This window comes from Pristis pectinata, chromosome 2 (assembly GCF_009764475.1).
Source record: "Pristis pectinata isolate sPriPec2 chromosome 2, sPriPec2.1.pri, whole genome shotgun sequence".
Classification (NCBI taxonomy): domain Eukaryota; kingdom Metazoa; phylum Chordata; class Chondrichthyes; order Rhinopristiformes; family Pristidae; genus Pristis; species Pristis pectinata.
In genome coordinates this window covers 61,768,566-61,829,513 of record NC_067406.1, presented here as the reverse complement: position 1 = coordinate 61,829,513, position 60,948 = coordinate 61,768,566, and the positions used below count along the sequence as shown (strand labels likewise).

At 40.5% G+C, this 60,948-nt stretch overlaps 1 long non-coding RNA gene across 1 annotated transcript; it reads left to right on the top strand.

The window, feature by feature from the left end:
- Window positions 1-10,851: 10,851 nt before the first annotated feature.
- On the top strand, window positions 10,852-29,223 carry LOC127567008 (uncharacterized). Its single transcript, XR_007955831.1, has 4 exons — window positions 10,852-11,108; window positions 15,991-16,047; window positions 16,692-16,808; window positions 27,200-29,223. It is a non-coding gene; the product is annotated as an uncharacterized LOC127567008 (long non-coding RNA).
- The last annotated feature ends 31,725 nt before the right edge of the window (window positions 29,224-60,948 follow it).

Sequence of the window (60,948 nt, the reverse complement as noted above, 5' to 3'; positions counted from 1 at the left end):
GATTCACTTCCTGTGCTGTTGAGGCCAGTTATCCTGTTATCCTATGAGTGTTATGTCTGTGTGTTAATTATAGACATGGAATACAATTTTGTAGGGGGTTCTCTCATTGAGCATTGATTTCTCCCATGGGCTCTCCAAGGATGTGTATTATACTGTCTTGCCTATATAAATGTGTGAAAGATTTTCTCGTTATGCATAATGTGTTTTTGACTGCATATGTGGGAGATGTACACTTCAATGCAATAGATCACTTACACAGCACTTAAAAAGCAAGTGTTAAACAATAGCATTTCTGAGCCATATCTATTATTTTAGTTATTAGGAAGGGCAAAATATCACTGCACTGTGTTTTTTCAGAGAATGGCAACAAGAATGGCAACCTAATAACTTTCATAAAATATTTGAGCAGTCCTTCCTTTTCCCGAGTGGTAGAACAAAGAACTTCTCCCCCATTCTAATTGTGGGCAAGAGATCAAATGCTTTCTTGTAGTTTTTTAGCATGTACTTTGTGGCACTATAAAATTTTCATTTATTCTGCAATGATTCTTGATACTTCCGTAGCCATGGGAAGTACGTTGGACTATGTACGGCTAATGCATTTGCGAAGAAAAACAGCAAAGTTAAACTGAAATCAGAATCTGTGAACATTTGTAATTGAACATTTCCTTCCTAATGTTTGCTTTGCCACATTGTTACACTGTTGAAATGATCTAAGGATTGTGGTGTGACAGCCTGAACTGTGGCACGTATCTTCTATCATGAGGATGAGGTCATTTGCATTGAAGTTTTGCTTGTTTGACCTTATCTCCTGCCAATATCCCTTCTAGGGAAATGAGGATCTTGCATGGTTACAATGTAAGTCTTTGAGAATTATTTTTGTTTAAATAACATTTGCTGAAGTAAGGAAAATGCTCAATTGCTGTATTTTATTATGAATAAGGTAAATAGTTTTAACAAGATTTTCAAAGAAGCCATTACAACCTGAGTGGCCTTGTATTTTTCTTATTTACAAATTTAATCATTTTTTAAATCTTTACCCTTTCTAATAATATTCTTTTCATTTTGTCACTTCCTACACTTGTCCCTTAGATAATACAATTACATGGACAGCTTCATCTCTTCAAATTCTGGCAGGAATAACCATTTTCATGTGTGTGCCTGTTAATGAGTGTCAGTGGGCTATTAGGCATGGGGCACTTCAGCCAGTATCCAATTATTGCAAAGGTCATTGTAGGTCATAATACTGAATGAAGACATGTAGTTTCCATCAGTACTTCCATTACTTTGACTTTGTAATGAGTTAATCAACACAAACCAACCTATTGAGTTCTAAACTTTTCGCAGTGGTGCCTCAGGGTATGTTCTATTGATTGTTTACCGTTATCAATGATTAATCAAAGCAGCTATTATATGGGAACTAAATATTTTAAAAATTGATTTCATCAGTTACAATTATCATAATAATTAGACACGAGATTTATAGAAGGACCATCAGTCAATTGATTTGATACCTTCCAAAAGGCACAAAAGACTAATCATGTGATGTGGTTCACCTAGCTGGGTGCCATGATAAAAGATAGCATGAGCCAAAGAGAGAAATAAACAATAAAGCCTTAATTTCCCAGTCTGTGTTCTCTACAGACATAATAGCCTTAAAGTGATCTATATTGTTCCACATTTCACAGAGGTCAATTCATCTGCCGAAGGAGGTAAATAAACATAACACAAAGCTGTCAGAAGTTCTGTGACATTTCTCCCAGAGCAATGGTCAGTGAGTGAAAACTCCATGCCATCTGCTCACATCAGTTATAAATTTAAGTCAGCCTACCTTGTTTCACAAGCTTTATCAAAAATGATCTCTTCTTGTGATTCAATATTTATATTGTGGGTTTGTGCTGCAAATTTGCTAAAGCATTTCGGATAATGATTGCCATTCCTGTAAAATTTCCGAATTTACCCTTTATCACATTAGGTATCAGGTACTCTAATTATGTTTTGTGAATGGAGCTAGTGCACACTAACCCCTGCATTATATCTCTGGATCCAAGATTCTGCAAATGCTATATTAGGTTTCATAGAAAAAGAGAGTAGAAGCTCAGAAGGAGATCATGTTGCAGTTAGCGGCTGAACGGCTGATTACAGTAGTTCAACAGTTGCAAAGAGGAAACAAGAAGCTTGTCGAAATGCAGAAAAATGTATCCAAACTTCTATGAACCACAGCTGCTCGGGAAATGGCATCCTTTTGTGGTCTGATGTTCTCTGTTTTGGGGAAGTGCACCACTGCACAGTTTTTAACGCTCTCTTACACTGAGATCATCCATCTGCAATCTGCACAAACATGAAGACCACAGCCATCCTAAGAATAACTATTATCTTATCTGGAGAGTTACAAGGCTTCCTCCTACCTTGCAAAGGAATCCAGCTTGTTTGCGTAACAAAAGCCCCTTGCATAATAATCCTGCAAAAACTCCAAAACAATCAGTAATGGGGAAAGTGTGGCCTTCTTTAGCATTTTTGGATAAGCACTAATTCATGTATTTCTTTGTAAGCAATCTAAATTTGGATATTAACATAATATGAAGCTTTTCCCCACACTACAGGTAATTCCATTCCTCATGATGTTGTCAACAATCAAAGCAACTATAATCTTCATGATTTATTGCTTCACATAATTTGTGCATTCTGCCATTTGGTCTTGGAAGGTAAATAACATGTGAGCCCTCTGTGGAAATGAAGATCTCTAACATTTGAGTTGTTATGTTTTGGAAATAATACTACAAAATTTCATGGTCATCAAAGTGCATGAAAAAGCCATGATTTAAGATATGATGGAAGAGGTGTGGTTTGTATTTAATTAATGGAATGCTGCTGTGACTCACACACCTTATCACTCACCCTCCCCCATCACGACTCTTACAATAATACGCAAAGAGGAAATACCGTGAATCCCAAGAGAACTTGGTTTTCTGCCTAAAACCTAAAAGGACTGCCACATATCTTAGAACTAATAACTGTGAACACTTATTCCAAGCTGAAAGACTACTATATTGTGGAGGAGCTTTGCAGAGGGATACACAATTCAAGTTAATCTACATTTTGTGGAAAATATTGCCTTGTGTTGAATAACAATTTGGAAACCTGCTGTGTTAACATTCGATGCTTCCAAATTGCATTTGTATAATTTTTAATATTCTTTTGAAATTCAGACACTACTGACCTGCAGTTGGTCCCAAATCATGCCAAATAGATCCTCTGTAGCAAAGATATGTTTTGTAAACATATGCAGTTGGATGCAAGACTGCAGGACATAAATGGTTCTGTGAAACATAAGATCCTGTTGAGATTGGGCTTGGGCCACCTTTTCCAGCCTTGGGTCCTTCCTTCAATGTAAAAGGAAAATTGGGAATAGAATATATGGGCAACCATCACCCTTCTCATGCAGGCCTGTGGGAGGTGAGGGATGGATTTTGGCGCAGGGTGAAGTAAATTAGAGAGGGGAAAGGCAAAGTGAGATTTGATCACCAGTTGAGCTAACAACAAGCACCTTTTAACAGTTCAAAACAGGAATCTTATCTGCTCTATTCTTGGTATTAAATTGTAAGCTGAGGCAGTTAGACTGAAGCCTTGTTATTCCTTGTTCTCCCTGAGGATGATTTCTAGACTTTGCTAAAAGAGAAACTGAAAGTTGGCACTGCTAAGATGTTGATTTAGCCCTCATTTGAATGAGTTGACTAAATCTTGTGATTGGCTGCAGCTCTGGGGAGTCCAGAAATAGCCAGAAGTAATTCTAAGTTTTTGTGATTTTACCAGGGGAAAAAAAATCACGGAGACACAAGAGACCGCAGATGCTGGTTTACACAGAATATTTCTTTTGCGAACCATGGGCCACTTTGCACTAAAATGCTATCTAAAACAATGGTTGTGTTGTGTTTAACCCTCAAAAATACCTTGGGAAGCAGTCAACTTTCTAAAACTGGAATTCCTGCACGTCACATATCTGTTTTAGGGAGAATTTCTACTATATATGTGTGAAGGTGCAACAATTTAGAAATTAATTTATGGTTTCCATACCCTTAGTATGCATTAATAATAAAAAGCCTCCAACATGGCAAAGATACACAATGTAAAAAAATATAGCTTTGTTCATTATCTTTTTTACATTAAGAGACATTCTTTAATTTGGTATTATTGATGCAAGACTCAAATTGCATGGTAACTAAAATGCAGGTGCCTGACGATATAGAGGTTTCATGGAAATGTTTTGTATCCAGTTCTGGGTTGGGAAAATGTGTCTGAGTTTGATAAAGATAGTAGCTGGTTAACTCAGCTGGCTCGAGTGTACAGCTGATGATGTCAAGGTCGCAGGTTGATTCCACCTGCTTGCCCCTTCCTAATGCTGTGCCTGAAAGTAATCACATATCCCCAGTGCCATTCAAACATCATCTCAGCAATTTTAAGTTCTTGAGGGGCTTGATAGCTCTGATGTGAGGAGGCTTTCCCAAGGTGGACAGAATAAAAATCACAAATCACAATCTCAGAGTCAATGGAGGATGAAATGTTAACTCTGTTTCTCTCTCTACAGATGCTGTCCAACTCTTTGAGTATTTCCAGCTCTTTTCATTTTTAATGTGGAATCAGAGGATGGCCATTTCAGATGTAAAGTATAAGAGAAATTTCTTCCCTCAGAGGGTCATCATCCTTTAGAATTCTTTTCCTCTAGAGGGGTAGGATGGTAGGTGCGTATGGATACTGAGTATATTTAAGTTGGAGGTTGAGAGATTCTTGGATGTTGAACATGAAGGAGATGGTGAAGGAGATGGATTTGTGATTAAGGATCAGCCATCAATTATCAAAGGGCTGTATGGGCTATTCCTTTCCTGTTTCTTATGTCAGGGTTAAAACCATTCTGCAGCTGTGATCTTGGTTGCATTTGGTGCTGTTGCAGCAAAGGAAAAATACTGCCAGTGTCAGCATTGCCAATTGTATTCATTGTTTTGTGACAAGAATTAGCAACTTGCAAGGACTGAATGAATTTTGGCTGAAGAGCAGAACTACTGATGTATCCACAGCCATGGAATGCTTTAATGAATCTTAATGCTGTTTTTCAACTGAATTAAACTAGCACCCAGATGTAACATTTTCCTGCAAAATGGAAAGGGAAATTAACCTATGTCTTTTTCTAAACCTCTCTAGGAATTTTATTACAATCTATTAAATGTTAACTGCCACTTATACTTTTGGAACTTTTGTTTTATTTTGAATTTACAAGCAAATTGGCATTCAAATAAAAGCAGCTGAATCTGTTTGGAATAATAGACATGGCCAAGATTTCTCTTTTTAAACAATATGCAGGTTTAACAAAATGCAGGCAGCAGCAAGTTACAAAGCAGAGGACAGCTATACTTCAATTTGTGATGTCTTTTCAATAGGTCCAATCAGAAAAAATGATATTAAAAATAAAACGTGGGCAGTTTGGTGTTTTGTCATATTAATTTGTAATCAAACAATGCATTCTGTATTGGGTGACATGGAACCTGAGAAGACTATCTGGCAGAAAATAATAAAACCAAAAATCCTACACCTAAAACATAACATGGAAACATAATGGAATTCGAATAATTTTTTGTTTTCTTTTTATTGGCTAGTTTGACTGCTGTTGTAGAACATAGAACAGTACAGCACAGGAACAGGCCCTTTGGCCCATGATGTTGTGCCAAACTAATTAAAATAGTAATTAAATGCTTGACTAAACTAATCCCTTCTGCATACATGTCCATGTTCCTCCATATTCTGCATATTCATGTGCCTATCTATCACTTAGCCTAGTAATCGTTTTCAGGGAGCTATGGACCTGGACCCTAAGGTCCCTCTGTACATCAATGCTGTTAAGGGCCCTGCCATTAACTGTGTGCTGTCCCTTTACATTTGATCTCCCAAAGTGCATCACCTCACACTTGGCCAGATTAAACTCCATCTACTATTTCTCTGCCTTATCTGAAACTGATCTGTATCTCGCTGTATCCTTTGGCAATCTTCTACACTATCCACAATGCCATTAATCTTTGTATCGTCTGTGAACTTACTAACCCACCCATCAACATTTTCATCCAAGTCAATTACATGTATATCACAAACAACAGAAGTCCCAGTATGGATCCCTGGGGAACACCACTGGTCACAGACCTCCAGCCAAAATAAGTCACATCGACCACCACACCCTGTCTTCTATGGGCAGGCCAATTCCGAATCCAAACGGCCAAGTCACTGTGGATCCCGTGCATCTCAATCTGGATGAACCTCCCATGAGGGACCTTGTCAAATGCCATACTAAAATCCATGTAGACAGTATCCACAGCTCTACCCTCATCAATCACTCTCATCACCTCCTCAAAAAACTCAAATCGACTTAGTAAGACACATCTTGCCCCGCTCAAATCCATGCTAACTGTCCCTAATTAAACCATAGTTCTCCAAATGCTCACAAATCCTATTCCTAAGAATTCTCTCTAATAGCTCCCCACCACTGACGTGAGAATCACTGGTCTATAGTTGTCAGGATAATCCCTATTTCCCTTCTGAAACAATTGTGTGTGCAAATATTAAATTTAATACAAATATTCTTGAAATGTTTTAATGAAAATTTAAAAAAATGCAGATGTAGGAAACATGAAGTAAAAAACAGAAAATGCTGGAAACACTCAGCAGGTTAGGCAGGATCTGCGGAAAGGGAAACAGAATTAACCCTCCAGGTCTTAGAGTTTTAGGCGCTTTGTATGTCGATTGTAACAGAAAAGGATTACATCAAAGACTAAATTGTAAATGAGAAGAATTTCCTTGTGATCTGCATTCTAGGTCTCTGGTTATACCTATGACTCCAATTCTTACTGGCCTGGCACCAATGGGAAGCTTCTATAAGGTAAGTAGACAATTGGATGGCTGTCAGGTAAGATGGTCCCTTAGAGAACTGAGTGCTTGTCATTTGTTGCCTCCTATTTTGTTAGTAATGCTATTCTGTTTCCGGCAGTTGACATACATTGTGAGCACTGTGGTTTATTAGCCATAGCTCACAACTTCCATGTCAAATCCCCATATCCAACCACAAAAGAGATATAATGGAGCATACATACCACAAGGCTAGTCACAGAGCACATGGCAATGGACATTATGTTTTTTTTTACTTTTCAGAAAGGGAAGATCACAAGAGAAATTTAAGTTAAGCCAAAAATGTTTCGTGGCCTATCACACCCTAATAACTTCTGTGTGATGTTGCCACTGGCCTTTCAAAAAAAGAACATTGATGCCAGGCAAGGCAGGAAGATACCAAGGTTTACATCCAAGAATCCAGGAGGAAGCCAGAATTTCCTTAGGATTTCTTCACTTCTCAGTATTCTTGGATATAAGCCCATATCATTTAAAAAAAAATCTGTGGGAAGAAATGTGCAGAGTAATAGAGAGTGGAAAACATCTCCTCAAAAAACGGACAAAGATGAAGTTGAAATTGTAGGCCAACTAGTTGTGCTTCAGCAAGAGAAGAAGCAAATGAAATTTCAAAGTGGGACAAAATTCTGGAACCAAGTTTTACCTACTGAGAGAACAGAGGAGAATTTCAGGTGTGTGCTCCTCCAGCTTTCTCCAGCTCTCAAAAGAGTCAGAAAATCATTAAGGGCGTGCATCTGAATTCTGAAATTTACTTCTAGTCTGCAAGAATGTCGGATTATGTCCCCCCTGGATGAACCGACACAGCACTTAGGGAATCATATCAGAGTCAACAACAATTTGCATTTATTTAGCACCTTAATGCAGGAAAGTCTACCAATGTTTTACAGAAGAGAAATCATAAGACGTTATTAACTGATGATCAAAAACTTATTCAAAGGGCTGGGTTGAAGAGACAGAGAAAGCTAGAGGAAGAAGTTAAGGTGGGGCTTCCAGAATATGCAATCAAGACATATGAAGATACTGAGGAAACAGTATAAACAGTTGCTAACAAAAAATAAACAAATTTGACAGCATGGGAAATTGTGATATGAACTGTGAAAGAGTAGGAGGTCATGAGTGTGTGGAATAGGCACTGTAGAGGGAGTTGTAGTAGAAAAATTTGGAGACAGTTTCCAAATATTTTCTAAATAAGAATTATGAAATAGGAATAGCCCTTGAATGGTAAGGTTTTGAATAGAACCAAATAGAAGCTACAGAGAACTTCTGATGTTCATAGGAAGGGCTAAAGTTTTCCATCTATGTTTGCATATGTAACTGTATACATAGAATACAAAAGAAAGTAAGTAATTTTGGACCTAGGTTGTAGCTGTATAAAAGCAAAATATTGCAGATGCTATAAATTTGAAACAACAAACAAAAACTACTGGAAATACCTCATCTGAGGAGAGAAAAACACAGTCATTGATCTCAAATGTTTGGATAGATTGTTCAATTGGACATCTCACCACGACTCATTGCTGGCTTGTGGCTGCAACTTGCACCAGACATTGTTTCCCAATGAGCCTACCGAACCCCCGACTGCATAGAGTAAGCAGGGCCTCTCATGAGCTCTGTATTTTTTTTCAATCATCAGCATGCAGCTTGCAATGTGATTAGCCCACAAACATGTTGGTGACAAGGGTTTCCAATCAATCACCTGCGAGTCACCAAGGTGATCAGCCACCAGGCACATTGATGACCCCCAGGTGATTGACATAGAAACCCTTGGACACTTTTCTCTACTGAGCCCCTTGTTGGGGTGGGAAGGGGCCTCATACCACCCCTATTCCAAATAAGGATATAGTTGAGAAACATCACCAAGGTTTCCCTTAGAGGAAGAGCATATTTAATAAAGTGAATCTTTCAGCCTTCTTTATCTTTTAAAATGCACAAATATGTCACTCCCAGAAGGAAACTAAAGTTCCCAACCACTCCCATTCCCTAACCCTGGACTCTCTGGACCCATTTCCACTTCCCATCCAGACACCTGAGATCGCCTCTTTCTCCCTTGGGCCCCATACTAACCTGGAACCTTCCCAAGATCTCATGCAGGCAGAGACCTCTCACCACTCGTGTTCGCTGAAGAATCTCAGTGGAACCGGAAAGGTGTGGCTACCTCCTGAATCACAGGCCAGGGGATTAAGCTCCCATCAGCATGGTGAGGGACCAGCAAGGGACCTCATTTGCCAGCAGGAGGAGTCAGAAGGGCAGTTGTTTGGAGATTGTTGACGGACTTCAGACCAGAAACAAAATAATGCACTGACCATTTCTCCTGCAATTGCTGATCCACAGGTCAGATGGCCTATTCTGTTAAATGCTTCTCCCTCAGCTGATACATTCTGACTTACTGTGTATTTCTCTCATTTTCTGTTTTTGTTTTAGTTCATAGCTGTGGCATTGTGTACAGTTATGTGTATTCCATAGAGGAAGGATATAAGTGTAATGGGAAAGGTGTGATATTGATCATTCATTATGTCAGCAGACTGAGACCTCCAGGTATGAAGATATTATTTAGGATTGGGGCTTCTTTGACTGCAAGTAAGACCAAGAAGTCTTCAAAATCATGAAGGTTTATGATTAGATAAATAGATAATTCCCATTGGTTAATGAAATAACAATGAGAGAACATAAACTTCTTATAACCACATAGTGGTTATAGTGGAACAGCTAGTAGGTTTAATCCTGATCTCCAGTGCTGCCTTTGTGGAGCCTGCATATTCTCCTGATGATTGCATGGGATTCCTCTGGATGCTCTGTTTTCCTCCCATGTCCCAAAGATGTGTGGTTTGGTAGGTTATTTGGCCTTTATAAATTGCCCCTAATGTATAGGTGAGTGCTGGAACCTGGGGAGAATTGATGGAAATGTGGGAGAGTAAAATGGGATTAGTGTAGGATTAGTGTGGAGGGTGTTTGAAGGTCGCTATGGACTCAGTGGGCCAATGGGTCTGTTTCCATGCTGTATGACTCTAAGCCACTTAGTTAGAATGTATGGTGTTCTCTTGCTATAAACTATCGGTCACTTTCCGTTCATTACCATTCTGAGTATCTACATGGGGCACAACTAGTTAATCCAACATGTGGAGTGGAACATGCAGCAGCAAGAAACAATTTTAAAGGATTAAAACCATCACCATCAGCAAGACATGCAGGATCCTTTCATTTTTGTCTAATTGAGACATGAACCCCATTAAAACAAAAAAAAACAAAAATTGCAATGAAAATCAGCAGTTCCGTGCTGTCATTATGACCAGAGTAAGTCAAACTCACCTTGTTCCCTTCGAAACACAGAACAACTAACTCGGTCAGTTGTACCTTACAAATTAAACAGAACTTCAGTCACTTTTGGATGAGTCAGGCAGGAGTGAAACCTGACAGAAGGGTCATCTAAGGCCGAGCAGGGTTGGTAAGGCAGTGACCTGAACACAGTGAACTTCTGCTGAATAGGTCAAATGGTACAAGCTCTCTCAGCACAGGAGAACTCCACTGCCCAAAACTGTGAAGCCAGTCAGAGATTCCCAGCGTGTTCCTTAGTTAAAAAAAAAGTTCAACACAGAGTACCTAATACTTCTGCATTGCACATGAAAAGCTTTTGATCCAGCCAGAATCCGGTTAGATCGTAAGCAACTTCCTCTCTATCATGCTAAGTGCAGAATATAAAGTAGCAAGTACATAGAATAATAGAGTTACACTGGCTCATGGGTGACCTTAAAGGATCATATAGAGTTTAGTAGTCCAGAGAATTATATTTACACAGATGGATAAAAAGTGCAGAGAGTCAACATGTACGTAAAAGGTAGCATCATTAAACAACAGAGCTCAGTTTAATTTAAGATGCACTGTGCTAGTGTTGCGTGAGATGTTAAGAGTATTTTGACTGGTGTTCCTGTGAAAATCAGGAAATCCTCTTTGAGGACAAAGTGCTTGACTCAGCAGCCACATGCGATTCGACTCTTGGGACTGTAGGAATATAACGGGAATGGGATTCAACATGTTGGTTGCTACTTACTGCAAAGCAGAGAAGCACTACGGAAGTGAAAACAAAAATATTGTAATAGGTTAGTCATCCAGACTAGGGATCCGCAGTTCTGTTGAAACAGGACGTTTATGATAGAGAAACTGCACTTAATAAGGTACGTAAATCAATAGGCAAAGAAGATGCGAGAAGCAGAACCATGGCACCAGGGGAGGTGGAATCAAGTGTGCCTGCCGCTGAGAGTAGTTGCAGCTGATAAGAAGACAAATAAGTTTACGTCAGAAGTTGATCCCTATGGTGTAACCTATGCTTAATGTTGTTGTCGGAATGAGTTGAAGAATTAGCATGATTGTAAATGTGCAAGGCCTTATTCCTGAGCTTTGAGACCCTACAGCAGGGACATGATCCACCTCAAACTCTGGGCTGTTTTATTGCTTGAAATTCACATCAATTTTTTATTCTTTATAATATTCACTAAAACCTGTCCTTCCTTACAATATTGTAATTGTCCTTTGTGGAAATAATGGGATTTCTTCAACTGAATGACAAAGTGGATATGGGAATGTTACATTAAATCCCTTGTACAATTTTCACATTTTCATACATTTTTATAAGAGTACCCCTGCATTAATGCCCTGTGATTCTATACAGTAGTATACAGAGTGTCTGTGGTTATATGCTAGTAGCTGTTTGCTTTACTGCTATCTTAGCTGGGAAATGGCTAATATACCAAACCAATGTAAAAGGGAAGAAGAAAATAACTTGCAAAACTTGCTGGGAGAAAAAAAAATCTAGAGAGAATGTACTTCTAAATTGGATATTGTTTCTTCTCTATGTTCAACATCCAAACTGCTATCAATCTATTTCGATATTTTATGATTTTTTAATAATGTTAATATTTAAAACCACTTCATCTCTTCACCTCTCTTCCTCCCTTTTAAGAATCTCCTTAACATACATGTTTTAGTTGCCTCAGTTATTGTTTACCTCTTTTGGCTTCTTGTTGAATTTTGTCAGATTCTGCTCATGTGAAATGTTTTATAATATCCAGTGTGGTCCTGTGAAGAAAAAAGGTGAAAGGATCGCAAGGTTTAGGAACCTTGAATGACAAGAGATGTTGTAAGTTCAGTCAAAAAGATAAAGGAAGTATATGTAAACTTTAGAAAGCTGAAATCAGACAAGGCCCTTAAGGAATATAAAGGATGCAAGAAAGAACTTAAGCAAGGAGTCAAGAGGGCTAACAGAAGCCATGAAATGTCCTAAGGCATTTTGTACACATATATTAAAAACAAGAGGGTAGATAGGGAAAGGTTATGTCCACTCAAGGATGTGGGAGAGAATTTATGCCTGGAGCCAGAGGAACTGGGCAAGATACTAAATAAGTTCTTTGCGTCAATATTCACCAAAGAGAAGGACATGGATGATAGTGAGATCAAGCAGGGGTGTGTGATATTCTCGGCTATGTTGATATTAAGAAGGAGAAGGTGTTGAGTCTCTTGGAGAACATTAAGGTGGATAAGTCCCAGGACCTGATGGGATCTATCGCAAGATACTGATGGAGGCAAGGCAGGAGATTGCTGAGGGTTTGACAGAGATCTTTGTATCCTCTTTAGCCACAAGCAAATTCCCAGATGACTGGAGAATAGCCAGTGTTGTTCCTTTGTTTAAGAAAGGCAATCAGGATAATCCAGTAATTTTTAGGCTGGTGAGCCTTACATCAGTGGTAGGGAAATTAATGAGGAGATTTTTAGGGATAGGATTTACTCACATTTGGAAAAGCATGGACTTATTAGAAGTAAGCAGCATGGCTTTGTGTGGGAGAGGTCATGTTTCACAAAGTTGATTGAGTATTTTGACAAGATAATAAAAATGACTGATGACCCTAGGGCAGTAGATGTTGTCTACATTGGATGTTAGTAAAGTTTTTGACAAAGTCCCTCATGATAAACTGAGCCAGAAGATTAAGTCATGTGGGATCCATGGTGACTTGGAAGATTGAATTCAAAATTGGCTTGCTCATAGAAGACAGAGGGTAGTGGTGGAGGGATTTTATTCTAAATGGAGATCTGTGACCAGAGGTGTTCCTCAAGGATCAGTGCTGTTGATCACAAATCTGTTGTTTGTGATACATGTAAATAATTTGGATGAAAATGTAGGTGGGCTGATTGGTAAGTTTGCAGACAACATGAAAATTGGTGCAATTGTGGATAATGAGAAAGGTTGTCAAAGGCAGTAGCATAAAGATTAGTTGGAAATTTGAGTGGAGAGATGGCAGATGGAGCTTAATTCAGACAAGTCTGAGGTGATGCACTTTGAGAGGTCAAATCCAAGAGGAAAGTATACATTAATGGCAGAACTCTGAGGACCATTGATATACAGAGAGATATAGGGGTTCAAGAGCCACGAGATAATGCTGTTGCTCTATAAAACCCTGGTTAGACCAGACTTAGAGTATTATGTTTAGTTCTGGTCACTTCACTACAGGAAGGATGTGGAAGCTTTAGAAAGGGTGCAGTGGATATTTACCAGGATGCTACCTGGATTGGAGAGCATGTCTTATGAGGATAGGTCGAGTGAGCTAGGGCTTTTCTCTTTGGAGCGAAGGAGAATGAGAGGTGACCTGATAGATGTGTACAAGATGATAAGAGGCATAGATTGAGTGGACAGCCAGAGACTTTTTCCCATGGTGGAAATGGCTAATGCAAGGGGGCATAATTTTAAGGTGATTGGAGGAACGTACAGGGGGGATATCAGAGGTAACTTTTTTTACACAGAGAGTGGTGGGTACGTGGAACACGCCGCCAGGGTGCTGGTAGAAGCAAATACATTAGGGACATTTAAGAGACTCTTAGATAAGCAAATAGATGATTGAAAAATGGAAGGGTATGTGGGAGGGAATGGTTAGATTGATCTTAGAGCAGTTAAAAGGTCGGCACCACGTCGTAGGCCAAAGGGCCTGTACTGTGCTGTAATATTCTATGTTCTATGTAGTTCACAATAGAAACCTTCCAACAAAATCAAAATATTTGAAATACCTCCATTCTAAATATTCTGGCATTTCAAAAGCTGAAATAGCTGGAAATCTGAAATAAAAACAGAAAATGCTGGAAGCATTTTCAGGCAGGTCAGGAAGTATCTGTGGAATGGAAACAGAGTTAATGTTTCAGGTTGAAGACATTTTGTCACAACTGGGGAAGAGAATAGCTTTCCACAGATGCTGCCTGACCTGCTGAGTATTTTTGTTGAATTTTCTGTCTTGATTTCGTTCCAATGAAAATCTGGTTGATAATGAAAAGCAGAAAATGCTGGCAACACTCAGTAAGTCAGCCAGCATCTGTGGAAAGAGAAACAGTTATCGTTTCAAGATGAAGACCCTTCATCAGATGATCTTTTGAGTTCTTCCAGTATTTTCTGCTTTTATTTCAGATTTCCAGGAGCTATAGTCTTTGATTTTAAAATCAATTGGGTGTTAGTTTTATGGCATTGGCTCGTGGAATATTTTAAAATTCTGAATGGATTGATTTTATAAACTAATTCATCAATTTTTCTTCATTAACTATCATGTCCCAATAGGTAACCAGCCCAGCACTTACTGTCAAGTTTGCAGAGAATATTGCTGGCTATTCCATCAGAGTGAAAGAGGAACCTGCCTCAGAACTATTATTTCAGGAAACAAAACGTTGAAACAGAAACTGTGGTTGGTCTAGGATTAAGTACAATCTTCAATTTGTACTGGACACACAAATTCCCATAGAACAATTACCACTATTCATCACCCAACAGCCTATTGCCTGTGTCCTAACCCACACACAAGCCTGTTCAATCATCACTCAAGACCTCAATGACTTACATGAAATTCATTCCTGGTTGAAGAAAGCTGAAATGCAGGAGGTAGTAATATCAACATATTTTATTCTGCCTTCGAAATTCATTCTATTGAATCAGTGGAATAAATATCAAAGACAGGGACATGCTATATAGAGTGTTTAGTACTATTGTCCCAGGGTGAATTTTGAGGTCAACTAGTGTTCAGTGAAAGCATTTAAATACAAGGATGAGAATTATTTAATAAAGTATTATATAATTCTCATCCTTGTGTTTAAATGCTTCCATGAGCTTGCTCCCACCTTCAGCCCTACAACTCTCTGAGACTTTTGTCTTCCTTCAATTCTGGCCTCTTTTTTGACTTTGCCTCAGCTGTCCAGGCACCAAGGTCTGGAATTCCCTTCTAAAGTCTCTCCACCTTCCTACCTCACTCTACTTTAAGCCACTCCTTTAAACTGCTCTCATCATCCAAAGATTGGATCACCTGAATGAATATTTCCTTCTTCGGCTGATTGTTAATGGTGACTGTCAACCATTCTGTGAAGCACTTGGAACGTTTTAATACATTAAAGGAACCTTATCTGTAAGATACGTTATTGTTGAGAGTTGTGGAGAACAGGTACAGGAACTCTGACAATAGTCAGCTGCTGATGATTATCTACATATCAATTCTACCAGTATCTGTGATGTCTTGGCCAGGATTCATTATTCCTTTTAATATACAAAATATTAAGGTAAGAATGTCAGATGATAAACTGGAATAGGCTAATTTTATGTGTTTTTGATGATCTTTAGAAAAGAGTGTTTTAAGACCCAAAGACAAATAACTATAATCAAAAACAGTAGCAGAGAATAATCTTGCATGTGACTATGAAGTTTCTGTAAAATAGGGATACTAAATAGTAGGATAAAAAAATGAAAAATATTAATTGTTTTCTTTTAATTTATTCGTTCATGGGTTATGGGTGCTTCTGTGAAGGTCTATTGTCCATTACCAATTTCTAAATGACCTTGAGAAAGTGTGTGACAATATAGGTGTATTTGTCCTTATAGGACAAATAAGGAGTTCTGGAATTCAGGCCATTAGGAATGAAGGGATTGTGATACATTTCCAAGTAAGGATGGTGACCAACTTGGAATGACATTCTGTCTTTTGTCAAATTCAATGACTTGGTTGATCCAGTTTTAATCTTAATATGTTTTTTTTTGTGCAGGTGTTGGATAAAACTGAGCTTCTTGCTGAGCTATTTCCGTGAACAGTTAGGAATCAAGTAAGTTACTGTGGGTGCGGAGTCATATGTAGCCAGCCTGGAAAAAGACAGCAGGTTTCCCTTCAAAAAGGGCATTAATGAACACCCAACTGAACTTCTACAGCAATGCCAATTCCATTACTGATACCAGATTTTTACTTCAGATGTATTTAACTAACTGAATTAACATCCACACTGCCATTTTGAGATTTGAACTTCTGGCAATAATACCCCATTATCCTACTTGTACCCACAGGTATAATGGGACCATTAATTAGCAGTGTAGACAGGTGGTATCTTTTTCCCAGGTTTGAAATATTTAATACCAGAGGGCATCATTTAAGGTGAGAGGGGAAAAGTTCAAAGGAGATGTAAGGGGTAATTTTTTTGCATGGACAGTGGTGGGTACCTGGAATGTGCTGCCAGGGTTGGTGGTGGAGGCGATACAATAGAGGAGTTTAAGAGGCTCTTAGATAGGCACATGAATATGCAGAGAATGGAGGGATATGGGCCATGGGCAGGCAGAAGGGATTAGTTTAATTAGGCATCATTAGCTTAATTGGTCAGCACAATATTGTGGGCCAAAAGGCCTGTTCCTGTGCTGTACTATTCTATAATCTATGTTCTATGTTCTATTATATCCTTTGAATGGAATGCTTTCAAAGAAAACTTGGATTCAAAGTAAACTAATCCATCAGAAGAAACAAGGACTTGCATTTAAGTATTGTGGAGGAAAATGCCACCCAGAGTCACTTCAGCTATTGGTAAACTGGTACTTTTAGGTAAGGATTATACTACATCATTGGGGTTAATTGCTAAAATGGACTGCATTAATTCATATGGGACCTGGAAACTAATGTCAGAAATAAAGGTGCTGCAAAGGAATCTTTAGTTGAAATGCAATGTATCAACTGCTGTCCTATGTTGGCAAAAAACATCTGTGCACAGGACTGTCAGGAAATTGCTAAAAAACTTAACAACAGTGACTAATCACGTCGAAGCAAAACCAACTGACTAAATTTATAATACCACTCTTTGCACCATTTCCTTAGGAGCTGCAGCCCTAGTTTTTAAAGCAATAGATTAATCTCTATCACATGCAGCCAGAAGGTCAGAAAGTGACAGAAGTGGTCAGAACAAAAACAACACAGAAAAAACATTAGAGTATAAGTGATGGTTCTGAAGCACCATAAAATGCCCTCATGAATGGGTCATTTTCAGAAGTGAGCAAGCAGAGGTGAGCTGGTGATTGCCTCAGTATTTGCACTCCTTGTTAATTTTAATCATGCAATTGTGAAGCCAGCACTATTTGTCATTTAAAGGCAGCCAGCACCACTTAAAGGGGAGGAACAGACTGGCTGAAGAAACCAGAGAAATATTTGCTAGTTTTTGTAAGGCAGATGTAAGTACTGAGAGACACAGAGATACTAGGGTGATGTGTGATGCCTTTGTGCAGGCAGTTGATGGGGTAAAGTTCCTTGGTGGTGGAGTAAAGGACATTCTCTTCCTTCTGGAGCAACACACAAAATGCTGGAGGAACTCAGCAGGTCAGGCAGCACCCATGGATGGAAATGAACAGTTGATGTTTTGGGCTGAGACCCTTCATCAGAACTCTTCTTTCTAATGGGTAGGAAGCTCTAAGGTTCACTGAAAATAGGAAGAGGTTGCAGAATATCTCGGGGACCATCACTCAGTAAATGGCTGTGGATATGGAAAAACTTGCAAGTCTCAATAAGTTTGTCAAAGTGAGTTCACTCCGCCACCACCTACGGTTTTACAACTCACATGACTCACATGACCCACATGACCCACGACCTGCTTCCCTTCATTCTCATATACAGGCACTGCAAAGTGCTTCAACGTACCTCCTTCTCCTCACAGAGCCACCACTTATCCACTTCAGAATCAGCTGAATAGGCCCCACAAGTTTTGGTGCCATTGACAATTAGGAAGGAGACATAAAATGAAAAATCAAAACCCGGGGGATGCTGGAAATCCAAAATAAAAAGAGAAAATGCTGGAAACCGTCAGCAGGTCAGGCAGCATCTGTGGAAAGTGAAACAGAGATAACATTCCATGTTAGACTTGGTATTGGTATTGGTTTTTTATTGTCACTTGTATTGAGGTGTCTTGTCTCACATACCGATCATACAGGTCAATTCATTACACAGTGCAGTTACATTGAGTTAGTACAGATTGCATTGCGGTAGTACAGGTAAAAACAATAATAGTACAGAGTAAAGTGTCACAGCTACAGAGAAAGTGCAGTGCAATAAGGTGCAAGGTCACAACAAGGTAGATCGTGAGGTCAGAGACCATCTCATCGTAAAAGGGAACTGTTCAATCATCTTATCACAGTGGGACTTTTTGTCAGAGCTAGGGAGGTGAGAAAACAAGTTAGTATCAAGCTGCAGGGAGGGGTGAATAGGACAGAGGGAATATCTCTGGTAATGTGAGGGCAGGGTTGTCCTGGGGATAGGCTGTAAATGAGGTCATCTGTTGATGGGTCAGTGAAGGCAGTTAGAGAATGAGAACACAGAATAAGGAATGCAAGTGTAGCAGCTGCAGGACATACTCAGCAGCTCTGGTTGTGCTAATGGAGAGGGAAAAGCTGAGCCAATATCACAGACTGGAAGGAGACCTGGCAGAGCTGCTGCCTCACAGCTGTAATGACCCGGGTTCATTCTTTACCTATGGTGCACTCAGCGTGGAATTTGCACTCTCTTCCTGTGAGTGCTTGGGTTTTCTCTAGGTTACAGAGTCAGAGTCACAGAGCAATACAGTACAGATACAAGCCCAACAAGTCTATGCTGACCATGGTGCCCACCCAGCTCGTCCCAATTTCCTGCGTTCGGCCCATATCCCTCTAAGCCCTACCCCTTGAAGTCCTATCCCTCCATGTTCCTATCCCAAGTGCTTCTTAAATTATACCATTGTACCTGCCTCAACCACTTCCTCTGGCAGCTCGTTCCATATACTCCCCACCCTCTGTATGAAAAAGCTGCCCCTCGGGTTCCTTTTAAATCTTACCCCTCTCACCCTAAATCTATGCCCTCAAGTTTTAGGAAAAGACTGTTACTCTCAACCTTATCTATGCCTCTCGTAATTTTAAACATTTCTATAAGGTCGCTGTGTTATTATGTAGTTATAATAAAGAACTGCAGTTCCCAGTAGGCAATGCGAGGGGCCACATGGGAGAACAGGAAGTGGCTGTAAAAAGAGAGGGAAAGCAAACCAGTTGGGTGTTGGTTAATAAAATGTTCAGATGTTAAACCCACATGAAGTTTGTCTCTTGATGAAGAACAAATGTAACATGGTGACAGAAGTTGGAATGAGGTCTCAACAGGGAGAGTAGATGAATACTGTGTGCAATTGAGAAAGAGACTCAGTGAGTAAGAAAGAAAAGCAATAATAAGACGGAGAAAAAGCCGGCTGGCGTGGTGAGGGAGCACATTGTTCTTGAAGTTCAGCAGTCACCGGATTTGCCAAGAGACATTCAGGTGAGAGGCCGAGAGTTCCCATTATGGATAAGCTAAGTCCTCCCACGCCTATGCAGTTTACTAGCAATCTAACTGATAATTGGAAATGCTTCAAACAGTGATTCAACATATATTTAGATGCTAGTGGAGCGGGAGAGAACGATGAAAAATTGAAAGTGTCTATTTTTCTGCACGTGATTGGCGAAGATGATTTGGACATCTATAACAGCTTTCAAATTGATGAGACAGCTTTTGAGTTGGGCACTTTGATGAAAAAATTTAAGGAGTATTTTATCCCAAGTAAGATCATCACATTTGAGGGATATAAATTTTTTTCCTGTGACCAGAAACAAGGTGTTAGCTTTGACCAATACTTAGCTGAGCTTCGCACACTGAGTAAGTCTTGTGAATTTGGAGATTTGAGAAACTCACTAGTTAAAGACAGAATAGTTTGTGGAATTCCAGATAATGGACTCAGAGAAAGACTGTTGCATGAAAAAGATTTGTCCCTGGAAAAGGCAGTGAATATGTATAGGTCAGCAGAAGCCACACAAGCACAAGCTAAGGAGCTTCACAGGGCAGACACAACAGTGCATGCTGTGAAAACAGAGAAGCAGCACACAAGGCATTTCTGAAAGCACAACAAAGCAAAGAGGCAGGCTCAAACAGCAAATGCAGTAGAGGTGGAGGTAGACACACTCCAAAGATGTGTCCTGCTTATAGGAAGTCCTGCAATAGCTGTGGGAAGAAGAATCACTTTGCAAGGTGCTGCAAAGCTGGGGCTAACAAGAGAAAGGTGCACTCAGTTGATGAGGAAATGGAGGAATTCTTCGTGGATTCTGTGCAGACTGTGGCTGCTGATAAAACAGAATGGATTTTTCCAGTAACTGTGAATGAGACAGTCATTCCATTCAAGCTTGACACTGGAGCTCAGGTGAATCTGTTATCCATGGATGATTATAAGACTCTCATAGTAAAGAGTAAGATTTACCCTGTGAAGTTAAAAATGACAGGCTACGCTGGAGGATAAGTTCCAGTAAAAGGGGGCTGTATGGTCACAGGAAAGTTCCCTTTCAACTTAGAGATAAACTTAAACAAGAACTAGCATGCATGGAACGGATGAATGTCATACAGAAAGTTGAAGAACCTCCTCCCTGGTAATAGGAATTTCCTCCAAAACATCTCCATTAGTTTCCCTTATCTCTTGAGCAACCATGATTTTCTCCTCAGTAAACACCAAGGAGAAATATTCGTTAAAAACCCCATCCATCTCCTGCAGCTCGAGACATAGGTGGCTCTGCTGATTTCTAAGGGGACCTACTCTCTTCCTAGCCACCCTTTCACTCTTTATATAGCTCTATAACCTCTTGGGATTTTCCTTATCATGACCTGCCAGATCCATCGCATACCCTCTCTTTGCCCTCCTGATTTCCCTCTTAAGAGTATTCTTAATATTTTTATAGTCATCAAGGGATTCACTCATCCCCGGCCTCTTAAACCCAATGTATGCTTCCCTCTTTTTCTTGACCAGAGCCTCAATATCTCTTGTCAGCCAAGGTTCCCTAAACTTGGCAGGTGTACCCTTCACCCTAACAGGAACATGCTGCTCCTGGACTCTTGATATCACACTCTTGAACCAGTGGTTCCCTGGTTTCCTCCGACAACTCAAAGACATGCAGGTTTGTAGGTTAAATGGATACTTTAAATTATTCCTATTTAGGTGGGTGATAGATTTGAAAGAAAGAATGTAGGGAGAATGGGATTGGTCTGTGAATCAGAATAAACCAAATGCTTTCTAATCAGTGGGTGTGAAATTCCCATTGAAATCATTGGGGTTTCGGAAGCTTTGCCAGTCTGACCTGCAGGGTTATTGTCAGTGCATTGCTGAAGATTGACAGTTGCTGCTGCCACTGTTAAAAGATGGTCAGTGGGATCAGTGGGTTGGTGGTATTAGAAGTCAGGAGTGGGCCTCAGACCTCAGTGAGAACAGTTGATTACTATTCATGTCCAAGAAAAGTAGGAGATGCAATGTGGGTGTGAGGAAGCCTTGGGCAGGATTGGTATATTGGGGCTGGGGTTGCAATTAATAGTCAGGTAGTTTTGGGGAAGTGGTGGTTGGGGAAGGCTGGATTTGAGGGAGATGTCCACCTGTTGGCTCTGCACCAGGCCCAAAGAACATTGTCCCCCATTTGACTCCTTTGCATTCCTTTCCCCTTCTTGATCATTTCCCCTTCCCCACCACTTTCAGTTGTTTCTTGTTTCTGATTATGTTCTCTGCACACCACATCTTTCAGGCCCAAAATAGGAAAAAAAAAGTTACTAAGCTCATGTGCATTTGCATGGTGAAGTTGAAGTGTTGGCCCCACAGCACGTACAGGGGCTCTCAGATCCTCTCTGAATACAGCAAAGTGAGAAACAAAGATTGAAAACAAGTTAGTTCCAGTTTCAAAATAGGTCACTAATCCATCCTAACATATACATACATATGTTCTATTTGTGACATGCATACAAGTAGCAATGAATCAGTGTTGTGGTGCTTCATGTGAGCACCCAGTTCTCAGGCTCAGGCATGGCTAGTAATTGGTAGGAGACTGTCTTGGAATATAGGTGCAGCTGGCTTGCAGAGTGGGGAAACGGGTGACCTAACTAGCAGAATGAATTCATGTTCCAACAGGGACATGTTACATATGCTAAAAAATTGCATGCATGGAATTTAGTTGATTGAACAAATGTAAATATTAATGAGAATTATTAATTCATACAGTTAATCCTTCTGTCACTTCTCATATTGCCACAATTATCCTTTTAAATATGGCTATTACATTCCATTATTTGTCTTATGCCTTTTTTAGAAACGCAATTTTTAAAATTTATATTTTCTATTTAAGAAACACCTACCCTTTGATCTCCTGTGCAAAGAGTGCAAAGAAGATTTATGAGAATGTTGTCAGGACTCGAAGGCCTGAATTATAGGGAGAAGTTGCGCAGACTAGGACTTTATTCTTTGGAGCGTAGGAGACCGAAAGGTGACCTTATGGAGGTGAAATGGGGGGCATGGATAGAGTGAATGCACACAGTCTTTTTCCCAAGGAAAGGGAACCAAAAACCAGATGGCATAGGTTTAAAGTGAGAGGGGAAAGATTTAAAAGGGATCTGAGGGGCAAGTTCTTCATGCAGAGGGTGGTGTGCATATAGAATAAGCTGCCAGAGGAAGTGGTGGAAGTAGGAACAATAAAAGCACTTAAGAGGCATTTGGAGGGGTACATGGATAGCAAAGGTTTAGAGGGATATGGGCCAAATGCGGGCAAATGGGACTAGCTGAGATGGATATTTTGATCGGCATGGACAAGGTGGGCTGTAGGGCCTGTTTCCTTGCTGTATGACTCTATGACTCTAATAGAAATCAAAAGATGCAAAAGAACATTTAACTGCCTTTCAAATGATTTAAGAGAGTTTGCTTCCACTTCCCCACGTATTAAGAGCATTCACAATGCTAATTACATAATGTGCGAAGTAACTTTTTAAAGTAACATTTCACCAAGACCATTGTGCAAAGGGTAAAAAAAACTATCAGAAACATGTGCCTAGAAATTGTTCAGGCATGTTGGACATGAGTGAGGCAATGAACATTTTGTTTGAAGGCCTGCTGCCAGGAAATTCAGCAGCATGAAAAGCCCGAAGTGCCACAATGGAGAACATAAAGAGAAGAGGTGGGACGTCAGGGGATGGGTTTTAGGGTGGTGGTAGGGAGGGGTGGATAGGTATCATTTGAGCGAGGTAGGTTAAATGTTGGGAAGGTATTCAGGTGTGGTCGAGACAGAAGAGCAGATGTTTCTTAAATAGAAAATATAAATTAAAAAAGAAAATGTATTTACAAAAAAAGGCTTATGACTAACAATGGAATGTAGTGGCCATATTTAAAAAGATAAAGATGACAATATGATAAGTGACAGAAACCACAGTGATTGATTCAAAATAGGATAACTTGGAGAAGGACTATAATCAAGGAGAAATACATCACACGATGGGCGGTTCATGCTTAGTTTTACGCTCTAATTGCAGAATGCACATTAATAATGAAAGATTTTTTGTGATAATTCTGGATGTTGCTGGAGGACTATTTCTCTGAACTATATTATTCACTATGATAAGGAAGGCATAGGTGCACCATCAATCATATGTGGTACCTGCATTTTCACTTGTATCTTTGTTGATAATGTCGGGCAAACTTCCTAGCCAGACTTTATTTCTCAATTCTTGTAGTGTAAACACAGGCTGATCCATTCTCCCACTTACTCTCCTCCCCATAGATGCCCATTGTCACACCATATAACATTGTTATGGTGACCTCCATGTCAGACCTGGCACTGATTTAATCCTTTCTGCAAAATACTCAGCTGGACCTTAAGAGTGAACCTATATATTTGTCTGTTTTTATATAGCCTCTTTTGGTGAACATAGAAGTTTAAACCTACGAAAACTCACTGTTTTAAACCACCCAAACAGTCATCAATCCACATCTAATCATTTCATTTCAAAATGTTAACAAGGACAATTTTATTTGCATGGGGGAGATCGGGGTGGGTAATGAAAGAAGACAGTTGATGCGTGACAAAGGAGTGGGGGAGCAGAGATTGGCTGGATAGTGAAGGAGGATAGTGAATGGGCAGGGATTGAATCTATTGTGAAAGGTGGGGAGGTTGGGTTGATTGAAAAGGGCTATAGTTGGATGAGTTGTTAAGTGGGAGAGATTTCTTAGGTCTCTGGAGAATGAAATGAAATTAATATTTCAGGTTGATTATCTTTATTCTCATAGTGTCCACCACCAATTTGTCAGACATCAGAGAGTGTACTGAACTTTAACTGCTTCCCAATAGGTTAAATTTCATGTGTAAATTTGTTTTACTATTCATTGCCATTCTGCTGGGAACTTCTTTTGCCCCAGTATGTTTTGAAGAAAGCTGAAAAAGAATTCAGAGCGAAAAAACAACTGTTGGAGGAACCCATTGGATCAGGCAGCATCTGTGGAGACAAAGGGACAGTTGACATTTCGGGTCAAGACCCTGCATCAGAACCTATCCCCACTGTCGACTGTCCCTTTGCCTCCATAGATGCTGCCTGACCCACTGTGTTCCTCCAGCAGCTTAGTTTTTTGCTCCAGGTTCCAGCGTCTGCAGTCTCTTCTGTCTCTCTGAAACAGAATTCAACTGAAATAAGCTGCCAGCTACTTCTAAAAAAAGGCAGCTTTAGGGCCTGCTCATAGGCACTATTTCATGCTCCCTGCTCTCAGCTCTACATTTGCCTTTGATCAACTCCTGCCTGTGCGTCTGTTCCAGGCAGGGAGATTGCCTTGAACATTAAATGCTTTAATCTGGACATTTCTCTTCTCTCACCCTTCATATCTTCACCAAGCTTGCCTTGTTTATGATATCCATTTCCTGCTCCCTAAACTCTGATCCAACTATACTGTAGACCTCCTGACTTCCCTTTGATAATCTCTCTTCCACAATCGATCTTCCCCTCCTCAAATCTGCCATCATCACCACCTTTGTCAAGATAATTATTACCGCTTCCCATTCTTGCAAACTAATTTTCCAATTCTATGAACTATGAACAAACTCCCCAAACTGTCTCTCAAATCCATGTCCTGCATTTGCAGGAACCTCTGTTTGAATCCAATCAGACTTCCTTCCCTGCCAGTATACGGTAATGACTCTCATCTAATGGTGTTCTTTGTGACTGTGACATGAGGAACAAGTGCCTTCTTGTCCTTCTCATCCTGTCAGCACCCTCTGACAGTGTTGACCACTTCTCACTCTCCCTTGCAGCTGATTAGGATATCCATCCAGTTATAACTAAACAATTACCTTGGCTTCCCTTTCCACTGTTACATTTGCTGTCCCGCAAGTAACTACCCCTGACCTCCTTCTATTTCTCATCCATCTGCTGCCCCCAAAATGCACCATGCACAAGCACTGCCTCTGTCCCCACATGTTCACTTACCGGACCCTAGTCTGCCTCGCAATCGCCTGTCATGGCACCTTCACTGTTGTCAGGCTCTTTGTTTGGAACATAGGGGTGGCTGATCAGAAACTTCCCTCAGTTAACTACTGAAAATGTTGCAGCCAATGCTTTTCATCTCTGTTCCCTACCATTCCGCTCACAAAAGCACAGGAGGAGGCCATTCCGTTCATCAAGTATGAATTGGCTCTCTGTAAATGCATCCATCCAGTCCCACTCTCCTGTCCTCTCCCCACAGCCCTGCAAATTCTTTCCTTTCAGATACTTTTTGAATATCCTTTTGAAAACTGCAATTGGATCTGTTGCCACTACTACCCTTGGCAGTGCATCCTGGACACTAATCTCCCATTATATAAAATAATTTTCGTCATGTTTTGGTTCATTTACCTGTCACCTTCATTTAGGTACCCTAGTTCTTGACTCCTCTATCTATTCTGTCAATAAACCATATTTTTAAATATTTCTGTTGAATCTCAGTGCAACCTCCTTGATTCCAAGAAGAGCAACCTCAGGTTCTTAGCACTATTCACATAACTAAAGCTCCCTACCACTGGAATCATCTTGGTAAATCTCTTCTGTATCCTCTCTAAAGCCTTTTTATCTCTCCTAAAGTGTAGCATGCAGAACTGGACAATACTCAATTATGGCTGAACCAATGTTCTATAAAGGTTCATTGTTACTTCTTTGTCGTTGTACTGCAGACTTATGTTCATAAAACCCAGGGTCCTGTATGCTTTTTGAACTGCTTCTCAGGGTCCTGCCATTTTCAATGAACAGAGCACATGAACCCCCGGACCTCTCTCTTCTTGTACCCATATTAGAATTATGCCTAACAGTTTATATTGCCTCTTCTCATTCTTCCAACCAAAGTGTAACACTTTGCATTCCTCAGCAATAGATTTCATTTGTTGCCTATCTGTCTGTCTATATCCCTCTGGAGCCTATTACCATCCTCTTCAGAATTCATTTGGCTTCCAATCTCTCCCTCTCACCTCTCTTGAGGTGAGACAGACTGTTCATGACCTTGGTATCCTACTTGAGCCCTGAGCTGGGCTTCTGAATCCACATCTGTGCCATTCATTAAGTCTGCATATTTACATTCCTATAGCATTTCCTGACTGCCCCAGTTGCAGCTCATTTACTCATCCACACCTTTGAGGATTCTTGACTTGATATTCCCATGCACTCCTGACAGGTCTCCAAACTTCCAGTCAGAATAAAACTTGTTGCTCTTGTTCTAACTGTTAGCAAGTTCCTTTACCCATCATACTTGGGTTTGATAATGTACAATGATCCCAGGTAAAGCAAAGTCTTGTTTTTAAAATTCTCGACTTTTTTCCCGAAAATTTTCAAATCCCTCCTTAGCATTGCTCCTTGTGACCTCTGTGATTCACTGAATTCATCATGAATTTCCCAGCAGATATGCCTATAACTGGGTTATTCCCAAATAGAGATAGAAGTGCAAGGTTTAGTCTTTGCACATTGCATGGGTGAACTCTGGTGAACTCTTCATGGAGTCAAACAGGGCAGTCTAAATTTTTGTGGATTTCATAGGTCTTGGGAGAGAAACTGTCTACAGACAGAAAGATAAGTAAATCTTTTATCTGATTTAAGTTAATTGGCTTAGATGCTTTTAATTATTTTTACATGTGTGTGTATCTTCAAACTTACAGAACTCCTGCACTACCCTTGGCCATGCCAATGAGCTGGGAACCAGCCTCCTAACAGATACAAGACCTTAGATCCCGTTGGAACAAAGTGTGGCCCTGGGCACAGGCAGCTGGTGAAGCTGGGGCAGTAGGCAGCCTTCCTCTCTGAGGTATCCGCACTACTTCACTCACGGGATCCTCAGCATCCCTGATTATAATTGCTTTACCGTGGCAGCCATGCTTTCCGCTCCAAGGATGTTGAACTTCCTCCCTAAACATCCAGCTCTATTTCCTTCCTTGAGATACTCTTTAAAAGCTTCTCTATTTGATCAAACATTTGGCCATCTGTCCTAATTTGGCTCAATATCAAATTTTGTCTGATAATATTTCCATGACTCGGCAAGGGTAATTGTACCATTCCCACTCTCCCTCTTCAGTCTGCTCCCCTGCCCACTGCACCTTCTTCCAACCCCTCCACATCCTCCATCCACTGCTTTTAAAAGTGTTTATTTTATTTACATAATATTGAAGAAATTCATAGGAACATAACAAATGCCTCACTGTAATTTACCAAAGCTCCTTATGTCGTGCCAAAAATAAGGACTCAATGTATTTCATGCAATGAACTAGTGTGGTTAGGGCAGTGGTTAACAGATAGTAAACAAGATGTAGGGAAATATGAGTCATTTTCAGGTTGGCAAGGTGTAACCAACAGGACACCTCAGGGATCAGTGCTGGGGCTTTAGCTACGTAGAATCCATATTAATGATTTAGATGAGAGATTGAGGAGTAACATAGTCAAGATTTCTGCTTGACAATGAAAGAAGGCAAAGAAAGTGAGGAAGACACAAATAGTTTGCATAATGATCTGACAAAAGGGGGCAAAAGGATAGCAGATGGTTTAGAAATATGGGATGAAACAAGGTTTGCTACTTTTATAGAAAGATTTGATAATCAGATTATTACTTAAATGGCATGAAACCATTAAATATTGGTGTTCAGAAAAAAAATAAGGTGAACTCGTACAAGAAACACGGGAAGTTACCAAACAGGTACCACAAGTAATTAAAAAGGCAAATAGAAAGTTGATCTTTACTGCAAGAGGAACGGAGCATGGGTAAGGAAGTCTTAGAGAAACTGTACAGAGTTTTCCTCTTCCTTCTGATTCCATCCTTTCTTCTAACCTCCCCCAACCTTTTCCCTCTCCCTTTTCTGTTCCCCCCCTCGCCCACTTCACCTTCCCTCTATCCCTCCACATTCCAATCCCATCTCTGCTCCTTCCCAACTCCCATCATCTCTCTCTCCCTTCCCCTCTCCAGATCCAATTCTTTTCCTCCCTCTCCCCTATTGAATAGTCAAAATAAAATAAGTGAACAGATTTGAAGCCCTACAGTTATGGACAGAGAAGAGAGGGGGAAGAAAAAGAGGAAAATATAAAGCCTTGCATGCTTTTACATGGCTTCATGAGCTTGGGGAAATGTGGGTGCATTTGTCGCTGATGGTACTAAAATGAATTTGGGAAACAGCTTGAGACCACATTTAATGGTCTCAGACAACTCCAGGACATGTTAATGCAAAAGAATGAAGAAAATAAAGAATAAACAAATAAACTTGACCACCTGTTGCTATTCAATGTTTAGAATGAATCTATTTTTATATTGCTTTGATAGATTATTCATTAATAAACAGATTCATTCAGCAAAACACAACCTTGCAGCATGAGAAAGCCAGATGTTCAGGGATATTCTGGTGCAACTCAGTTCCATGCTTTTTTCACACAATTGTTTAGCCTCATTATTTTGTTTTCCCTCGTCGTGTTTTCCTTTTCACATTTCAGTTGAGCATTTAAGCAGCCTCAATGTGTCATCTGTGTCCATAGGACTAACGTCTCACATAAACAAAAGATGGCTGACTTCCTGTTCCTGTGCAGCTGTTGTTTGCAAGTGAATCATGAAGCTAATCTGTCAGCAAGATTTTAATCATTGAAGCTTACTGTATTAAATTATATTACATTGATTTAATGGAATAATTATTTTGCCATCACTGAATGACTCCTTGTAAATGAACCCTTACACCATTCTGTCAATATTTTATTTGATCCTTAAAATTTATACGAGGTGATGTTTGTAATTCAAATATTTGACAGTGAGTGTTACAGTCAGGGATACAGATGATTTCATCAACAATAAAAGTGATCCATTGGTATTTTATAATTAATATCTGGCTCTAAAGGTTAGGGTGCCTATTTTATATTTTACACCATACTTACACAATTTTAAAATGCTGTTTTTCCTTTTAATTGAAGGAAGTGGCAAGTTTCAAAGAAATTCGCTTGACCTTTTGAGATGAATACATGTTTTGAATATTACTCCCATAAGCAAATTCATCATGCAACTAACCTCCCAGTTAGAAAAAGAATGCATGTTATTACAATGTTGGGTTTGACAACACATGGAAATCTTTTCATATCTCCACACTTCTAGTGCTACAAAATTTCCATTTTATCTTTCCTTATACAGAAAGAGTTTAAATAGAAACACTAAAGTCAAGGCCACCAAATTAAACTTGAGCCATTTATTGTTTGAGTGCTGTGGACGCTAAAATCCTTCAGGGCAGTGTTATGGAGCAGTGGTTAGCACTACTGCATCACAGCTCCAGGGACCTAGATTTGGTCCTGACCTCGGGAGCTCTGTGTGGAGTTTGCATGTTCTCCCTGTGTCTGTGTGGGTTTCTGCTGGTTTCTCCAGTTTCCACCTATGCCCCAAAGTCAGACTGGACTGTGAAAGAGAATAAACTGTAGGACTAGAGGGAAATAAGGAAGGCATGGGAAGGGGGAAGGTTGATGAGGTTGGTCTGCTGTGAGCCAGTATGGATCCAATAGGCTGAATGACCTCCTTTTATGTTGTAGTAGTAAGTAAGTAAAATGACTTCAGTATGGTGGCCAAGATACATACACACGTGTCATGAACACTTATGATGTTCAGCTCACTGCAAGAATGCAGAGTGGGTAGACCATAATGTAGAATAAGGTATCTTTTTAAGTCAGGTTTTGAGTTAACAAAAAATATATTTTCTTTATTTGTTCACACAACATCACTAGTAACGGCAGCAACTACTGTCCATGCCTAATGCTATGTTGGAGACGGAAATGTGGCGACACTTGTGAGCTGGCCCCCAGAACATTCATAGCAAAAGATGCATTTCACTATATTGTTCGATGTACAAGTGACTAATAAAGATATCTTAATCTTATTAATTAATTTCCCCTGAACTGAGGAAGCAGTTGAAAATCAACAACATTGGTGACCAGGTGAGTGATTTCTTTCCTTGAAGGACATGAGTGATCTAGATTTTTTATATCAATCTGCTGGATTCATGATCACCATTCCTGAAACTACTGTTAAATCCAGTTCATTCATTCCTTGAATTTAAATTCCCCAGCTGCTGAGATTTGAACTCATGTCCCTGGATTAGTAGTCTAGGACTCTAGATTCTGGCCTAGTAACTTAAACACCACATCACTGTACCACACTGCAGAAGGAAAGATTGCGCATCTTCACTTGGCTTCATTGGGAACAGCTTGCTCTCAGATGTGGGTATTTTGGTGACCATTCCCCTGAAAATTCAGCATGGTAGGGTGAATGAGGAAAGGGCAAATAAAGCAAGTCAATTGGCAGGATGTGAGGGAAAGGTTCTGAGAGGAGTGTTTAACCAAAAAGGGTCTTCAGTGAGTTGCAATGTATGTGAGTTGCAATGCATTTCATGAAGGAAGTCTTGCAAACATATGACATTTCCTGCAACCACAGCCATAACAGCAGAACAGGGCCAGAACCCCAGCATCAGCGGTTGTTAAGGTTGCATGAACCTTTGTATTGAAGGTAGTTTGCTGCAATTTATAACATAGGTGATCTGTAATCATAGAGAGTGGAATTCACCTCATTTTACAACAGCCATGGATATGCCAGGATCACAAATTTGGTGCCGGTACAACTTACAGTTTTACTCCACGGAAGGCACCTCATCTGAATGCAGAGGTACAGTATAATTGCAAGGCTTCTTTTTCCTGAATGTGCAGCTGTTCTGCAAACATACTCCACATATCATGATTGTCAGTGCTAGATATCAAGGCAGCAATCACAATGCAACAGTCCACCGTGCTCTCCAGCTTTGAACCACCATGTCAAACCAGAGCAAGAGCACAACTCCCTTACGGTCCCGTCAAACACATTATTAGTTGGTCTCATTTCCTCAACTGTTCTGGAGGAGCACTGTTGCAGCACATAGCAGAGCAGGAATCAAATTCATTGTTGCTTAACCTGGTAATCGTCTGGCTCAGGTTCTTTGGCACAGCTGGAGAACACAAAATCACACAATCACAGCATGATTATAGCACAGACGGAGGGAATTTTGCCCATCCAATGCATACCAGCTGTTCATGTAAGAACAATCCAGCTGCTCATGATTTTAAATGACTCTATCACATCCTCTTGCAACTTCCTCTGCTCTAAGAACATCTCCAGCTTCTCCATTCTATCCACATTACTGAAGTCCCTGACTCCAAGAAGCATTTTGGCAACTCTCTTCTTCATTCTCTCTCAAGCCTTTATATCTTTCCCAAAGTGTTGTATCAAGTACTGGATACGATATTCTAAAAGTGATCAACCCAGTATTTTCTGAAGGGTTATTATGATTCCTTTTTCTTGTACTCTGTGTTTTTGAGCCTCTAGTTACATCAGGATCACACTTGTATTTTTAACCACATAACATATAACCTCAGATCACTCTGTTCTTGTACCCATATTAGAATCAAACACACTAGCTTACATTGCCTCTTCCCACTCTTCCTACCAGATATAACATATTGCATTGCTGAGCATTAAGTCTCATTTGCCATCTATCTGCCCATTCCATTAGCCTGTCTATATCTTCTTGAAGTCTATCCTTCTCACAGTTCATTAAGCCTCAATGTTTTGCATCATCTGTTCATTTTCAAATTGTACCATGTATACTCAAGTTCAAGTCATTAATATCTCTTCCAAGTCATCTCATAATAAGGCAGTGGGCCTAGAGCAGACCCCTGAGGGATCTCCATTGTCCACTTGCTTCCAGTTCAAAGAATAATTGCTCACACTGCTCTTTGTTTCCTGTATACAATGTCTTCCACATTTCCTTCGTCAATCCTCCTTGTTGTTTCATCCAAAACTCTATCAAGTTGTTCAAATTCATGCTTGCTTTCTCTAATAAATCCAAATGACTGCTAATTCTGTCTCTGATGATTGTTTTGAGAATTTTCCCTACCAAAGACATTGAAGTGACTTCCATGTATTTAACGAATTTATCCCTATACCCTAAACATGGGTATAACATCTGCAATTTTCCAATCTTCAGGCATGACCTCTCAGACTAGGGATGTTTGGAAGATTATGGCTTCTTCAATATCCTCTCTTACTTCTCTCATCATTTCATTTGGATGAGGAGATTTATCCATTTTATGCAGAGCTAGCCTATCTAGAACCACCTTTTTATCAAATGTTTAGCTCATCCAGAATCTCAACTACTTCTCCCTTTTTTGAGGCTCCTGCGACATCTTCTTTGTTAGTGAAGACCAGTGCAAAGTATTCACTTAGTACCCTGGCCATGCCCTCTGTCTCCACAGTAGATTTCCTTTCTGGTCTCTGATTGGTCCCACCTCTTCTCTCACAAGCTTTTTCCTGTTCACATTACAGTAGAATTCCCTTCTATGTTTGCTGCCGGTTTTTTCTCAGGCTCTCTTTTTGCCTTTTTCACTTTTCCCCTGAAATTTCTCTGATCAGCCTGGTTCTTACTTGTGTTAATAATTTGTCATACACTCCTTTTTCTGCTTTGGTTTTTTTTTCCCTTTTTGGTCATCCAGGGAGCTCTGCCATTAACTTCATTACCTTTCCTCAAAGGAATGTGGCTAAACTGTAGCTGAGACATGGTGTGCCTTGAAGGCTTCCCATTGTTCAATTATGGTTTTCCTTGCCAAGCTTTGATTGAAAAGAAAAATAAACAGAAGGAGAAAGAAGGGATGGAGAGATGTGGCAGGAAAGGGAGCACTCTACAGACTGTCCAGACAGAAAACAAGTCATCACATTGCACCCTAAGTGAAAACAATTTAAAGTTCCTCTTTCCACTGCAATATTCATCTTACCTCCTGTTGCTGATCATCACAGTGTCTGTTTGCCTATAATGATGGAATAAAAGAGCAGACCAAATCATCATTGCAAATCATATTTAAACACCCACAAACATCAGCCATGAAAGCCGCTAGTGGTCATTAGTGTTCATTCACTTGCTGCTTGCCTCCCAGATATCTGTCTTTCCAACGCTCAATGCAGTTCTACACCAGTTATTGCTACATGGCTGGTGGACGGTTGCTGACTATCAGGAGGCTGTGGATGGACTGAGAGGACTACATTGAACAGTTCTGGTACAAGGCTGGCTTCGGACAGCACCTCGTAGCTATGATCATCTGCAGCTAGCGTTGACTGGCTGACAGGCAATGAAGTAGTAGTGTGGCAATGGTGGAGGCCACAAAAGGCCCACGCTGAAGGAGGACAGCAGATCAGTGATCCACAGGGCAATGCCTCAACAGCCCTGGTAATCTGGTGGAGAGCAGAATGCTGGACGACTTTTACACCCTGCAAACTGTTATGAAAACTTATATCCAGAAATATGATGGGATTAGTCTGAGGTTACTTGGCATAAATCTGAGTTACCACAGTTTGTGCTGCAGTAGAACAGAGGTGAAAAGCACTATGATGCTGGAGGAACTCAGCAGGCCAGGCAGCATCAAAGTCAGGCTGGATTGTGAAAGAGAATAAACTGTAGGACTAGAGGGAAATAAGGAAGGCGTGGGAAGGGGGAAAGCTGACGAGGTTGGTCTGCTGTGAGCCAGCATGGATCCAATAGGCTGAATGACCTCCCTTTATGTTGTAGTAGTAAGTAAAATGGTTTCAGTACGGTGGCCAAGATACATACACATGTGTCATGAACACTTACGATGTTCATGCTTGCTGCAAGAATGCAGAGTGGGCAGCTGCTGAGTTCCTCCAGCATCATAGTGCTTTTCTTCTAGATTCCAGCATCCGCAGTCCTTTGTTTCTCTAGTAAGTTAAGATAAGATATCTCTATTAGTCACATGTACACCAAAACACACAGTGAAATGAATCTTTTGCATAGACTGTTCTGGGGGCAGCCCGCAAGTGTCACCACTCTTCCGGCACCAGCATAGCATGCCCACAACTTCCTAACCCATACAACGTTGGAATGTGGGAGGAAACTGGAGCACCCAGAGGAAACCCACGAAGACACGGAGAGAACGTACAAACTCCTTACAGACAGCGGCCGGAATTGAACCCGGGTCGCTGGTGCTGAAATAGCGTTACGCTAACCGTTACACTACTGTGCCTGCCTGTGTAGAACAGAGGTGTTGGGTATCAGGTGCTGTTGAGTGTTGAACTAGTGTTCTCCACCACTAGTACACAAGGATCGGCACTTATGTATATATGTACTCCATACAAAGTTCTTTGGACAGTTGGTGCTGGAATCCCCCATGCTCTTTGATATTGCACACAAGCTTTCAGCCAGGCCTGGCAATGCACCAATTATTTCATTGCACAAGTCTGCATACCTACCCATTCTTCTGTGGTAAAAACAGAAGATGTTGGAAAAACTCAGCAGGTCAGGCAGCACCTGTGTAAAGAGGAACAGAGTTAACATTTCAAGTTAAAGACTCTTTTTTAGAACTTCTTCACTATGATGAGTGGGAACTTTTGTTGGCCTGCCATGCACCTCTCTATTAATGCACCTTTCTAGATACCGAAGAAATTCTAGGCCAGTGTATTTTTGTAGCAGCTTCTTGTTTTAATGACTTTCAGGATTGAAGACTGAACCCCAGAAGAGGATCAGAACTTCTGCTTTAACTTGTTTTAATGTGGCCTTTTACAAAGCGCAGGGGATGAAGGAATACTTCAGGGTTGGAAAATATGACTTGCTTTGCAATTGTGTGCATAATATGTACCAAAAGTGATTTGAATGTAACATGAAAGCAAGATAATTATGTGGCATTTATCCTTCAAAGAGAACATTACTTACAATTAATCTGAATTCTCCTTTCATTAAACATCCTCAGGCACTGCTTTCATGTGTGTAAAGTGGTAGAGATGTTTCTGATACTAATCACCACCTCATCCCGTTCACCCTTAGGGTGCTGCAACCCTCATCGGGCACCTCCATCTTTCTGTCTGACTTGCTGCACATGTTCCTCATTGGTTTTATTAAGGTAACTTGACTCTGCAGCAGATTCTTCACCAACGATAGACTTTCCACCCATCAGTATGTGAGGTAGACGATCCATAGATTGCTCGTATTATGAAAATAATATTTGGCCACAATACACCCAAAGTTACTTCAGTTCTTTCTCTGCTTCTCTAGACTTAAGACACGGCACTTGCCCAAACTGAGCTACTATGGCAACAACATCAGTAAAATAGGATATATTGTGAAGGAGTTCTGTTTCCCTTCACCTAACAGAGATGGGTGGATTGAGGGAGGGAGGGGATCAGGATCTAGGGTGTGAAGCAAGGTGGGTGAGAAATAGGGTGTATGTTCATCTGTGTACACTGAGTCAGAGCCTGATCACCAGTTGTTGTCGATGTCCTCAACATCAGGGCAAGTCCTCACTCTGTCAGGCCTGTGTTGTAGTTGTTGTACAACAGCTACTCCACATTAAAAGAATTCATACACAGGCATCTTCCACCCCTTACAACTGGAGGGGAAGTAAACTGTCCTTGATTGGGAGGGACTTCTTAAGAAGAATAATAAGAATAGTATGAAGAGCCCTATGATTTCTTTATTGGTGCTGGTTACTCAAATACATGTAACACATTTGTTTTTTTGTAAATAATAAACAAGCCAAACAACATTCTCTGAGATGCCTTTTTATAGAATGAGGGGAAGAACAGGATTTTTACATCCTTAATTTAACTGATAATAATTGTAACTGCTTTTAATTTTCCTTTAAGAGACATATCCTAGTTATGTTGGTATTGAACTTTATCTGAATTCTAATTTTCTTGTTTTACAAACAAGCTGAATTTTCTTTATTCCATCAGTAAAATAGAGTTGACGGCAAATTAAAATCATCATTGGAATGATAACATTTTAAAATGAAAATTCTGAAGTAGTTTGTTAAAGAAGTAGCAAATTTTGCCCTTAGTTGATAGGTGGTACTTCTACGCAGTGCACACTGCCCAAGCTCCCAAGTTGCTTGCTCTCTAAACCTGCTCTTACAAAGAGTGGATCCTTAAGCATAAATTTCTGCAAGGAGCAACACCCACGATGCTGGAGGAACTCAGCAGGTTGGACATGGACAGTCGACATTTCAGCTCCTTCCATAGATGCTGCCTGACCCGCTGAGTTCCTCCAGCCTCTTGTGTGTTGCTGCATCTGCAGTCTCGTGTCTCAACTTTTGCAAGGAAGCTGGTTATTTGAACAATATGATAGGCAAGGTCCAGTGCATTGCAGGATCCTTCCCATTATAAGTGGCAAGTCCCACCCATGGAACTGTTTTGATACCCATTGAAGCCCTGCCTCCTGGATGTCAAAGTTGTAAATCAATTTGAATGTTTCTGACATTCATACACATTCATAAAGATTAAAATGGCTATTAAAAATTAAGTTTATATTTTGTTAAATTATTAAAACATTTTAAAAGTAAGAAGGACATTGGAAAACATATAAATGAATTAAACACCCTTAAATCAACTCTTAAATCCAGAATCAAAACAATAGAGCCTAATCGGGAAATCTCTGGCTATCACCTGTGTAAGGGTTTGGGACTTTTGATTGCACAGGAATCCCAAACATCTGGAAAGTTATGGAGATAAACACCAGCAGTTCCATGCAAAACTGTCAGCATTCCTGCAGTAGACTTGGGCCATTAATTGTCTTAACAAGTTTTAATTGTTGACACTCCCCTTAGCTATTTTACCTCTTTGATAAACCAGAAGTAGAGCCTTTCTTTCTGCTCAAGTTGTTAGGCTGCCAATAAGTATAATCTTTGGTGTACTTAAGCATCATATAATAATGTAATTGAAAGGTTATGTTGTTAGATGAAAAGGCTTGAACAAATAATTCATTGAGGATGAGGTCAAGTCCCTTGCAGTTTAAAAGCTGTTAAAAACTTTGAACTGAAGAAGTGGTATCAGTAAATGTGACCATGGCATGGTGTATTTCCATAGAAACTTTGATTCACTAATAGTAAAATAAGTTGCCAACTCTACCATCATAACTAATGTGTAAGTCTGGCCCTGCACTGAGATGCTCAATTCTTAATTGCCCTTTGAAGTGGCCTGATAAGTCATTCAGTTGTATAAAACCACAGTCGAGGTTAAAGGAATAGAAACCTTCTAACCCTGTTTTGTGGGGTCACCTTTACCACATTAAGTGCAGCAGTTCCAGGAAGTAGGTAAACCACCACCTTCTTGAGGGATGAGCAATTACTGTCATTCCACACACCAACATCCACATCCTGAGAATGACTAATAATTGGAAAAGCATTGCAACTGCACGTACAGGTTAAGCCACCTATTGAAATATAAAAGTCTGACAAGTTTTCTTCAAGAAGGGGAGGAATAGAAATTTAAGTACAGGATTCTTTTTTCTTGGTACAGGAGCCTGAAGACCCACACTCAACAATTCAGAAACAGTTTGTTCTGCTCCGCCATCGGATTTCTAAATGGTCCATGAAACCATGAACACTACCTTGTTATTCCTTTGTTTTTGAACTAGTTACTTCTTTTTGTAATTTAAAGTAACTTTATGTCTTTGCATTGTACTGCTGTCGCAAAACAACAAATTTCATGTCATCTAGGTCAGTAATAATAAATCTGATTCTGATTCTGATTGTAACATTTCAACTGCATGCCTGAAGCAAAGTTTCTGTTTTGTTCATAGTTGGAGATTCAGTATTGAAATAAATAAAAAGCCATTTGGTGCTAATGTTAAAAGCAGACGTTTATACAGAATTGCTTATATTTTGCCCCCTCTAGTGACTACTGAAAGAGAAATTAAAATGCTTCAAAGAAATATATACAGGTCAAGTGAATGGGCAGGGACATGTGGAAAAATGTAAGGTCATCCCCTTAGAATAAATAGAAAAACATATTGTTTCTTAAATGGTGAGAGGTTGATAGGAGTGGAGTTCAGAGGAAAACCAACACCTTGTTCTAATTTGCAAATCAAAGAAGATACCCTAAGTAATTAGAAAGGCAATATAAGTAGTGACATCTTGCGCCAATTATAGAGTACTCTGGTGAGACGGAACTTATATAGGTATGATCTCTTTACCTGATGAAGGATGTACTTGTGATAGGTGAGTACAGTGAAGGCAGAGGAGGAGAGATTAAGTGGACTGAGCCCATACTATTTTGAGTTTAGAAGAATGAGGGGCATGACAGGGTAGATGTTATGCTGATGTTTCCTTTGGTCCAGGTGCCTAGAACCAGGATTCAGATTCAAAACAAAGGACAGGGCATTCAGGTTTCTTCACCTTGAGGATAGTGAATCTTTATCCTCTAGAATTCTCTATCCACAGGGACCATGAAGGCTTAGTAGCTATATATATTCAAGATGGAGATTGATAGATATTTATATATCAAGGATGTGGGGTTTGTATACACAAGTAGCGCTGAGATAAAAGATCAACCATGATGGAGCATGCACAAGGGGCTGAATGGCCTACTCCTGGTTCTATTTTTTTGTTCTGATCAGTTGTGTGTTATACGCCTCTCCTCATTTCCCTTCCTATTTATTTCAAAATTGGGGAAGATATGCATCAAGTGGCTGAATTGATAATCCTTAATTTCCCACTACTAAACCAATTTTCTTTATTACCCAAATCCTTTCTGAAGAAACCACAACAATATACAAAAAAAAATCAATATGTGATGATGCCAACTGTGTTTTTCTAAGTTGATTCTTGTTTTTGCAATGACTCCCAAGCCTTCCAGTTATATACCTAAATTGAAATAATTGACTGGTTTAAACTGGGACCAACAAGGCAGCATTTGCTTCTTAATATTCAGGAGGTGTTTCCTTCTCCTCTGTTCAAGGACGCTCACCCTTAATCAAAGTTCCATTGCTGCCGGGATTAATCCCATCCGTATATACCAGAGTTCCTGGAAAAAAAAATGGAAAGTTATCTGTTAATTAAGGTGGCTGAAATAAGTAGCATCAATTAAATGGTAATACACAGTAGCACAATGGTTAGCACTGCTGCCTCAGAGCTCCAGAGACCTGGGTTCAATCCTGACCTTGGGCACGAGATGCGTGGAGTTCGCAGGTTCTTGATATGGCACCGGTTTTCCCTGGGTGCTCTGGTCTTCTCCCACATTATCAAAGGTGTACTGCTTAATAGGTTAATTGTCTACTGTAAATTGTTCCCAGTGAAGGAGGAGGGTGTGGCAAGAAATTTAGAGGGGTGGGGGTGGAGATGGTGGATTGATAGAAATGCAAGAGGGATAAAGGGATTGGTATTGGTATTGGTTTATTATTGTCACTTGTACCAAGGTACAGTGAAAAACTTGTCTTACAAACCGATCGTACAGGTCAATTCATTACACAGTGCAGTTACATTGAGTCAGTACAGAGTACATTGAGGTAGTACAGGTAAAAACAATAACAGTACAGAGTAAAGTGTCACAGCTACAGAGAAAGTGCACTGCAATAAGGTGCAAGGTCACAACAAGGTAGATCATGAGGTCATAGTCCATCTCATACAATAAGGGAACTGTTCAATAGTCTTATCACAGTGGGGTAGAAGCTGTCCTTAAGTCTGGTGGTACATGCCCTCAGGCTCCTGTACCTTCTACCTGATGGAAGAGGAAAGAAGAGGGAATGTCCCGGGTGGGTGGGGTCTTTGATTATGCTGGCTGCTTCACCCAGACAATGAGAGGTAAAGACAGAGTCCAAGGAGGGGAGGCTGGTGTCTGTGATGCGCTGGGCTGTGTCCACAACTCTCTGCAACTTCTTGCGGTCCTGGGCAGAGCAGTTGCCATACCAAGCCGTGATACATCCAGATAGGTGCATTGGTAAAAGTTGGTGAGAGTCAAAGGGGACAAACCAAATTTCTTTAACCTCCTGAGGAATTAGAGGCGCTGGTGAGCTTCCTTGGCCGTGGCATCTACATGATTTGACCAGGACAGGCTGTTGGTGATGATCACTCCCAGGAACTTGAAGTTCTCAACCCTCTCGACCTCAGAACCATTGATGTAGACAGGTGCATGTACACCGCCCCCTTTCCTGAAGTCAATGACCAGCTCTTTTGTTTGGTAGGTGCTTAGTGGTTGGCGTAGACACAGTGGAGCGAAGGGCTTGTTTCTGTGCTGTATGAATTTGTAATAAGCATTTTCGGAACAACCCAGCAAGTTAATATGGGATGTAGTTGCACTGTGCTGTTTCTCCATTGTTATCCACTAGGTGTCACCATTAAATCATATTAATTTTGCATTGATATTTGAGAAAATCTAAAATGGTAAAATAGGCATAATGTGTATCAATTTAGCAAACCTGTGCATGTGTCAATCCCACTGCTAAATTCATGAAGCCCACTTGCTGGGGATACGAGTGGTCATTTTAAACTAGTGATACTCTCCTTGAATATGCTGGGCAGGAATTCCTAACCGTCAAGAGTTGTAGAGTCACAGAGTCAGACAGGAAACTGCCCCTTCAGCCTGACTCATTCATGCCAACCAAAATGCTTATCAACACTAATCTATTTTCCTGCATTTGGCCCATATCCCTCTATTCCTTTCCTATCCATGTATCTGTCCAAATGTTTGTTAAACATTGTGATTGTCCCTGCCTCTACTACCTCCTCTGGCAGCTTGTTCTATAAACCCATCATCCTCTGTGTGAAAATCTTGCCCCTCAAATCTACTTTAAGTATTTCTCCTCTCATGGCCACACCACAACCTACCGCATCCTCTGACCCATCACATTCCTTCCACATTGCCCATTCTGAACCACGTTCCTGAAAGTACCTTAGAGCTGCTGTTAGTTGAGGATGGGGACCGACATTGAGGTCTTCTTGTGGAGGAGTGACCACCTCATTACAAGTATATTCATGGAATATAAGAATGAGTTTCCATTGCTTCCTTTGGGCCTTTAGGTCCAAATGCACACTAAGCAACACAGGACAAATAAGATTAAGAGATGAATGCATGTCTCAGAGACTAGTGTGTTAGAAACAGGTTTTACGTCATGAGGCACTGTTACTGGGAAAAGTGGGAGCTGCATTAGAGAGTCAATCTACACCTGAACCATGTTTGAACCCGGGTTTCAGTGAGCCACAGTACTGGAGAAGCAAAGAGGATTTTAAACTAAACAATGGGGGTAAGATTTCAAAGTTGCAAAGATGTGGGAAATTACAGAGTTGGGACAATACGAGAGGGAAAGGTATGAATATGGAAGCGATAAACAGGCACAGGAAAGAACAGAGAATAAGTCAGCAGAAAAGACCAGAGGTTACAAAAATAATAAAAGGACAAAACTGAATGCATTGTATCTAAGTACTCAGAGCATTCAAAACAAAACTGATGAACTGAGAGCACAGATAGCAATAAATAAGTCTGATGCAATGTTTTGTTTTACAAGGATAAGGCTGCAGGATGACACAGGCTGGAACCTGAATGTTAAAGGGTTCATGACACTTAGGAAGGATAGGAAGCAAGGAAAAGGTGGAGGAATGACTCTGTTATTTAATGATGGTGTCAGCACAATAGAGAGAGATAACCTAAGTTCAGGAAACCAGGATATAGAAGCAAATAAAGGCAAGATGTCACTTGTAGGTGTGGTGTACAGGCCCCCTAACTGTAACCACACAAGAGTATAAAGGAAAAAATAATGGGAGCTTATCAGAAAGGTATGACAGTAATCATGGAGGATATTAAGCTACTTAGAGAGTGGAAAAACCAGATGGGCAAAGGTGGCTGAGATGAAACATTCATGAAGGGCCTTGGGGGTTTAACACATTCTGGAGCTAATCAGAGAAGAGGCTGCGCTGGAGCTGGTATTGTGCAATGAGACAGGATTAATTAATGACATCATCTTCAAGGCACCACCGGGTTGCAACAATCACAATATGATGAATTGGGGTAGAGCTAAGAGATCAGACTGAGGAGGTTAGAATAATATGCAACTACAGTTTGAGGGAGAGAAAAAATGGTCCAAGACTAGTATTTTAAACATAAATAAGAGCAACATAATGTGTGAAAGCTGAGTTAGCTAAAATGAAGTAAAATGAAATTATCAGAGGAAGAAAGTTTTGTCTCATGACAAAACGTACAGTGTAGAACTCTATACTGAGAAGCCTTGTGACTTCCATACTTTTGTTTTTCATCATGGATTTGTCTCCCTCTGTTGGCCTTGATCTGCATAGAAAGCTAAAATACTCTAAAAAATATGCATTAATTCTAATATAGAGCAGGGATGTAGTTCCCATCACTTCTTCACTCTCTTGCTTCTTGGTAAATAAAACAGACCACATAAAATCAATGAGAATAATAGTGTGGGGGGGGGCGGGGATATTTTTTCTGGGGTAAAAGACATGTAAATTTAAATTCGTGAATTTCAGATGTCCCTGCTGCATGAACTGTGTTTGTTTTCACAAAAATGGATTGAAATGCACTCATGTACTCATCTAAATTAGACTTTGCATACATTTCTGTAAGTCTGTATGGTGTTCCATCTTGTCCCAGCACCAGCATTAAACAGGAATTCTATTTAAATTTGTGGCACTGTTGATTCCATTATGGTTACAATCATCAGGATGGAGAGAGTCATGTAATCACTCATACCAGTTCTACCATTCAGTCAGCCCATAAATTCCATTTATCTACTTATGTGTCTTAATACTACATGCCCTTACTTTGCAAAACAAATACCCCTTCAAACTTAAATATTTTAATTGACCCAATATCCACAACCATTTATTGGAACCAGTGTCACATTTCCACAAACTTTTGTATTCAAACTTGAGTTCATTTTCTAGGACAAGTTCTAAGATTGTGCTCCCTAATTCAATATCCCTCACTTTGCTTTCAGCCTTTTAATTCTTTTTGCTATTTTGCACTCCCGTTGGATTGCTTCACAACATTATATACTGAAAGAAATACAACCCACGTTTGTACAAACTGCCTTCATAATTTAACCTTTCAAGTCCTTATATCATTCTGGTGAATCTGTAGTTCACTCTTTTCAAGGTATGGTGCCCAAACCTAAATGTGGACTTTACAGGATTCTATCTCCCAAGCATAACTTTATCTCCCTTGTGTGGTAACCTCTGAGGCCAACATTTCATGAACAATCCTGATATGTTTTGCTTTTTCCATCAGTTTCTAGTGATGTCCTTACCATCCCCTACCTTTCCCAACTTCTTTCCATTGGAACTCAAAACTCCAGTTGACTTTCTTCCCAACATTGAGCTCCATTTGTCAGAATTCTCCCTATTCTCTGTAACTTCTTGTCCTCTCATTTCACTAATTAATTTGCTTCCCATTTAGTGCCCTCTGCAAATGTAGATATGCAATGTTCTATTCCTTTATCCAGGTTATTGATATATTAATGATAAAATAATGAAATGATATTTGTAATTTTCCAACTTAACAGTATAATTTCATAATTAAGGTATCTTAGGAAAACTATAGCTAATTGTTTTATTAGTACCTGGCATGTTCTGGAGGCTTTTCTATTTTAAATCCCATTATTCGTCAGTAGCACACAGAAGTCGAATGTAAGTGGTGGAAAAAGCACACCACCTCACAAACCATACTTTGTAGGGTCCTCCCGCCAACCTGTGGATGAATCTGCAGTTCCCACATTGGCCTTAGAACCTCTGAATGCACAAAACCAGAGTGGAAGCAAGTCATCCTTAAGGCTAAAGGCCTGCCCGAGGAAAAGAAGATTGGACAGTGAAAAAGCCTTGCATTCAATCACACTCTGAACAGCTCCCACTCTTTGTTTGCAGTTTTTGTTTTAATAATTCAAATTTTCCATTAAGAGTAAAACCTTGGTTAATCATTTTATCTTCTTCTCTTAGATTTGATATGGACAAGGTTCACAATAGGTTCTTTTACAACCAATTTGTTATCTAGTTCTGCTTTCACATTTATCATTGATTTGAATAACATCTCTTTCCTGTCCTTTCGTAAACAAAGGACTACAAATTAATTTGCAAGTAAACATATGCAAAACATTTATATTTTTGGATGTGATATTTCGTGCAAAGGATCAGTCTTTCTTTTGGCACTGTTCCATGAGGAGCAGTCATTATTGGTTTTGGATGGGCTGAGGTGAGTTCAATGAAAACCACGTTTGCAGGCTCAGTTTGAGGTCTTGGATATTTTAGTGCCCAGGGTTTATGTACACACAAATTATTCCCAGAACCATTGGATTTATCCTGGTCCTCCATGCATATTATGTGTAAATGCACAGAGCGTGGTAGGCATATGCTATAATGTAAATCAGTGTACAGTGTGGGCGGCACATTGGCGTGGCTCGAGGAGGCACTGTCACTGACCTCGAGTGCTGTGTGTACATTCTCGCTGTAACTGTGTGGGTTTCTTTCGGGTGCTCAGGTTTCCTCCCACATCCCAAAGATGCATGGGTTGCTAGGTTAATTGGCCACTGTAAGTTGCCTCAAGATGTAGATGAGTGGTAGAATCTGGGGGCAGTTGATGGGAATGTGGGGAGAATTAAACAAAGGGTTAATGTGGGATTAGTGTAAATGCATGGTTGATGGTTGGCGCAGGGTTGAAGGGCTTGTTTCCATGCTGTATCGCTCCATGACGGTGACTCCAATACAGACCAGCTCTTCAGTGCTGCCTCCTCCCTCTGGGTAATTTGTTTGTTTGTCTGCCTTTGTGTTGCCATACGACTGGCTTATCAGAGTTTTCCAACAGGGGGAATCTGGAGGAGAAGAAGGAATATAAATGGCTGCACCCAGATTAGCACAGCCCATGGCTGAGACTCACGTTCTTAGCATAACTAAAGTTACTGTGCTTATGAAAATGACATTAGAATTGAATTGGATGTTGCAAACATCCTGTACATTGTCTGCAATGCTTAACCAGTAACATTATTTTATTATAATCAAACAATCACAATTTAAAAAAAACTGCAGACAAATAAAATGCCAATATTTGGTCAGGTACTACAGTATGAAGGATCAAAAGAAGATTTTGATCCTTATTTGGAGTATTTTGAACAGTTGTTAGTAGTAAATGACATCGCAAATGAGAAAAAGGCAAATATATTCCTTGCTATTTTGGGTCTGACCAAGTTTTGAAACTTCTCAAAAGTCTGATTGCATCAATGTAAGTAGTAGGTTTGTCTTTCACGGTAGCATAGCGGTTAGCGCGACACTATTACAGCACCAGCGATCGGGTTTCGATTCCCATCACTGTCTGTAAGGAGTTAGTACGTTCTTCTGTGTCTGTGTGGGTTTCATCCGGGTGCTCTGGTTTCCTCCCACATTGCAAAGACATACGGGTAGGTTAATTTGGGTTTAAAATGGGTGGCACGGACTCGTTGGGCCGGAAGGGTCTGTTACCACGCTGTAAATAAAATTTAACTTATTGAAACACTTTCAAAGCATTTCAAGTCCATGTCAACTCTCACCGGGAAACATTTCAGAGTTCAATATCAGTACCAAGTGGAAGGAGAAACTCTTGCTGACAAAATCATTACGTTGAAATGTCTGGCAAGCTCCTGTGATTTTGGTGCATTCTTAAATCATGCCCTTTGAGATCAGTTTATCTGTGGTCTCTGAGGAGAAACCTATCATATATGGCTGTTGTCACAAGAAGATTTGACTTTTAAATCAGACGCTGATATTATGCTGGCTTTGGAACTTGCCTCTAATGATACCAAGGAGTTAGTGTGCCATTCTGACCCAACCAGAATTGTTTGGCAAAGAGTCGACATAGCACCAGGAGGCAACACAAGTGCCAAAATGTGAAGTGGACTTTTCCATTCCATCAGCAAACAGAGAGTCCTCAGAAGAAGGGTCCTGACCCGAAACATTGACCGCCTACTTTTCTCTACGGATGCTGCCTGGCCTGCTGAGTTCTTCCAGCATCATCGTGTTTTTCATCTAGATTCCAACACCCGCAGTCCTTTGTTTCCCGAGTCCTCAGAAACAGGCTTCTCAATTACCATGTAGCGCAACCATTTGTCAACTAATTTCCTAAAGATTTCATTTGCACAATTGTGGAAAAATAGGTTACTTACAAAGAGTGCACAGAAGTGCAGAACACACTGCTCATGATTAACATCAAAGAGGAAATTTTCTGGTTGTGATTCACATCCACTTGAAATGGCTGGAAGTGCTTGCATACAACTGACAGCTGATGGGACTATGAATCTTCTGAGGTATCCTTTATATCTTATGTATTACTAAGAGAATTTGTATCAGACAACAGTCCTTAGTCTGTTGCACACAGATTCAAGCTGTTCCTGAAACAAAATGAGATCCACCATATTTTGTTCTCACCATATCACCTGCAACTAATGGTGCAGCTGAAAGGGCTGGGCAAATTTTCAAGAAGGGCTGGTTGAAACAAGATTCTTGGTCCATTCCTAATTCTTAAAAGTTTGCTTAGTTGCTATTTGCATACCAGAACACACCTCACACAGGGACCATAAGGACACCTGCTGAATTGTTTCAAATGTCAACCTTGCTCTCAGCTGGCCTTGCCCAAATTTGATCTGCCCTCAATTACAGCACCAGAGATCTCATGATAAGATGACCAGGTCTGTCTGGATGTTCTCTTCTAGGGAGAGGGTGATGATCTGGGATTTCAGACATCCACAGCGGCTGTGGTTTTCTGGAGTGGACGTTAAGCATTCAGACCTTTGACCAACATGTACAAATGGGAAATAGACATGTTCATGTTCAGCATACCACCCTTTACCTTTATGAGTTCCCAATGCCGCTAGCATATGTTGGTAAATAAATTGGTAAATTGGTTTATTATTGTCAGGTGTACCGAGGTACAGTGGAAAACTTTGTTTTGCATGCGATCCATACAGATCATTTCATCTCATCAGTATATTGAGGTAGTACAAGGGAAAAACAGTAACACAATGTAGAATAAAGTGTAACACCTACAGAGACAGTTCAGTGCAGGCAGACAATAAGGTGCAAGGCCATAAGGAGGTAGATTGTGAGGTCAAGAGTCCATCTTATTGTACTAGGGGGCTGTTCAATAGTCTTATAACAGTGGGATAGAATTTGTCCTTGAGCCTGGTGGTACGTGATTTCAGGCTTTTATATCTTCTGCCCAATGGGAAGGGGGAGAAGAGAGAATGTCTGGGGTGGGTGAGGTCTTTGATTACAGAGACATGGAAGATTTTGCTTCCACTTGTGAGATTGCAGCAGAACCCTTTCCACGTGCTAAAGATCATCTGGCATCACCAGCCCATGTTATTCCCTCATTCTGCAGCAATGGAAGGTGCTAGAGAGACTTGACATTTAAATTGTACTAACCTGACTGTACTTTGTAAGTGGACAGGATAATCCCCTGAACCTTTTGTGAGATTGAACCATCTACTTCAACCCAGGAATTAGTAATTGTTATATTCTGTGTTGATAAATAGTCATAACCAGTATACAGGCACTACAGGGGAGTTGCTTTCCTCGAAAATAGTCTGAGTGGTAATTTTCCATAATGTGAAGCTATGTCATCTGCCCATGTGTAAAGAAACACAAGTTGAAAAGAAAATACATTTTGTGTTTATTTATTTACTCTGTTGTGGCGACTCACCGTCTAGTCGGGCGAACCGGCTCGGCAGTCGGGTCGCGCGGCGTCGGAGCGACGAGGCCCAAGATGGCGGCGGGCCTCGTCTTTCCGAGCGACGGGGAGAACCCGCGCGCGGGGAAGTCCTGATGACGTAGGACTTACGTCATTGCCGGTTTTTTTGGGCGGGAGTTTTTCTCCCTTAAAGGGCCCGCACAAGGCGGGAAAATAAACCAGTTCTGTTTAGCAATCCTCCGAGTAGAGTCTTGTTTTATTCCGCGGTAGCAACCGCTACACTGTACACATATATTCCATGAGACCTAATTTTGTTTTGCATCTCAAATTTCTGGGTAGTAATTTGTGAATTCTCTAAGGGCAAACTTCCATTACCTGAACAGCCATAACACAAGTTCTCCTTTACTTTTGTTAAGGTAAGTTTAATCTAAGAGGATAGTGTATTGACTTGTGCAATTCATGTGTTTGTCTGCCATTAGGCTTCTGTACTGCTGGCTTACCAAAGTTCACCAGCAAGGGAGTCTGGAGGAGAAGTCATTAGCACAGAGTTCATGGGTATTCTCTTCGTATTATTATAACTAAAGTTATTACACTCCGAACCAAACTGAACCCCTACCCTACTGACCAGTTTTGGAGCTTTGCTTTAGCCCCTAACCAATATCTACTGAGCAGGGCAGTGAATTTATCCTAGCTCAGCAAACACTTCTTCAAAAGCATTAAAAATCAATCTTGATCAATCGTTCAAACATCCTTACCTGGGTAATTGTGAACTCTGTTTCTGTCTCAATGGATGCTGTCTGAAATGTTGGGTATTTCCAGCAATTTGGCACGTCCCCTTTGACACTCACCAACTTTTATCGATGCACCATAGAAAGCACCATAGGATGCATCATGGCTTGGTATGGCAACTGCTCTGCCCAGGACCGCAAGAAACTGCAGAGAGTTGTGGACACAGCCCAGCACATCTCAGAAACCAGCCTCCCCTCCATGGACTTTTGTCTATACCTCTCGCTGCCTTGGTGAAGCAGCCAGCATAATCAAAGACCTCACTTGCCCGGGTCATTCTCTCTTCTCCCCTCTCTCATTGGGCAGGAGATATAGGAGCCTGAGGGCACATACCACCAGGCTCAGGGAAAGCTTCTATCCCATGGTGATAAGACTATTGAATGGTTTCCTTATATGATGAGATGGACTCTTGACCTCACAATCTACCTTGTTATGACCTTGCACCTTATTGTCTACGTGCACTGCACTTCCTCTGTAGGTGTGACACTTTACTCTGTATTCTGTTATTATTTTTACCCTGTACTACCTCAATGCACTGTGTAATGAATTGATCTGTACAAATGGTATGTAAGACAAGTTTATCACTGTAACTCAGTACAAGTGACGATAATAATCCAATGCCAATACCATTATCTATTTTTATTTTGGATTTTCAGCATCTGCAATAATTTGCTTTTGGATACTTCATCCTTTTTTACCCTATTCATTAATCCTTCTTTCACCACTGACCTTCCTCAGCACTTCTCTTTGCCTTTACCCATCTTTCTCCCTCATCATTGCATCGTTCTACTATCATACTCCTAACTCATCTCCCTCCTATGTTCCTTTACCTCTTTTTGTTCCTCCTGTACTATCCCTACCTGGTCCACTTCTTGTTGCCCTCCATATTAATCCCTCTTTTCCTCCTAACTGCTTAGCCTTCCTTCTCCCCTTACCTCCCCTTCTCTCCGTTCTCTCTTTCTGTTTTCCTTTGTTCCCTCTTTCCCCAGGCTTGCATCCTTAATTCCCCCTTCACAGCTCATCTGCACTGAATTCCACCCCCCCCCCCACTCCTTTTGGGGTAAGTTATTCCTTCTCCAGTCCTGCTTGATCTGAATCCTTGTCTTCCGGTGTGCAAGGCCGCAGTTTGTGAAATTCTGGTAGAATGGACAAGTCATTGCAAAAGTATGACAATTATCCACAGATGCATGGTGTAGGAACACATTTATAATATGAGAGAGTACATGATGCAGGTGAGTCGGAACTTAAACAGGAAGACAACAGCACTGTTCACTCTTGTTTTTTTCAGTGTTAGGCCTACTTCTCAGCAGTTCTATATTTAGTCATTCTCTAGTTAGAGTACAGCAGCAAAAGTTATTTCCATATTAATTATTTTTGGTTTTTATGAAGTCAATTCAGGATAAGCAATTACAGATCACATGTTACATTCTAAAGGATACAGGATATCCCATGCAAAATGTGGCTACGCAAGGATGAATTTGGTTCTCATACTATCTGACAATAAGGTGTGTAATATAAGTCAGTAAAGTGATAGAGACAAATCAGTTGTGTGTTTGCCTGGTTAAAAAAAATGTGGCAAGTTTTACCTAAAGAATGATAAATAAATGCTAGCCGTTGTTGAATTCACAAATAGAAAGCCAAAGATCTAGAAAATGCATCCAATTCCTGAATGTGATCTTAGTGTACTCTTCACGTCATCAATGGAAGAATATGGATTCATTAAGATAGGGAGCAAGGGTACAACAAGTTCAGACACCGACTCTCAGGGGAAAGCTGCAAGAGGTTCAACTACTGGCCTGAATTTTTAATGTGAGACTCTTGCTTACCTGTTAGGTGCAGCCTTCAGGGAATCACTGGTTTAGCTAGTGAAAACCTGAAGGAGTAAATTGAACCATTCCCAGTACATGCTGTGGCCATTCACAGACAAACTTGGCAAAAAGTGTTGAATTTCTGACGTGTAATTGCGCGGCCAAATGCCAATTTCAAATACAATCCACGGGCACCCTTCAGGCTGCATGACAAATTGAACTTTGCACTGGCAAGAACTTCCTGAAATTTCAAAGTTCCTGTTCCCCTCTCTCAGTATTATCAGTTCAATAATAAACCTTCCTGTTTCTCCACACGCCGCACCGTATGTCGTGTCTTTCCATCCTGGAGGTATAGCAGGTTAAATTAGGACTCAGAATAGTTTCTTCCCCCTTTCTCTACCTGTAGTTAAATCCCAAGCTGAACATAAGATGATGAAGCCTTTTTGTCTTCTGTCCTATTCTTTTTAACCAAGATGTTAATCTTCATTTTCATACTTGCCATGACACAGATGGAGATCATTCGACCCATTGAGTCTATGCCAGCTTCTCGCAGAACAATCCTCCCAGTCCCATTCCCCTCTTATTTCCCTATAATCTATTCTCCCATACATCCTCTTTCATTCATTTTATTTTCATTTATTTCCCTTTTCACTTTACCCTTCTCTTTGGCTTCCCAGAAACAAGGCACACATTGTATCAAGTCTGTTGGTAGCTCAGCAGACAGTACTGCGCTGGTTTGGAATGCCAGCATCACTGTTTTGAGTGGCTCTCAGAAACGAAGGAAATACTCAAATGAAAGAGTGTTATTTTAAGGCTGAGATAGGCAGGAACAATTTTAAAAACAATAAAAATTGTACGAGTCTGACAAAGATCAGTGACTGACTGCAAAGTATTGTCAAAATGAACTGTTTCCCTCCCCACCCATGGTCAGTTCCTGCTTATTACCCAGTGACACACTCATCACTAGGGTCTAGAATTCCCAAAGGCTTCTCCTTATTTATGGTCCGGATACCTTTGATTCCCTTATGCTGGCTTGACACAGGAAACAACTTCTCCCTGGGTATACATGCTCACAGGAACTGGCTGTAACTTATGTTTTGAATTTTCAGACATCTACATTAGTGGAAGTTGCAGTAATATTAAAATCTATATTTAGATATTTTACCATTTAGGATAGTATTTATGTGAATGTTAGTATTTGTGCATTGCTACATGCTGGGATGTACACTGATGCAAGGTGCCTGAACACCCATCTTTTTCTCACTTGTGCTTTCAACTGATGTTAATATCTCTCTCCTTCAGTGAAGGTGTGGCTCTTACTGTGATATTGATTCCATAAGCATCTGAAAACCTCACTCAGGTGTAAACTCTTTACCTGTGAATGAAAGAAAATGCAGGCTATTATGTCACAAAAGACATCACAGCTCAGCTCTTTCCTGCACTTGCCCAATGTCTGTGAGCATTGCGGCATTCTCTTTCCAAAAGTGCTGTGTGACTGATTAATCATATCAGCGTTGAATGGTCTGTATACCTATTGGTATCTCCACTGTTTTGCAGGCAATATTTCTCAAACTAAGAAGAATCTAATACCATGCAGGATGTGCAGTTTGGATTGGGCTGCTGTAGTGAGAAAACACATGGCTGTCATGTGACATTAACGACACTGACCCCCACTGGTCGGAGGTCAGCATTGCTCCTCGGATTGGAAGTGATACCACTGTCAATCAAGGTGTGGCTCCACCCACCCCTCAGGTGTGAGAGTACCTTTTGTCTCTGAACTTGCCTGACAACTTGCCTGACCATTGGCTGTGGCAGGCACCTTTGTCCTTGACCCCCAAACCACTGGCCCCTTTAAATCACTCAGTGAGGCTCCACCCAGCCTCCTAGCACCATAAAAAGGGTTGCAATCCCCTAGATCTCTCTCTTTGATGACCCCAGGAGTAGTGAGACAATGCTGCAGAGATCACTGGTGAGAGTGCATCACCATGTGGTTCGGGAGCATTTCACTCAGACTCAGGGAGCGTTAAGGGCCAATGCTAGTGTGGGTCAAGCATTGAAGTATTATATCCTGAAGTTGTACATTGTTTATTGTGTACTTGTGTGTATCAGTGTGTGTGTGTGTGTGTGTGTGTGTGTGTGTGTGTGTGTGTGTGTGTGTGTGTGTGTGTGTGTGTGTATGACTGTATCTTATCTTAGTTGCAATTCCCCCTCACGTTCGCGGTCTCCTGTGTGTGTGTGAGTGTGTATCTGTTCCCATCCATTCTGTCCCCGCATTTGCCTTTGTGATTAAACTAGTTTTGATATCCAAAGCTCGTGTCCAGAGTCCTTCATCCTTAAGGCCGAAAAGAAGCATTTCACACAACAGCTGCTTCATAACAGTGCTGTTTAGAGGGTTTCTCCATGATGTAAATGTATGTTGTTGCTTTGTTTTTTAGACTGCTGGTCCAGTTTCAGTCAATTTTGCCTCAAAAGATGCCAATAATTGTCCCCTATTTGAACAAGTGAAAGGAGCTGCTGACTATATGGATCACAGTGCCAATTGGCAGACAGGGTCCCTGCATATGAGGATGAAGCGGATTGTGAGCATCAGGAAATGGACAAACCAGGACCAAGTTATGCAGGTGAAATGAGTGCAGTCGAGGTAGGTTAATTCAGCAGTGATCCTGCACTGTGGTGTAACATTGATGCCAATTTCACGACTCTTTGGGTTGCTGTTTATCAAACTAAAAAACATACAAGAATTATCTGTTTCTGCAGGTGTGACTGGAAGGAAGTCGTATACACTGTATGAAGATTTGTTTTCTTATCAGATATGCGATGACGCTCCTGTTGCGTGAGACTAGATTATGTATTCGTTATCTTTTGGGATCTCGACCAATTTACATGTATTCATCAAAGGATCTGACAACGGGAAACTCCTTGAATGCTTGTCAGAATATCAGAGAAGCCTGCACCGTCGCACTGTATGTCGGCAACAGGTACAGCAGAAGCTGATCTAAACAGCAATTGTAACTAAAATGCCACTACTGGAGACATATCCTTAAGCAAGTTATAGCAGTTGCACTTCCATTTTGTGGGAGCAAAGAGCTGTTGGGATCACTACACAGCAGAAGAATTTGGGGATTATTATTTTCAGACAGAAGGGCAAAGTTAACCCTTCTTATCTGTCAGCAGGTACAGTGAAGAATTCAGAAGAATTGTCCCCGACTTAAAATGTTGACTCTGTTTCTCTTCCCACAGGTTTCCCTGCTTCCCATGGCCTAATCTGCTGAGTATTTCCAGCATTTAAACTTTCAGCATCTGCAGTTTTTCTTTGATTTTCTCTTGCCATGAAGAATTCAGTAATTTGATGGGGCAGGAAGTTAAAAATCACGTTAGTGGCAGAGCTGTAACAAGCCAAATATTTCTCAGTGATCATGGATGCAATACCATATCTACCACTTGTTGATTAGCTGACTCTCATATTCAGATCTATTAATTTAGGTGGAGGAATCAGTGGATTCCTTATTGGATTTAACCCATGAGAGAATCAAATCTGACAGTGGTGAACTAATTGGATCTGGACATTTCTAATTACACTGGGTAATCATATGTTCTGCAGGCTCATCTAAAATGACTAAACCACATTTACTATGTTCCTTGTCTTGCCCATTCTTTAAATTTAGTGGGGGTTAACAATATCAACAGTAGCCATTCAAATGCTGTTAATTTTTTCTGCTCTCTCGAGTGGCTGAATGTTTTCTGTTCAGTGTCTACATAATGCTGGAAACAGGCTTTCTACAGGCAACCTTGACAGTCAAAAGTCTGTCAGACACAAGATGGAGCAGTCACGCAGGTTGCACAAAAGCCATGTGTCAAAACTACAACACAATTCAGCAGGGACCAGAAGACCTGTCAACAGATCCAAACCTGCCACATGACACCTGACCTGGAAACTGCTTTCTTTCACAAGAAGATGAAACAATTGGAAATTGGCTTAAGGCACAATCGTGGGACACTGTTCTTCAGTCGTTTAAAATGTCCTTTTAGCAGCTGCAGAAAAGAGACCCTGTCCTGAATCCAGCAGTTCAGTCACTGCAATCGCTTGGCTTCCCTGTGTGATCAGTTCCAGGATTTTGTAAATGACACTAAAAACACATGTGGCTGGTTCACAGAATTATCAAATTGATCTGACCCATGCCAGTTTGCAAATGAATCGGGAAAACCTGACATCTTAATTGAGTGAAGCCGAGACCTTCCATGCTGTATTTGACCAGTTATGAGCATGTCTTCATATTGCCCAGCTCCTGAGGAGGTGTTGAACAAATGCTCTGGAATACTGTTTGAACACAACTTGTTTAACATAACTGATGCTCAGGAACATCCTGCTGAACTTACTGCAGTTCAGTCCAAATGACGTGGAACAAAACTGACCTTATAAACTTATACAATTCAGGTTCTTTATACAGGATAGGCCAGATGAAATATCTGCAAGCTTTAATGCAAGTTGGCCCCCAGTCAACAATCCCTAACTGTACATCATTACTAGACTTCTGACCCTGTCAGTTACAGATCACGAAGGAAAATGTACATTCTCAATGATAGCAAGGATAAAAAATGAATTGAAGTGAAAAATACATTGGAGGCGCCTAAACGTCTTGACTCTGAATTAGAACTGATGCAGCAAATTGATTTTGATATTGTTTTGCATTCTCAAAACTCAGAAGAGACTGGTCGGTTAAACACAAGGTACACATTCTCATGAGACTTTAAAATGTTTGTACTTTTTCACATTTTGATTTCATAATTATGTGATGATATCAACAAAACATAGGTATAATGGGCATATGAAAAAGTGATCTACAGTAGAAGAAGTTTAACACATGTTTGATGTTTCCAGGGCGATTTAAAAATGCCATTGAGAAATAAGCTGACTGCATTATTTTAACTGCAGGAATCACTGGTGATATTCTTAGACTTGTGCTTAGTATGGGCCTAAGACTACTGATGCTCTCATACTGAGGCTATCAGTGTGGCCTGTATTTTTCTTGTAGCAATTTGCTGGGATGTAGTAACATGTGTAATTAAATAAAAGTCATGGATTTCAGTCATTTTCCCTAGGTAGTAGTTTCATTCAGTTCTGTGTGGCAAAGTTGAACAGTATTTTTTGACATTGTGGGTTGTGGTTTATTTGTTGTTGCATAAGTAAAACATTTAATGGCTTGTTGATACCATTCATGTTTTTTAATGATTTATGGGTGGCCTCTAATTTTCTGTTTGCCTTGCGCTCCAATAAATCTTAATCTGTTTTTTCATATGAAATTTATTTACTTACTTACAGACTTGAAGCTTATATGGATACTTTTAAAGGGAAGCTGAATAAATCAATCAAGAATAAACCAGGTTTATGTGGAGCACACGCACAGACCACATGTTGACTGGATTGCTTCTGCGCTGTACCTTTAAGTTAACTTAGCTTGACACAAGATGAATATTAAATATTCTATGTTGAATTATTTTTGTGGGATTAAGATCATATAATTCCAGTAACTAGATTTTCAGAATATCATAAATCCAGAGAATGTGACTAAGTGAACAGCAAACTGATTTCTAACATGAGAGCCTAAGGCATTTTGTGAACTTCAGAAAATTATCTAATGGCTGCAGTCCAATTTTCAACATTGTCAATTTGGGCAGAATGTGCTGGAAAAACTAAACATACACAATACTTTCAGCATGCATCTGGAACCAAAATAAGTCATATTTCACATGAGGCTGAATCCTAGAAGAAAAAAGGCTGATACAAACATCTGCTCCAAAGGATTAACAATGTAGCTTCCACTGTTGAGACTTGAGCAACCTTAGTAACAATGATGGGACCTAATCAGAGCAGAATAAAAATAAATTGAAAAAATGGAGGTCATGCAACAGCTGCCTGACTTGAGTTGTGGCCAGTTAAAAAAGTACTTCAGAGCAAATAATACTTCCGTTGATAGAGAAACCTGCAGAGGGACCCCTCTTACAAACATTCAGTACTGGCATAAGACTGGGCAAGATGGTGTGGAACACAAAAGGCACTGTAGTTCTTAATCTCCTCTCCAGTTGCAAGTGTTCAAGCAGGTGTAATCTGCTGTGCAGGATTTCACTTTGAGGGGTTCGAGCAATATGTATTCATCCTGGAGTTAATGCTCATCACAGGCTTTTGGTGCTCTTGGTCTTAGGTCGAGCATTGGCCAAAATGTGCACCACAAGCAGGAGATCTGAACAGGGAAGCTGATTTCACATTCTATATTTATGATGGACTCTGCAGAATCTCCAAATGGATATACACCAATTGGTATATGTTAAGTGTGTCTGTCATTTAAAAAGTAGCTTCTTCCATCTGCTAAAATTGTTTACCGAGCTTATTTAATATAAAGATATAACTCTTGTCTTCAACTTATACAGAAGCAGATAGTTTTAGCTTTATAGAGTCAGAGAGAGATGCACCATGGAAACACCTTCGGCCCATCCAGTCCATGCTGACCATCACAATCCATTTACATTAGTCCCACATTAATCCCTTTTTTTTATTCCACCCACATTCACATCAACTCCTACCCAGATTCTATCTACACACTAGGGGAAATCTACAACAGCCAATTAACCTTCCAACCCGCACGTCTTGGGATGTAGGAGGAAACCAGCGCACCCGGAGGAAACTGACACATTTACAGGGAGAAAGTGCAAATTCCACATAGATAGCAACCGAGGTTGGGATTGAACCAGGGTCTCTAGCGCTCTGAGGCAGCTGCTCTACTAGCTGTGCCACTGATTCATTCTCATATAAATGTGAAATAGTTTTCTTTTAGAAAATGATATTATGGAGTATATTTGGTGAATAATTTGAAACTGGTCATATGACCTCATACGATGAGATGGACTCTGACCTCACGATCTACTTTGTTGTGACCTGCCACCTTATTGCACCGCACTTTCTCTGTAGCTGTGACACCTTTACTCTGTACTGTTGTTGTTTTTACCTGTACTACATCAATGCACTCTGTACTAACTCAATGTAACTGCACTGTTTAATGAATTGATCTGTACGAATGGTATGCAAGACAAATTTTTCACGGTACCGCAGTACAAGTGACAATAATAAACCAATACCAATACCAATACCAATGATGTGAGCCAAAATGCTGCCTTCCACCTCTGGGGTTTTCCCTTCATCTTTGATTCAGATATGGAAATGACAAGCCAAATATTCATGGCTGGGACTCTCCAACCACACTGTGGATCGCTGATCCACCTTGACCCCTGTCTCTAATCTCTTACCCTTCCTATACATTGGTAACTGCTAACATGATATTCACCACCTCAATTTATCCATTCATCGCTCTGACTACCCCCTTCTGTACTTACAACACTGCACTCACTGAGGACCAACCCCGATATTGTCATCAAATCCACTAACTAGAGCAGTGGTGTTGTGATTGGACGAAACTAACTTCCCCTCCATGCACTCTGTTTACACTTCCCGCTGCCTCAGGAAAGCAGCCAAAATAATCAAGGACCCCTCCCACCCTGAATATTCTCTCTTCGCCCCCTTCTATCCGACAGAAGGTATAAAAGCTTGAAAACATACACCAACAGGGTCAAGCACAGCTTCTACCCTGCTATTATAAGACTCTTGAACAGTCCTCTTGTACAATAAGGATGAATCCTTGACCTCAAAATCTACCTCATCATGGCCCTTCCACCTTATTGTCTAGCTACACTGCCATTTCTTTGTAACTGTAACATTATATTCTGCATTCTGTTATTGCTTTTCCCTTTGTACTACCTCAATGCACTTATGTTTTGAAATGATTTGTATGGATGGCATACAAAACAAAGTTTTTCACTGTATGTTGGTACAGGTGGCAATAATAAACCAATTACCAATTCTTCCTATCTTGACTACATTCCCTCTTCCCTGATAATGTCCCTTCTCACCTACTTCGTGACACATCTGATGCCCTTTGCTGCTTTGACGATTTCCAATTTCCTGGTCACAATTAGCTAATTTTTACTGTGGATGTATACAATCCCTCTACACCTCCATCCCACACCAAAATGGTCTGAGGGCCCTCTGCATCTTGAACAGAGGCCCAACCAATTCCCTTCCACCAATGCACTCATTTACATGGCTGCATTCATTCTCACATTGAATAACATCTTCCTTAACTCCACTCACTTTCTCCACAACACAGGTGTATCTATGGGCACTTGCATGGGCCTGAAGTATGTCTGTATTTTTGTGAGCTATGTGCTACAAAGTCCAACTCAGACCCCCTCTCCAATTGCTTTTTCTGGTACATAGACTACTAATGAAAATGTCATTAATTTTGGGACCAATTTCCATCCTGCTTTCAACTTTCATATGGTTTATATCTGACTTTTCCCTTCCCATTCTGGAGTTCTCTGTCTCTGTCTCAGGAGAAAGCCGAGTGACCAACATCCATTCTAAGCCCGCAGACTCCCACAGCTATCTCGACTGTACTTCTTCCCACCCTGCCTCCTCTGAGGACTCCATTCCATACTCCCAATTTCTCCTTCTCTGTCGTCTGAGTTGTCTTCTTTTCTTCTCAACAATTGCTTCCTCAGTCATAGTGGAAAAAGCCCTCAACCTTGTCTTATATATTCCTTGTGCATTTGTTCTCACCTGGTCTTTGCCTGGTCAGAACAATGATAGGTTCCATTGGTCTTCACCTTCCACCCTGCTAGCCTCTGCATTCAACATCTCATCCTTCACAACTTTGATTAGCTTCAAAGAGGTTCCACCACTGCTCCCTGTTTTTCAGTATTTCAAAGAGACTTTTCACTTCATGATTCACTGTCCACTTTTCCACCTCCACCAACCACTCACCCTCTTACAGTACTTTCCCATGCTAACTGAAGAGATGCAACACCTGCTTCTGTACCTCTTCCCACCGTCCAGGGATCCAAACAGTCCTTCCAGGTGAAGCTACAACTCATTTAGATTTCTTCTAATTTAGTGTCCAGTACAGGTGAACCACCTGCATCACGGCCGTACAGAAATTCGCCCTTACACAATTCACAAAACACTACCCAAAATTTGAGTTATGGAATAAAATTTGTTTGTGGAATTTATGTGTAAAAAATAAATAAATCATCACCAAATTAATTTTTTCTTCTACTCACGTCTCTTGACACACGTGCAGATGATGCGGCTTTGCATTACAGAATGTCATGATAAGGACCGTTTCCTAGTCACACAATCTCCCTATCGTGCAAGGGTCACCTGTATTCAGTGTTCACAATGTGGTTTCTTCTACATTGGAGAAACCCGATGCAGACTTGATGACTGCTTTCCAAGCGTCTCTGTTCAGTCTGCAACGGTGCTCCTGGGCTTCCTGTTGTCTCCCATTTTAATTCTCCATCCCCACTCTTATTCTAGGCCTCCTGCGGACAGATTGTACATTCTGAGATAGGGCAGATCATACATCGTGAGATTGGATAATTCATAGATAGTGAGATAGGGCAATGCACATGATCTGTTAGGATAGATTGCACATAATGATATTACATGAAGAGAGTTCACAGATTGTACACAGTGTGTAAAGTCCTTGTACATGGGTGAGATCGGACGTTGCACATGGTGAGAGAAGACGTTGTACCTGGTGAGATAGTACATTGTGTTCGGTGAGATTATACATTATATATGGTGAGGGGAGACCTGGTAGAAGTTTATAATATTACCAGAGGCATAGATAGACATTAGAAAGCGTCAGTATCTTGTCCCCAGGGTTGAAATATCTAATATTAGAGGGCATGCATTTAAGATGAGCAGGGGGAAAGTTCAAAGGAGATGTGTGGGGCAAGTTTTATTTACACAGAGTGGTGGGTGCCTGGAATCTGCTACCAGGGGTGGTAGTGGTGGCAAATATGATAGAGGCATTTGAAAGGCTCTTAGATAGGCACACGAATGTGCAGAGAATGGAGGGATATGTACATTGTGTAGGCAGAAGGGATTAATTTAGTTTGGCATTTAATTACTAGTTTAATTAGTTTGGCACAACATTGTGGGCCGAAGGGCCTGTTCCTGTGTTGTACTGTTCTATGTTCTATGTTCTGTGTTCTTTGAGACTGGCCTGACTGTACATTGTGTTAGGAGAGATTGTATATGGTGAGGTAGGACATTGTGTATGGTATGATTCTTACTCTCACTGCTTACTTGTTCCTCAGTTTTGAGTTTAAGATTTCTACTGACACTTTTGAACAAGGTTCTCCTGAGGTTGAGTTTCATGCATCTTTGTCAAGTTATCTGAGGAACTGCTGGATAATGGTCACAGATCTTGCAGGAAATGGTGATCAA